Genomic DNA, 72,089 nt, shown 5'->3' on the forward strand with positions numbered 1-72,089 from the left:
CATGGAAGATAAGTCGTTTGCACTGCACAAAGTGTTGAAGAACTGCTGGTTTCATTCAGTGGCTGAATCTTCATTGGTACATGTGGTGACATCAGAAGGCGAAAGTGAGGTTGGTCCTTCATTCAGGTACTGGCAGAAAACTTGATGGAAGTATTTAAAAGTGAAGGCTTACTTGCTCCTAGAAAGCCTCTACTACTATTTCTAAGGCAGGCGGACTGGTGCACTTTGCATCAGCCAGTCCTTCCTCTGTGTTCTAAACCTGATCTCTACTTTGGATATATTTCACCCCATATAAGAAAATCCAAATGTCCAGTATTGGTTCTGGTAGGCATCCCCCATGACATTGGACAGCCCCTCCCCTCTTATTTACTTCCATAGGATGTGGGGGCAGGCAGCTAGGCATACTTACTGGAGGAGGGCAGCAGTGGTGATAGTGATGTTTCTCCTCTGAACACTGGGCAGCTGCCATTTCAATTGCCCACAATATTCTGGATTGATGCATTGTCCCTCTAGGACAATGTAAGCAATTACAGCCGTGGCTGCCCTGTGTACATCAGAATACCAGAAATGGAGGTAGAGAGCAGCAGTGGGCTGTCAGAAACCATGGAAGGATGCGACTTCCGGGAAGGGTGACTTAGCCTGTGCCTGCTTTTGAGACGGGCTCCTGCCTCAAAAGAAGCTTATTCAGATATATCAGTCAGTTTTTTCTTTTTTTTTTGACTGATTAAACTTCTCCCGGGTAGGGAGAAACGAAGAGATTAACCTCAAAGCCTATTTTTGTTGGGACGACCAGATCTCATTAATTTATGGGACGAGGTCCAGCCGACGAAGGTGGGACGGATTTTCAACAGCAAGCTCTATCTGTTAAAGCGAACGTTCATCTTATCTTCTAAGAGAGAACGCACTAACAGGCAAGCACCCTTCTTTCTATATTTTTCTTTTACTTGACTTAAATTGTTGCTGTTTAAAAGAGATTTGCCAGATTGATCGGTTTTTGACATCTCACTGGGGAGCCGTAACTTCTCTCTGCTACGCACTAATTAATAGCTTATCTCTGTTTTTGTTGCAAAAAGCTGTCCTGGATTTGCATTCTAAAGATACACACAGAAGAGGGATTTCTATTCCAGATTTTTATTTTGAAAAATATTATACTGTTTTGAGACTACTCTCTTTTTGGTCTATTTTATTTTGACGAATCTGTTTCTTGACGATTGCCATTAATTGTTTCGACCCTGGGAACTGCATTTTGTTTACTTAACTATTGGAGAGATAAGGCTGTCTGCTCTGTTTATACTGTGATGTCACCAAGTTTGGAGTATTAACCCAATTGTTGCTGAAATAAGAAGTGGTTTTCCTATATTTTTCTTTTAAAATGGCAATTAAGAAAGTGGCTGAGAATCTGGAAATAACTATGTTTCAGAAAATAATGGATGAGATTGAGATAACGAAAATTGAATTGAGTAAAATGAAGCAGGAGATTAAAGATATAAGGGTCCCTGTGAGAGAGGTGACCCTGGAAGGGGTCCCTGTGAGAGAGGAGACCCCGGAGATTGGAACAGGGGTCCCTGTGAGAGAGGAGACCCTGGAGACTGGAATAGGGGTCCCTGTGAGAGAGGAGATCCCGGAGATTGGAACAAACGTGGAACAGGAACAAGATTTGGAGTCTATGGACTTTAGAAATAAAATCTATTGTTTGGAACTCAATGTTATCTCTGAAGAAATTAATGAAGATTCTAGAGATAAAGTTATCAATGGCATGGATTATCTTCTGGACTGGAATGATGTGATGGAGCCCAATATAGAGAAAATCTATGGAATTAACTGCAGCCATGTGACAATGGAAAAACTTTTAAGAGATGACCCAGTGTATTTTGAAAAAAAGAACAGAGATATGATTTTACAGCAGTATTTCAGCAACTTATTCAGAATGGATGGCAAGAAAATATTTGGGATAGAGGTAATTCCCATCAGACTCTTACTATATGACTATGGCTTTGACAGCAAGATTATTATGGAATACTGATAATGGAAGATTGGATATTGAAATTACTGGACTTAACAAGACTACTGAAGATGGAAGATGGAAAATGGAACTAATAGAGATAATAGAACAATGGCTACTGAAATTACTGAACCTAACAGATTCTGATGTGATGGATTAATTGAAATGTTTATTTTGACTATGGTTATGACAATAAGATTATCATAATTAGTAATGAGATGGATTAATCGATATGCTTATCTGGAAAAAAAAAATTGATAGATATATTTCTTAAAGAATTGAAACCTCTCTTTGACTTTTTGTGGAAAGAATAAAGTAATGTTTATGAGATTTGATGATTAAGTAAGATAACTACTGGAGGAAAGTGATTTTATAATATGACTTAAGAGACAGGATTGCTATATATTATAGACTTATAACTGATTTGATCTTTGACAAATGGGAAGTCAATATTTTACTCTTTATTTTTTATTTTTGTTTTTTTTTTCTTTTTTTCTTTTTGTTTAACTATTTTTGATTTTGTTTTTTGTCTTTGAATGTTTTATGATTTTGTCTTGTATGTTTTATGAAAATCTGAATAAAAATTATTGAAAAAAAAAAAAAAAGAAACCATGGAAGGATGCCACTTGTTAATGCCAGGCTTGTAAAAGTCATTCCATCCTGATTTGCCAGGTTTTGTTTTATGTTGCATCACCGTACTTTGCCTCCACTTACTTGTCCCACCCAAGAGAGGCAGTATTCTCCAAGAAGCTGGCAATCCAATGCTGGAATAGGTAGTGGTAGTTTTCTAGGAGTGAACAGACTCTCACATCCTGATAATTCAGCCCATGTAGTATACGTTCTTCAACCCTGATACCCACAAAGATCCATTTTAAAACATATTTAGTGAAAGGGTCCACAATAGTTTTATACTGTTTAAATTTTTAAATTGTGTTTTAAATTGTTTTTATAAAATCTTTTTAAAATTGTATTTGTTTTAATGTTTTTAGTTACTGTAAACCGCCCAGAGAGCTTCGGCTATGGGGCGGTATACAAGTATAATAAAATAAATAAATAAATAAATAAATGGTAAATTTTAGGAGCAGAGTCAAGATGAATTTGGTAGGCCAGGGCTGGATGCAGAACAAATCTTGGTGACTTATGGATGAAATCCAATAGACCTGTTGTCAGGTCATGTGTAGGACCTGTCAGAATCTGAAGTTTACTGAATTCTCAGACCCCAGTGCTATTCATCTGACACAGCACAGTGTATTAGCCAGTCTAGTAAAATACTAGCTGATTGGCAACCTTGCATTAACCAGGATGCCCAAATACCTAGGTCTCACTGAATCCCCCGCAATCTGTTTCCAACTCAGAAGTTGTCTACCTTATAGGTAATGGATGCTTTCTGAAAGGGTGCTGGCAGAAAAGCCAAGTATCATAGACTATTTCCATGTTTGCTTTCAACATGAGGCAGATCCTGTTGTAAAAAACACATGAAGGATGTAGGACTTTTTAATGCAGCCAGAGCAGAACAGTGCAAACATATACTGAGATATGGTATCTAGAATTTTCACTCTTAATTGATAAATAATAATGGTACAGCGATAAGACAAAGTTAGTCCCATTTGAATTAATATTGTATAATATAGTATTAAGAGATGCAGCATGGATGCAATGCCATTATTCCCATAACATGCTTTACAGTCTGATGACACTACTGTGAATCTCTCTAAACAAATAATAAAAAGGAGACTGAGTCTCACAATTCCGGCTAAGTCAAGGCAAAGATGAACCAACTGATATCAAATACATTTTTGTCTTATACACACAGAGAAATGGGAGAGAAGGAGAGAGATGGGCATATTGGCACAACTTATGCTCCAAGATTTCCATTGAAGAATTGTTTAAACCCTGCAGAAAGTAGAGAATTGTGTTGTTGCCCCCTGGCTTAGCACGAATGAGAACTGTGGTGCCACATGCCAGCTCAGGAGTTTTGGATAGAAGACAAGGGCACCACTCAGCAGAATGTACAGGAGGCCTTGCAAATGCACAGAGCTGGCTTACTTCATTTTGGTGTGAGTGAAATAATACATATCACCATCAAAAGAAGGGTCATTTGTAAGATCATTAAGCTGAGAAGAGTGCTGCTGGATCAAGACTTCTCCTCTGTGAATTTTGTTTTCAATTTCTTTTCAAGCAATTCAAGTTGATGGCCATCACTACTTCCAGAGCAAATTCCACAATTTGAGTGCACACTGTGTGAAGAAGTACTTTCTTTTGTTTGTTCTGAATCTTCCAACATTCATCTTTATTGGATGACTCCCAAATTCTACTGTTATGAAAGTGAGAATATCCATTTTCTCCACACCATACATAATCTCACACACCCCTATCATGTCCCCACCCCCATTACTCAACTTTTTTCTAAGTTAAAACTCCCCCAATTTAACCTTTCCTCATATGGGAGTTGCTTCAACTCCTGGATCATTTTGGTTGCCCTTTTCTACAATATCCTTTTTGCAGTGAGGCAACCAGAACTGTACACAGTATTCCAAGTGTGGTCTCACCATAGATAACAGCATTATGATATTGACAGTTTTATTTTCAGTCCCTTTCCTCATATTCCCAAGCATGGAATTTGCGTTTTTCACAGCTCTCACATCCACCTCACCACTGCACACTCACTTGTGTAGAGAATCTCTTTGCACCTCTTCTGTGCAGAATGGAAGAGATGGTGGCTGTCCAATCCTGGCATCCAATTAAATGTCGACATCTTTAAGGGGTGTTTCAATATAGGAGAGGCCAAATCCATGCAAACAGGTGCTGAGCTGGAAGAGCAAGCAGTCTTGTGCTATGGATTTTTGAGGGGATATTTGCTAAGACCTTTTGTGGGCACCATAGGAGGTACTGGAGGGTGCAAAGGCTTTGGTCACCTTGGACTAGTGGAAGATTGTCTAGTGTAGGCTATTTTTGGAGAGAAACAGTTCTTTTTCTGTTTATGCTACTAACCTAATCTCCCGCTCACACTCATCTCTAACCTTAATCAGTCGTCTTAATTTGAAACCTGAGCTTTGACTACATTTCTGACATCCCAACATTTTCCCTGCCACTAATGCTGCACTAATTGACAAGAGGAAGAGAAAACAAGCTGTACTTGCTCACTGGTGAGTGTGTAGTTAGTTGGTAGCTGCCCCTTTCCAGGTAAAAACCTGCAAATCTTGGAGTTCCCCTCAGATGAGGTACTGAGGTTCAAAGGCCAACTAGAGGGATGTTGGCAGCAGTAAGTAAGCAAGAAGTATTTGTCAGCTCCCTTGCCTTTGAAGTAACTGGGCACCTCTTCACACTTACTTCTACATGTGCAAGTCAAATGAAGTCACAGTTACAAGGTAAAACATTTAAGTAGATGATATCACCAAGGCAAGTGAAATCTAAGCTAAGGCATGAACGGCTGGGCAAAAGATGGACCTCCACAGGGAAATGTCAGGATATTGTTTCTACACAATTAATCTTTTTGACTGTTGTGGTCAGAACTTGAAAATTTGAGATGGTCACTATATATTATTAGCCGTGGTAATGAAATGGACCCCCCCTCTGTTGGTGACAGTGAATATTTATTATCTACCTTTCCATACTTGATGCCCAGGCGTGGCTGGCAGCATTAGAATCACAAGACATTTTTTAAAAAAAACCTGGTAATATACAACCCCCCCTTTTTTAACAAACTAATTTTTAGGGTTAAATGAAACAATGGGAGATAATTACCATTGTGCCCTGCTTGTAATCTTCCTAAGACATTTTGATGGCTGCTGCTACAAAGCAGAATGCTGCGCTAGATGGACCTTTGGTATGATTCAGATGCTCTTATCTGAGCCATTTTTCATCCACTAGGCCAGATGAAGTGCAACTGGATTTCAGTACTGAAAGGAGTAGCTGACAAAGTTGTAGGATATGTGTCTTACTTTAAGCAGTCTGACAGGTTTATAGATTGTAGTTGTTGACTAATATGAAGGCAAGTGCAAAAAGAGATGCTACTGGTGGCTGAAATTTCACATGAACACACATGATTGCCGCACTGATTTATCAGATTTCTATGCTCCTAGCTACTTCTCTGCCTTCAGGCAGTTTAAAGCTTGAATATCTTACGCAGTTCACCAATGCAGGCCTATGAATTTATATCATAACATGTGTAGTGTTTCCCTCTCCCCTCCTGTTTTTATAGCCCAGACAGGAAGCAAAACCAGAATGTTTATAGAGCCCCTGATGGCCTGCCGTACATGGTTGCTGTGCTGCATTTAGCTTGGTGAATCACATGCTGAGCAGCCCTGCAGTGATATGGGTAAGGGACAGTATGGGAAAAAAATTTACACCCCCAAATCATTAAACATCAGAAAACTTTGATAGGATATGATCTTTATCCGCACTCTGAGATACATTATAATGGCAGGATCTCTCTAGTCAACAGCTTCTTCCGATCCTGAGATCACTTTGGTAAGATGCCAGTACTGTATAGTTGCATATATGGTTGAAAGTAATAGTCCAGGAACTGCCACACGGGCCGCTGATACGCCTCTGTCACTGAGTGATTGGAAAGGCAGGCACTGAGGATGAAGAGGGCAACCAGAAGCAAGGTCAAGAGAATCACCAGCAGGACACCAGCCAAATGCCACAAAACTATCAAGACCCAGGTGACCTTTGTCCTATGAAATAAGAAAATAGAGACCTACAGTTTATAAAGACATGGCAGGGTGAAATAGTCCTCTCTTAGGCCTGAGTGGCAATCTGGTAATGGGGCAAAATGAGTCCATAAGTGGCTTGCAAAAGGTTGTCATTCAGACCAGAGAGTACCTTGGGCTGTTATTGATGGCAAAATGACTCTAAAATCACCCCTGGGCCCTCTTTCATATTATCTAGCACATTATGATTGCTGGTTTTGTTAATGCATTTAAGTGGAAGAAATCCATTTGGGGTGAGAAAGAACATACATTCACGCCAATTAACATTCACATTGCATTCCAGTTACAGATGAGGAACAGAGGAAGCTGCTTTATACCAAGTCAGACCATTGGTCCATCTAGCTCAATTTTGGCTACACTGACTGGCAGTGGCCCTCCAGGGTTTCAGGCCGGGGTCTCTCCTAGCCCTACTGGAGATGCCAGAGATTGAACCTGGGGCTTTCTGCATGTAAAACATATCTTTACCACTGAATGACAGGGCTAGGTTCTGCCCCTTTTTGTCATTAGCCAATCCTGCAAGTGGAATGTTCAGAAGGGGGGAAGAGTGTAAAGGTATGGTTTTTGTCAGGTAAACAAGTCACATGAGTTGGGGGTTTTAGAGAGAGGGAGACAGAGAGTTGGGTGCTGGTTGAGAAGCATCATGCTTATATGCCAGCTATACATGCTTGTCCTACATAAGTCCTTGATTTAAAATAAATATTTTCCTCTTTGTTTTACATTACTGTCTGAATCTCTTGAATGCTGTGGGAATGCAAGTTATATTATCCCTAGAACCCACCTGGTACTGGTCATGCATTTACAGAAACAAACTTCACTCATTTGTTTACTCCTATTTTAGGAGAGTCACCTCATAGGCTGTCAGTAACTTTAAAAAGGGTTACAAAAGGCAGGTGGGGTGGGACAGCAAGCTCCGGTGAGGGGAGAACATAACTAGGGGAATGGACCTGGTTGTACTCACTTGGGCTTGGAAAAGGGCTGTCACAGGCTCTTCCTCAAAGGAAATGAGGAAAATGCAACATATACAGAAAACCATTTAAATATCTGATATCAATATAGCTTTAGATGAAGAAGACAATCAAACATCTGACTCCTTCATATCCAGTACGGTGCAGTGGCCAGTATGTCTGATTTGAAAGCAGCAGAACCACATTCAAACCCCCACAACCATTACGCTTATTGAAAAAATGTAGGCCAAGTCCGTATCTGTCACTCAGTCTAACCTACTTCACTGGGCTGTTATAAAGGTTTGAGAATAATTGTTAAGTGTGATGTTTGTTATATGCTGTAAAATATGTTGATATGGATTTGTATTAGGAGATATATATACTAAGTAGAGGGTGAAGGGAGGGATGTGAATGAGTTGGAATGTTTGTGAATGCTGTGTGTTGGTTGAGGGAATTTTATTTATTTATTAAATTTGTATCCTGCCTTTCCTCCTGGAAGGAGCCCAGGGCAACAAACAAAAAGCACTACAAGCACTCTAAAACATCTTAAAAACAAAACTTTAAAACATATTAAAACAAGTATCTTTAAGAACATTAAAACAAAACAGCTTTATAAACATCGTTTAAAAAAAGCTTGGAAAACATGTTAAAAAGCAATTCCAACACAGACGCAGACTAGGATAAGGTCTCTACTTAAAAGGCTTGTTGAAAGAGGAAGTCTTCAGTCAGCACCAAAAAGATAACAGAGATGATACCTGTCTAATATTTAAGGAGAGCAAATTCCAAAGTGTTGGTGCCACAACACTAAAGGTCTGCTTCCTATGTTGTGCAGAATGGACCTCCTGATAGATGATATCTGCAGGAGGCCCTCACCTGTAGAACCCAGTGATTGACTGGGGTAAGATGATCTTTCAGGTATCCTGCTCCTAAGCTGCATAGGGCTTTGTACACCAAAACCAGAACCTTGAACTTGGCCTGGCAGCTAATTGGCAGCCAGTACAATTCTTTCAGCAATAGGGTAACATGTTGACAATACCCTGCCTCAGTGAGTGAGCAGTTGTGCCGCTGCATTTTGCACCAGCTGCAGCTTCCAGACCAACCTCAAGGGCAGCATTACAGTAATCCAGCCTGGAGGTTATCTGTGCATGGACAACAGGGGGTCAGGCTATCCCAGTCCAGAAATGGTTGCAGCTGCCTCACCAACCAAAGATGGTAAAAGGCACTCTTAGCCACTGAGGTCACCAGGGCCTCTAGTGACAAAGATGGATCCAGGAGCACCCCCAGACTATGAACTTGCTCTTTCCATCAACTCAAGCCACTGTTCCTGTGGCTTTGCCTTAGAACAATTCACACACTTTGGACACATCATCACTGGAGATGCGGATCCAGACATTCTGGCATACGTGGTACAGTACAACCCATCCAAAGCAGGCAATTGACCAATTATTCAAACTCAGGAACCACCAACCCATACACCTCCTTCTTGCTAGGATTCAGGCTCATAAGAACGAAAGAATATTCATCTGTAACCACTTGCTTGAGAATCTCAATTTAAGTACTCATGTTTATATTCATATCTGTTGTGAAAGAAATTTGTTTGGTTTAACAACATGCCTGGCATGTTGGTAGCTATCACAAAGAACATACAAGTTGGCAAATGATAAACAAAGGTTGAAACAGTAACATATGGTGGCAGTGGAATTTACCCTAGAGACTAACAGGGTATAGGGGATCAGCCCATAGCTGTGCTCTTTAAAAACATAAAGATACATAGGGGGTTGAGGACTTCCTAGTGCCTGAACAGTGATAAGCAGAGGCATTGGTTCACTGTAGTGTGTATGTGGTAAAACACATCCCTTCCTGCTAAATGCAGAGTAATAGCATGGGGAATACAACATTAAGCACTTCAGAAACATGCTTTAGAGATGATGACTAACAACATGCTTCACTACTCCATCCATTCTTGCATCCTCCATGCCCAATTACATGCCTGCTTACAAACATCTCCCAAGAGTCTGGCAATGTCCCCCATCTTTCATACATCTTGAATGAACCTGATACATAGAAGATGCGGAGTAGCACACCTGGGAAAAGCAGTTGGACAGAGCTGTTCCAAAATATTTTGCTGCCCTGAGGCAAATGACAAGATGTCACCCCTCATTCCATATACTGAAGTGTCTGGACTGACAGCTGAATTTCACTTCTATACTTAAGACAAGCTATGTGGCACACACAGCTCCAACATCTCACTGTTGCCCCTCAGCAATTGCCACCTGAGGCAGCTGTCTCACTGTGCCTAATGATAGGGCAAGTCCTGCAGGTGGATATATATGTGTTTTATACTGTTTAATTTTTAAATTGTGTTTTAAATTGTTTTTATAAGATCTGTTTTAAATTGTATTTGTTTTAATGTTTTTAGTTACTGTAAACCGCCCAGAGAGCTTCGGCTATGGGGCGCTATACAAGTATAATAACATAAATAAATAAATAAATAAATAAATAAATAAATAAATATGAACCTGACATATGCTCAGTCAATCTAGCTCAGTGTTATCTTCTTAGACTTGCAAAAGCTTTCCTGGGTTTCAGACAGACATTTTGCTCATCTCCAACTAACTGAACACTTTAATGAAAAGGTCTAAAAGGGGTTTCCATGTATGTTCTGTTGAGTGTGCTTTCCATTATCAAGAATTCGGATATGTAGAGTTCATAGAATCATAGAATAGTAGCTATAAGGCCATCATGTCCAACCCCCTGATTAGTGCATGAATCCAGCTTAAAGCATACCCGACAGGTGGCTGTCCAGCTGCACCTTGAATGCCTTCAGTGTTGGACAGCCCACCACCTCCCTAGGCAATTGGTTTCATCATTGTATTGCTCTAACAGTTGAGAGGTTTTTCCTGATGTCTAAATCTGGCTTCCTATACCTTGTCCTGGACTCTGGGATGATCAAAAAGAGATCCTGGCCCTCCTCTGTGTGACAACCTTTCAACTATTTGAAGAGTGCTGTCACATCTCCCCTCAGTCTTCTCTTCTCAAGGCTAAACATGCCCAGTTCTTTTAGTATCTCCTCATAGGGCTTTCTTTCCAGACCTCCAATCATTCTTATTGCCCTCCTCTGAACCCGTTCCAGTTTGTCTGCATCCTTCTTAAAGAGCAGTGCCCAGAACTGGATGCAGCACTCAAGTTGACCAGTGCTGAATAGAGGGGAACTAATAATTCACGTGATTTGGAAACTATATGTCTGTTAATATGGCCTAAAATGGCATTTGCCTTTTTGCAGACATATTGCACTGTTTGCTCATATTTAGCTTGTGATCAACAACAATCCCAAGATTCTTCTCGCATATAATATTGCTGAGCCAAGTATTCCACATGTGCATTATAACTGTGCATCATCTCTCTTATACTCTTAAGTGTGGCCACTGCTACTCTAGGCCTCTCACTTTTTCTTCCAACAGTGCCACCAGCTTGCACTTACTGCACATGTACACCATGTTGTTCTTAGGCAAGAAAACAAACATTGCACACATCTTGCAGGTCACCACCAATAGAGTGTCCTTTCCATCCATAGTCTCTATTACCTTTTGTATCTTTTTTCCCCTACTTGTATTGGAATGCCCTGTGCTTTGTCCACCTTGAAGGTAAACAGGAGAGTCCCACTGGTATACGGTGCGTACTACAAGATTTATTTTTTGTTAGAGGTGTCCTTTGCCGAAATCTGCTGGCAAACTCCTCTTAGCTCTCTGAGAGCTGGCTAGCATGTATATCCTCTGAACCAGCTGTGACAGTTGGGAGTCGTGAAACAGAACGTTACTGATCATGGAGAGGTTTGTAAGCATGTTTGTGCTTAAAAACCCTCTTCTGAGGTCTAAACAAGAGATTGCACACCTGGGGATGCTGGGAATAGAACTTGTATTTGCACCCCTGCCTTTGTCTACTACAGTTTGAGAGTTAGTGTGTCCTGCCAAATTCCTGAACATACCTAATAACACCTTCCATATGTCTTGAGAGGGGAAAAGTGTGTATTTTCTCACTTCTGCCTATTAATTAATCCACATCAGAAAACTGGTAGGGACATAGGGACATAGGAAGCTGTCTTATACTGAGCTGGAACATTGGTCCATCTAGCTCAGTATTGTCTACAATGTCTGGCAATGGCTCTCCAGAATTTTAGACAGGATTCTCTCCCAGCCTCCTTGGAGATGCCAGGGACCTTCCCCATTCAGATGCTCTGCTACCACAGAACTATGGTCCTTCCTCTGAGCTATGGACCTTTAATATTAAAAACAACCATTTAAAAAACAGGTCAGCCACACATCAGTGCATCTGCCATATATCTCAATGGTGGTGGTGGATGGGACTCACTGTTACTTATTTGCAATGTTAATGCATTCGTATGTATTTGCCGATGTTCACTATTTAGCAACATCAACACTGACTTTAAAAAACTACATGCCCCAAACCAATCCAAAAAAACCCTTTCCTTCCTTCTGCTTTCTCCGTTTTCTTGTCTCTTGGTATATTTTTCCACATTATTCCCCGTTTCCATTTCATTACATTTGCTGAATGTTGCTAACTATAGAAGTGAAATCACTTCTAGTGGTTATTTTTTCCTTTAAATTATTTCCCGTCTAAATAAAAAATCAAAACTTTAATTTCAGAGTGCCTTTACTGCCAAGTTTAAAAATGGCAGACCTGCTGAACTTCTGAGGAAATTTTTGGTAGAAGAGGATTCTTTTTTCTACATTCTACTGAACTTCTCAAATGTGATCTATCTCAGATTCCACAGGCCAATTCTTCTATCAAACTTATCAGTATCCATTGCATTTCAGTGGTACCTGGGACTTCATTGACATTGTAAGCTAATGTGTTCGAATTATATAATCGCTCTACATCTGTGTTGGACATATGTGGCTCGTCATATAATACCAATGATGTTTTGGGGGGAAGAAACTTGATGTGCTTGAAGTAAGATTTATTTTTCAGAATAAACTGGGGACACATTTTTAAACAGCAATGCATTTGATGAGAATTGTTATTTTCTAAAAAATCTAATTTCAAGCACTTGGAGTTTCTTCCTGTCCCTTCCCCCCCATCAGTGGGGCCTTTCCCAGTTTTGAAGTTGATGAAGCTTCCAAATCTGTAACAGAATCTCACTGGACTTGGTAAATGCTAGTATTGTTTGGAATAGTTATACTGTCATGGGTGAAAGTGAAAATCTACCACTGGATTCTGGTTATGTTTTGGAGTTTGGTGTCATAACTAGTTAATCAAGGAAATGGTCTTCTGAAAATGCTAGAGAAAATCTCAGCCAGTCTCCCCATAAATAATGGAGATGAACTCTCTGCAAAGATTATTTTGATTGTATGAAATAAAACCCCATTGTACGTGTACGAGACAGATTTCTGTTGCTACAAATATCTGCTTACTATACATTTATGGTTTTGTTTTCTTTTGGAATGGAAAGACAATAACAAATAGTAAACACGCTCTTCACTAACCTACCACCACAAAGCTGTTTTTTCACAGATTTTTCTTCCCTTCGCATTTTTTCTTCCTGTGGGTAAAAAGAAAGATGAAAGGGTGGTGTTTTTTTTTAATGTAGCACTTGTAGTAGCACATGAACAAGGGACTCAAACAGTCCATTACCGAAGGTTTTAAAGTTCTTATTTGTGTGAATCTCAAAAACGAAGTGAGGAAAATGGCACTGGTTAGCCATACTGTAATCTATCTGTCACCAGAATATCTATCCTGCTGAATTACACCATGATCTTAAAACACTGTTTTAGCTGTTGTCGGGCAAGCACAAGTTTGTACCATGACACCTAGAGCAGCATCTATGGCCATTTTAAGCACTTGTGATGTATAAGGACTGGGCACAGCCCCCTGATCCACCTAGTGGCTCCAATTTCAGAGGGGCGGGATCAGGCTGACCCACCCTGGGTCAACCTGGGGGCCACCTGCCCCTCCTCATGAAAATGGAAATGGACTGCCTTCAAGTCGATCCCAACTTATGGTGACCCTATGAATAGGGTGTTCATGGTAAGCAGTATTCAGAAGTGGTTTACCGTTGCCTTCCTCTGAGGCTGAGAGGCAGTGACTGGCCCAAGATCACCCAGTGCGCTTCATGGCTGTGTGGGGATTCAAACCCTGGTCTCCCTGGTCATAGTCCAACACCTTATCCACTATACCACACTGGCTCTCACCCCTCCTCATAGCCAGTGACAAATAATTTCAGGGAGTGGGGCTAATGTTTAATTACTGTAAAAAACACAACAAATTAAACATGCAGCTGAGAGTGGGGGTGGAGGAAGAAGACATTGTGTCCCCTTTCCCCCTCCCAACCGAGAGCAGGGATCAATTCTGTGAGGTACTCAGCGCTGGCATCAGGCATGAATGGGCCCTTGGGCACCAGCCTGCCCCAGGCCCATGGTGCCGTAGCCCAACACCACCCCATACAGGTGCCCCACCTACCTCTTGTGTCATGTGAATGATGTATGCACATCGCACGCATGGCTACTATCAACCAAGATGGCAGTGGGGGCATTAGCCCTTAGAGAAGCCCCCACCACCCTCTTGGGTGATGGCAGGCATGTGTGCATAGTGCACATGGCATTCACACTGACAGGAGAGGTAGGTGGTGTGTACATGTAGGCTTATTGAAGCCTGCACTCTCTGTATTGGGGAGGTGCCTAGGAGCTCCCTCTCCACAATCCGTGGCAGGGTCGGGTTGCAGAACCCAATGCTGCTGTGGATCATGAAATGGGAGCACCACCCTCCCACCCTAAGGAGGGGCCTTTCAGAGGCCCCTCTGGGTCACAGGGTCCCTTAGCCAGGGCCCAACCTGGCCTCCCTTTGGCACTGACCCTGGGGGTACTGTTTTGCAAGTGGCTGTTCCACAGGAAAGTGCATCCTGCATGGTGCTGCTTTGCAAGGAAGGAAAGCCGCTTGCAAACCAGCAGCCACAACCCGCAGGATTGCTGCCTCCATTCAACAATTGTTGAATGGAGGCAGCGATCCTGTGTGGTGCTGCTTTGCAAACTAGAACCTGCATCCTGCAGGATCACTGCCTCTTGCCATCAGCTGATGAGCAGAAGCAGTGATCCTGTGAAGCAACGCTCAGGCAGGAATGAGAGCCATGGCATTGGGCCTTCCCAGTTTATGCCTACCTCTTCTTCCTTCCTGATGCCCCACCAGCCCCAGGTCACTCTCAGCCATACGACCTGTAGCCAATCAGTGGCTGTCTTGGCCGAAGTCCCAAAAGATCCAAATGAGCCCAACTGGGCCTCAGCTGAATCCAGTGCACACCCCTACTACATATGGTAAGAACAGCCCTTGCCCGGATCAGACTACAGGCCTATTTTTAATCCAGCATTGTGTTTCCTACAGTGGCCAGCAAGATGCCTATGGGAAACCCACAAGCAAGACATGAGGACCATAGTCCTTCCCATGGCTGTTTCCCAGCAACTGGTATTCAGAGGCATGCTGCCTCTGATCCTGGAGGTAGCATATAATAGCCGTAATGACTTGCAGCCGTCAAAAGCCTTGAAATGTCTCTTGTGCGACACACCTATGCTATGGAGGGCCTTTCGTGGAACACTGGCACAGAGACTAAAAATGGGTCACAAACCAAAAAGGAAGTAACAAAACATTCGTCTGGAGTGGCGCTGGAGCCCTTGTACAAGATTGTGGGTAGAGTGGACCACTGCAGCAGATAGCATCAGACTGGTAAGCCAGAACTTGTTTTTAGGACAGCACATTCCTCTTGGCTAACTTAAGAGGAGAATAATTTCAAAGCATCGCTAACGTATGTTGTGAGTTGATGACGCAACAGCCCTTTTGAGTTAGCCACATCATGTGTTTAGCATGTGTTTTTAAATTGTTTTTAATTTTATTTAAAATATTGTGTTTTTAAATTGTTTCTTGTGTTTTAAAATTTGTATATTTTTGTTTTTAATTGCTGTAAACCATCCAGACAGCTTCGGCTATGGGGCAGTATATAAATGTAATAAATAAATAAATAAATATCATACAACATCTTCAGCCCTCCCTTACAGAAGCTATGAAACAGCCTTGCATCTACTTCCACATCACAACACAAGCAGCAGCAGCAGCTGTTGTCCAGAGGTTCTGGGTTCAGTTGCAATAATTGGGCTAACTTTAGGTATAACATAAAATCAGAACCTTTTATTATTATTATTGATTGATGAACTAAAATTTGTGCTCACAAGACTGACCAGATAGCTTTCTCTTTATTTGGTATAAAGGTTACTGACCAGTTCAGCCCTGGCTATTTCATACATCAAGCTCTTTGGGTGAAGGTTCAAAAACTTGCCTGGGAACTTGATCTGATGTCTGAAATAATAAGAAAAACCTGGATTATTGACAGATTTTGTAGCAGCTGTTCTGCCTCTCTATATTATAGCAATGGTCTTAACCTAAGATACACAAGTAGTACATATAAAAGAACAGTTCCAACTCAACCCCACCCCACCCCACTAACAGAAAATATTGTAGTACACATGAACGAGCCTGATTCTGGGTCTCTCTGAGGGAGCTTTCAGCCTCCAAGTCTAGTCAACACTATATGACAGGGCCATGTATTATGTGACATATGGATGGAAGAAAATTTTATTTCATCCACATTTTTAAGTGATGTGACCTAATTTGCATCCCCAGGACTAATACACAGATCAGAACACAGATCAGAATCTTTCAGATTTTGCACTGCTCCAAATTTTGCACTTCCGTTTTCAGCTCAAATAACATACCAAAATGTATGTATTAGCATAAAATGTTTTGAAATTCTGACATTGAAACAAGATACATATTTAAATAATATTTTGTGATAAAGTATGCATTTAAGTACACACATATATACATGTTTTAAATGGGCTTTTGTATGGATTATAATAAAAAAATTAGCAGATTATGAATAAACATATGTGAAATTGACACAAACTAGAAATGAACTGAGCCATCTATCCCCAATGCGATACATAGAATTGTATTAGCTAAGTCCTACTCAGAGTAGACTTATTGAAATTAATGAACCTAAGTTTGTCAAGTCTATTAATTTTAATGGGTTTACTCTGAGTAGGACTAGCATTAAATACCACCCAAAGTTATTTTGATATAATACACCAACACCATATACAATAGACGTAGAGTCAAGGTTATCATATTGGTGCAAAATCCAAGAATGACTGAAGATCACTTTGTAAGTATCACAAGGTAGTTAAAAACAATAACTAATCCACATTAAAAGCATGGTTTGGCTAAAATGTGACAAAGGGTGGATTTCCTCATCTTTGTAATACATGATATGTATTTAATACATGATAATAAATTCCACTTTAATGACTGAGAATTGGATGATTTAACATGGCATACAAATATATTGTTTTGTGGTATGTAAATCTAAGTGCAATGCTTGGCTCAGCATCAAATCATTGAATGAAAAAGAGAAGATTAAAAGGCTTTCTCTTGGGAAGCTAATAATAATAATAATAAATTTAATTTCTGTGTCGCCTATCTGGCCAAAGGCCACTCTAGGCGACGTACAAAACAGTTAAAACACAATGAGATAAAATACAATAATACAATAAAAAACAGTATGAGAATAATACAGCAGCAACAATATTAAAACAGGGTAGGAGGCATTTCAGTCACAGTAATTAACCTTCCCCGGAGATCCCAAAGGCCTGTTGAAAGAGCCAGGTCTTTAAGGCTTTACGGAATACATTTAGGGAAGAGGCGTGCCGGAGATCTTGTGGGAGGGAGTTCCAGAGAGTGGGGGCCGCCACTGAGAATGCCCTCTCTCTTGTACCCGCCAATCTAGCTGTTTTTGTCGGCGGGATTGAGAGAAGGCCTTGAGTGGCTGATCTTGTCGGGCGGCATAATTGGTGGCGTTGAAGGCGCTCCGTAAGATAAACTGGGCCGAGACCGTATAGGGCTTTAAAGGTTAATACCAACACCTTGAATTGGGCCCGGAAAACAACTGGAAGCCAGTGTAGATCGAACAACACTGGTGTGATGTGATCCCGGCGGCGACTATTCGTAAGTAGTCGAGCCGCCGCATTTTGTATAAGTTGTAATTTCCAGACCGTTTTCAAGGGTAACCCCACGTAGAGCGCATTACAGTAGTCCAAACGAGAGGTGACCAGGGCGTGTACTACCAGGGGGAGCTGATGAGCAGGAAGGTAGGGTTGCAGCCTTCGTATGAGGTGTAGTTGATACCAGGCTGCCCGGCTCACCGCCGAAATCTGAGCCTCCATGAACAGCCTGGAGTCAAGTACAACCCCAAGGCTGCGGACCTGGTCCTTCAGGGGTAAACTCACCCCATTGAACTTCAGGTCAACATCTCCCAACCTTCTTTTGTCCCCCACAAGTAGCACCTCGGTCTTATCGGGGTTCAGCTTCAGCTTGTTCCTTCCCATCCATCCACTCACGGATTCCAGGCACTTGGACAAGGTCTCCACAGCCAACTCTGGTGAAGATTTAAACGAAAGATAGAGCTGAGTGTCATCTGCATATTGGTGACACTGCAGCCCAAATCTCCTGATGATTGTCCCCAGCGGCTTCATATAAATATTAAATAGCATGGGAGAGAGGATAGAGCCCTGTGGCACACCACAATTGAGAGGCCAAGGGTCTGAAACCTCCTCCCCCAATGCTACTTGTTGGTACCTATCGGAGAGAAAGGAACGGAACCACTGTAATACAGTGCCTCCAATTCCCAATCCCTCCAGGCGATGTAAAAGGATACCGTGGTCGACAGTATCAAAAGCCGCTGAGATATCGAGGAGGACAAGAAAGGTGAATTCTCCCCTATCTAATGCCCTCCTCAAATCATCTACCAGAGCGACCAAGGCTGTTTCAGTTCCGTGACCAGTCCTGAAACCCGATTGCTATGGATCCAAGTAATCCGTTTCATCCAAGTGTGTTGACAACTGGTTGGCCACCACTTGCTCAATGACCTTGCCCAAAAATGGTAGGTTCGAAATTGGGCGGAAGTTATTGAAAACTTGGGGATCCAAGGAGGGCTTCTTCAGGATGGGCTTTACAATTGCCTCCTTGAAGGCTGATGGCATCACATCCTCTTTCAAGGAAGCGTTTACCACCGCCTTGATCCCCTCGCCCAATTTCTCTCTGCAGCTCATAAGGAGCCACGATGGGCAAGGATCAGTTAGACAAGTGGTAGGCTTCACAGATGAAAGCACCTTGTCCACATCCTCAGAAGGGAGAAGCTGAAACCGATCCCAACTTACCGGCATGCAACGGGCCAACTCTGGTTCATCCACTGTATCCACGGCGCATGGGATCGAGCTCCGTAAGTGTTCGATTTTGTCAGCGAAGTGCTTTGCTAATATATCACAGGAGGCCTTTGACTGTTCCAAGGGTTCCTGAGCAACTGAACCGACCAGGCTTCGGACCACCTGGAACAGCCTCCTGGGACAGCACTCTGCAGACGCAATAGAGGCAGCAAAGAAAGCCTTCTTTCCTGCCTTTATTGCCACTTGGTAGGCAGCTACTGCTGCTCTAACCTGTGTCCGGACATCTTCGGAGCGAGATTTCCGCCACAGGCGCTCTAGTCGTCTCACCTCCTGTCTCAAACTACGCAACCGCAGTGTATACCATGGTGCTAGTTGAGTTCTATTCAGCGGGAGAGGACGTTTCGGAGCCACCCGGTCTAATGCCCTGGTGATCCCATCATTCCACTCCTTCACCAGGGTTTCGACCAGGCAACCTTCAGCAGGTTCCAACTCCCCTAGCGCAGTCAGGAATCCATCCGGATCCATCAGGCGCCTGGGGTGGACCATTCTAAGAGGTCCTTCACCCCTGCGGAGGGGGCATGGCATCGAGAAGTCCATGTTTACCAGATAGTGATCTGACCATGACACAGGGGTGGAATGAACCACTCCCAACTTCAGACCACTTCTCTCCTCTGCCAGGACAAATACAAGGTCGAGAGCATGACCGGCTACATGGGTGGGCCCAGTATTACTAAGGTGCAGTTCCCAGGAAGCCATGGTTTCCAGGAAATCCCGAGGGGCTCCAGTGAGAGTGGCCTCAGCATGCACGTTAAAGTCACCCAGCACTAACAATTCTGGGGACAATGCCCATACAGCCGAGACCACCTCCAGCACCTGAGCAGACCCGGAACATGGGATGGATATAATGCATCTATCCCGTGTTCCCCTATTCCGGCATGTGACTAAGTACATATATAATAGTTTAACACATGGAGAAATAGACTTCCTATTAAATTCCTAATATGGGAATGTTCTCTAGGATGTAAGATTAGGGTTCTCTATGGGTTCTTTCACTTGGGCTATTATGTAGAAGTACATAATACTCCTGAAAATTAGGAATTTATTATTCTCCAGATAATGACTAACAGTGTTCAATAAGTAAATCAAGCTTTCTAGCAGCTATTTCATCATATATAAAATCAATTACTGACTGCTTTGCACTGAAGTGAACTCTAAAGAGCCAGATGACTAAATGATAGCCAGGTTGTTTGGAGAATAAGGAAGAGGACATTGGAAATACCTTATGACAAAGATGGTCCATAAGTGGGCTTTCTGTGGAGCCATATAGTTTTCTTTCACAAAAGAAGCACTTTCTCCAACTTACTTCTATAATGGCATTTTGTTCCCTCAGCACAAAGCAAACTGCTTCCTTATCATATGTTGTATTTTCCTGAGACATATACCAATGTGCATGTAAATGGTAGTGCATTTATGAGGGCAGCCTTGAGATGTGATCTGATAGAGTCACCACTTGTAGCCTGTCGGTGGGCATCAGGGATGCAGACAATGGAGTCCATGGTCAAGGAAAAGCAGGGTTGGGGAAGAACAGAGTGCCTGGCCAGATGTAACTGAATCCAAGTCATGACCTAGCCAAAATTAAGATAACTTCAGACTATGTGATACATGTGTGAAACTACAGAGGTGAAATAAGCCAATCATGTTGAGCAAAATGGAAATGGACTGCCTTCAAGTCAATCCCGAATTATGGCAACCCTATGAATAGGGTTTTCATGGTAAGCAGTATTCAGAGGTGGTTTAGCATTGCCTTCCTCTGAGGCTGAGAGGCAGTGACTGGCCCAAGGTCACCCAGTGAGCTTCATGGCTCTGTGGGGATTCGAGCCCTGGTCTCCCTGGTCATAGTCCAACACTCTAACCACTACACCAAGCCAACTGAAAAGGTTGGGATTAAAACATGCTTTGTGGAGGGCAGAAGAACAAACTTTCTGGATTCAGACCGCAGGACATGGGTCCAAAGCTGCGTGAGGAGGGTGCTGGCCTGGTTTTACATTTTGTAAGAGTGCAATGCCATCAGCATCTTGTCTTGGTTATTAGGCTTCTACTGACTACTCACTTCAGAGTCAACACCTGACACAGCCTCATCAAATGGAGCTTGGAAAAATGATATGAACCTGCTGTTTCCTTGACCACTTGCAGTCTTAAAATAAAATACTGCAGCTATTCCCTCGTCTCTTTCACTCAGCAGTAGTACATACACCACAGGTCAAAGTCATATTCCTCCCTAGCAGAATTACCATGATTTTGATTTGTCTGACATGCTTCAAGATATGACAATGGCTACAGAAAGTATTCGACTCATAGAGGAGTCTTACCGAGCCTTGTCTTTCGCAACAGCCGACAGCTCACCCTGCAGGGCTTTCTCTCTGTCCTGAAGAACCTGAAAGCAAAATAATCAGCAAGTCCCCTTCAAGTCCCCTTCAAGTTCTTCCTCCCCCACCCCCAGAGATATCATACAGGATACTCCACACAGATCAAAACCTAAAGCAATTTTGTGATATGTTCCAGGGATAGCCAAAAGCATTTCTCTATCCACTTTCTCCACACCATGCATAATTTTTAAATTAATTTTTAAAATTTCCACAGAAAGTATGGAGGATCTGCACTGAAGAAGCTTTGCTGTTAAGATTGCTCATTGGTCATGGCCAACTCACTGAGCTCTGGGAGCTTTTGGGGTTAACAACTACTGACAGGAAACTGTTGGAATATGGGCAGGGGAACTTGAATATCACTACTATGTACCAAGAGAGGAAAAGCAAGTCATCCATGCACATATATGTTTTGTATGATGCTTGAAGTAGGGACCCATAGCTGTCGCTGACAGAAAGGTGTGCAATTTTCACATCTATGTAGAGTTCATGTACCTCTCCAGAGAGGTGATGTACAAGCAGGGTTGGGCCCTGCCCCCTGCACACCCACATTTAAATACACCCAGCCACATCACCTCTTGCATTGCCATGTCAGTGCTATGCGTGCATGCCTGCCATCACTCAAGATGTCATGGGGGGGCATGTTGACATTCCTGCCACCATCTTGGGTTATGGCAGGCATGTGTGCACAGTGCTGGTGCAGCAATGCAAGAGGTGGTGTGACCAGGCATATTTAAGTGCACACCAGCTGTGTATGCGTGTGTGGTGGGGTGTCACCTGGGAGAGTGGAGCTGCTGCTCCATAATCTGCCCCACTGTCCTGTCATGCTTTGTGATCAAGCCCTGTGACCAGGGCCGGTTCTAAAGGTGGGGCACTGGCCCGAGTGCCCCTGGGGCTACAGGGGCCCCCGAGGGGCCCCTCTGCTCCCCTGCCACAGATCACATGGTGAGAGCTTTGGAGCGCCCGCCATTCCTTTGCTTAACCTACCTTGTTCTGCAGTTGCACACACAGCACTGCCCTTAACAAAGATGGCAGCTGAGGTTTCCCTAAGGGGCTGAAGCCCGTGCCGCCATCTTGGCTGATGGCACGCATGCATGCTGCATACGCACATCCCTGCCATGAACCAAGACGGCAGCAGAGGCTTCAGCCCCTTAGGGAAACCTTGGCCGCCATCTTTGTTAAGGCCAGCGCTGCATGTGCAATCACAGAACAAGGTAGGTTAAGCAAGGGAATGGGGGGGGCGTGCAATCCACCCAGCGATCCTGCCATGAATCACAGAAGGGGAGCGCTGGGGCAGGCTTGTGCCCAAGGGCCCTGCCTGTGACTTGATGCTGGCAGAGATTGTGGAGCAGGAGCTCCACCCTCCCAGCCCCAGGGGCCCTTGGCCAGTGCCCAACCTGGCCGCCTGCTAATACCAGGCCTGTGTACAAGTTTCCACTTTGCATGTTGCAGAAGAAACAGCAGGGCTGAGCCAATATTGCCTGCATGGGGGAAAGATATTAACAACAATTTCCTCTTGGGTATTTCTCCTTTAATTTTTGGAGGTCTTGTTCATGGGTTTTTTGTAGGCATGGGAGAAGCACTGTAGCAAGAAAGTACACTATTCTCTTGACACTAGGGATGGGGGAGGAGACATTTGGTTCAGTTCACACTTAAAGCTGAATCTATCAAATGTGCACTTTTCAAAAACAATATGAGAACCAAAACACAACCCTCCTTCGAAGTCTGCACATCTAAATTTTGCAATGCAGGTCTCCAACCAATGTTTACAAAAATGCATATATTAGGGGAAAGTGTGCATAAAAATGAATTATATTAGTGAAAATAACATACAAAAATACATTGTATTAGGAGAAATTGCTTGCAAAATGTGTACACTAGTCAAAACTGCATACAAAAATGTGTTTATTGGGTGAAATGCTTACTAAAATGCTGAAGAACTTTCATGAAGATTTAAAATAAAATAAGATTACAAATTGCTGCAGAAATGTGAACTGAATTTCAGATTGCAAAAATGAGAAACTGACAGATCTTTCTACCACACCTGACACATATTCAGGTGTACTGCTCTCTCCCCCCACACCTAGTTTTCATATGGTGGTAGCAACACTATCCTATGGACGTGTCAGCTCTAATCAGCAGCAGATTTGCTGCCATTTTTGTTTAAAAATAGCCCTTCATTGTAGTAACACGGATATTGTTACATAGCCATTCCGACTGGTCCATATAATAAATTTGGCTGTGTGAGGTCACAGATGGAAAATTAAGCTAGATTAGAGTGAGGCAGTGTGAGGAAGTATTGCCCAGACTACAGATTATCTTCAGTTGTCCTCAGTGGAATCACATAGCCAATTCCGACTGGGTGTCTGACAATGTTACTATTATTTAGAAAAAAGTCGCTTTTTCATATCTGTGTCTTTCATAGCTAGAGCTATGAACAGCACTAAACCAGCCTCCTTTTATTCACCCCGACATTTGCTGGAGCACAATCGGCACAGCCCTAGGAAGAGTTTTCAGCTGTTAGGGCTGTGATCCTATGCATGAATGCCATGGGACTTACTTCTCAAAAAACCTGCATAGGACGCAGGCAGACTGCATATCTCATTCACTCATTTGCCTTTATTTCATAGTGATTATCAAGTCCTTTGTAAGTGTGTTCAGCATTGCAACTAAAATAGGCAGGTGCTGGTTTCCTTACTGTCCATGAACAGTTCAGCATTTCACACAGATACCTGTATTTTCACTTGGTATTCTTGTATATACTCTTCTAGTTCCCGGATTTGGTGTTTCATCTGGAAAAGAAGCATATGTCTTGTCTTTCTTACTTTCTTTCCACGTCCTTCTAATGCTCCTTGCCTTGGATTCTTGTTGAGCACAATTACGATCCTTACCTAGTGTAATCATAGGAATTCTAGGTGCACCATACATGTTAGAATGCATATTTCATTGGCCACTACCTGGGGAAGTGTCAGGGGACAGAGCAGAGACAGTAGGCATGATCAGGCATCCTGGTGTTCACCTTGAAAATCAATCAGTCCCTTTTATTGTTTATTTTGAAAACCTTTGGGGGGGTTGAGCATTCAAAAAGAAAGAGGGTCTGATTAATGCCAGCCTTCCACCACCTCCTGCCCTTGCATAAATGGAAAAAAGTGCTTCCATTTGGGGAAGGGGTTAAGGTAGCAGACAGATGAAGGTTCTGAAAATAGCAGAAGGAAGTGACATTGAAGTACTTCTCCCTGGGGAAAATAGGGCTTGTAGTTCATACAGTGTGATGAATTAGTATTATTTATTAAATTTCTCCCCTGCCCTGCCAGGGGGAAACAAGGGACAAAAAGTTAAAGACGTCTTAAAACATCTTAAGAAGTGGTGCTGTAGTGGTCACAGTGTTGGACTGGGACCTGGGAGACCAAGGTTCACATTCCATTCCCAACACAATCATGACGCTCACTGGCTGATCTTGAGCCAGTCACTGTCTCTCAACCTAATGTACGTCACAGGGTAATTATGAGGATAACATGGGGAGACCAGTGTATGCCACCTTGAGCTCCTTGGAGGAAAGGTGGAACATAAAAAAGTAAATAAACCCAGTGGCACAATTATGCATGTTAAAGCCTAGTTGATTTCAATAGGAGAGTTAGCTGAAATCAATGGGACTTAGAAGTGCTTAGCTTTGGTTGGGGTTTGTCCCATGTATATGTTAATTAAATTTACCTTTGTAAAAACTTCATCTTCTTCACCACAGGTCAGTTTGCATTCCTGGAGCTCTCTCTAAATAATAATAATAATAATAATAATAATAATAGTAATAATAATAGTAATAATAATAGTAATAGTAATAGTAATAGTAATAATCCTCATTTGGAAACATCTCATGCATTACATGCAAATGAATGTATGACTTTTCAACTCTGGTCAAGAGAAATAGACATACATTATTTGGCATAATTGAATCAAGAACATAATTAGTACAATCCTCAGTGAAAAGAAATAGGAGCCTTGCAAGACTACAGTTCCATACTTTCATTCATTTCAATGGGGCTCATATCAGAGACATTGTCACAAGATTGTGCATCTTACCTGAAATCCACGAGATCGCCAAAATGTATGAAATATATATATATACATATATTTAGAGAGTTTTACACGAAGCTTTTTTAAACTCTCCAAAACATATTGGACTGATGACGACGATGATGGAGCAATCCAAACCTCCTTTAGGCTGGAGCAGGGGTTGGATTGGGTGGAGGTGGCCCTACATCCAGCTCTGCTGGTTAAGCTGGGCTACCACCGTTCCACCTGATGAACATGCAGACAGATGGGAGTGCCATTAGCAGGATCCCCACCAGAGGTAACCAGCAGAGGCTTCCAAAAGAGAGCCTTCAGGAGGCAGGGAGGGCCTGAACCTGTCCAGGATATGTTGGATCCCAAGCTGATCTCACTACCATCACACATTGGTATTGGGCCGTCTTCCCATATCAGCTCTAGGCTGGTGATCTTCTGCACTCCCACCTTCCACTCTGTCCTCTGATAGCAACAGAGCTGCAGATGCTGCAGTGGCCCCACCACTCCATACAGGTCATCCAGTGAGAGGGAAGGTTTAGACTGCACCCATAACCTTAAAGATCTGCAGTGTTACAAAATGAAAATGGCCTGACCACATTTTGGAAATACAGCCCTGCCATCTTTTTTACGTGGCCACCCTACAGTCATCATACCCAGGTGCTGGTGTGCAGATCCCGAAGACTTTAGCACAGTTTAGCAAAGGACCATCTTTCTTCAGTTCCATATAATCAGGGAATGCTAAGATAACCAAAACAGAGATGTGTGAAACCTCCCAATGTACCCCACAGATTTCCCATCTTCACAAACACTGTATCACATGTTCTGGACAATTTTCATGAGTATCTAATTTTCACAATTGTCCATTGTCCCCTATCTAAAAGAGCTATAGTTTGCATTAACTCCAGCGAGTACTTCATTGAACCTTACTCCTCCGCATGGGCAAGCACCTAAATTTTCTTCTATTCTGGTTTTAAATTTACTCACTCGTAGTTTATTGACATGACAGCAGAGCTGTAGGTAACTCTGCTGGTTGATCTTCCTGGATGCCGTCAATGCTGAACTCTGGTTTTGGGCACAAAAGCATAGATATACTTGTATTCAGTCTCACTAATATGCACTGGCCAGCCCACCAAGTCTTTTTTGCTCTTTTGTTACAACCTTGGTGTTCAGAGGCCAAGCCAGATATGACACTGGTGATTCTCATCATGGAACTCCTTTTTTGTTTGTTTTAATAATTAGTAGCCTTTTCTATCAATGTAGCCAACAGCAGCTTTAGGGGGTTGGAGTTATAATGGGGAAATGTCATGGCAGGAACAGCACTCTGTCTTAAACAGACCATATCCATTGACTTCAAAGAAGTAAGAGAAGCCATGTAGCTCAGTGGTACAGTGCCACTTTTGTCTGCAGAATGTCCCAGGTTTAACCCCTTGTACCTCTAAGTGTGTACAAGACACTCCTGTCTGAAATCCTGGAGAGCCACTGCCAGTCAGCGTACTGAGCTAGATAGACCAATAATCTGACTTTGTATCAGCAGCTTCCTATATTCCTAAATCCCAGTAGGGCTATTTATTAGCAAAATAAAAATAAAAATAAATCTCAATTAAGGATCTCCCTCGCCATGTTTGGTTTGGCTTTAGATGTTAATTTCACAATGATTGAGTAGAATAGTGTTTATTAAATAACACTAATATTTTTGCCAGTAGAAATTAAAGAGTAACTGCAAAGCTATGCGGTGAACAGAACTGCAATCTGTCAAAGTCTAATGCTTCAGGCACAACACTGACTTCTACAAGAAGAGAGCATACAAGTGAGATATTCAGATAATGAACGCTGTTTCATGCCCACTTTATAAAGGCTTTAGTGCTGCCAACACAGGCATACAATAAAGAAACTCGAGCAGTGAGGAGATAACAGATGCATTACATTTTTAAAAAGGAAATTCTTTTGACATGAGTGAACAAACACTAATGCAATAGTGTCAATTCCCATCACACTTCCAAGTGGAAATTTGATGCAGTTATTCTGCATCAGCCCAAATGGAGGGGCTGATCCATGTGACCAAACTGGCATGTTGAGAATGTGGGTTGAGTGGGCCCATGCAGAGCTGACATGTGATATAATCTGTGAATCAGTAGTGGTCGGCAGGGAAGGGTGTCAGTATTACCTGACATCCCATCACTGGCATCGCTGCACTTACCAGGAGGAAGAGAGTCGGGAAGTGGAGGGCACCACAGTGTAAATGCACCAGCAGAGCCAATCCAGTTCTCCTCCAAGTGTGTTTGCATCATGCCAACCTCTGAGTTGCCTCATCCCTCTCCCTCCCAGTAAGCACAGCAACACCAATGATGGGAGGTCAGATAAGCACCTCTGCCTCCCCCACTAACCACTATAGGTGTGAATGGTTCATCAAAAATCTGGCTCACAACTCAACCTATGTTCATTTTTCCATCTCTCAATTCACCTTCAGTGGCTTTATATTGATGAGGTAATTGTGAATTATATTATGTGTGGGAGTTCCAGCTGTCTTAACACATATACCTACAGCACATTCATAAATACTGGAAAAGATAAAATATAGTGCAGATAAGAAATACAGAGGAAACCTAGCTGATTAGCTACACACCTTCTCAGAAAACATGAAGATTCTCAAGTGTAAATTTTCATTGTCCCTCTCCTGTGAGGGTAAGAGATTGTTGCAGTTAGTTGTGAAGAATTATATATACAGTACCTGACTCTGGGCTGCAGACAAAAACGCTGCAACAATTACCTACAAACTAAGAAAATCCTCAGTGAAGCTCCTCATGCAACTCAAAGTCCAAGTCCTAACTATCTAATATTTCTCCAATGCTAAATGCTAGCCTTGGCAGATGTTACAACAAAGGCAAGTGCCTTATGCTGCAGCTCTCCCTCTTTTCTGGTTTATGATGGTGTGTGGAAAACCAGAGGATCCACATGGCAAAGAGGTGTTCACAGATGGCCCACAATATGGAAAAGCCTCCAGATTATTGCTTTTACAGCGGCTCCTTAGTTGGAGGAACTGAGCCTCACATTCACATTAATCAAATTTGAATAAGTTATTCCAAGCATCATGTATGCAAATAAGTATATACCTGGTGTGGACTATAGAATAGAATCTATATTGACTGAAGGCCTATAGAGTACAAACAGGAACTACATATCAGCATTCAAGCTATAGAAATGCAACAAACTTTTCTTTTGATATTAATATTGTAGGGCAGCCTTTGCCAAGCTGGTGCTCTCCAGATCATTGCTTGGGGCTGATGGAAGTTATAGTCCAAAACATCTGGAGGACATCAGCTTGATGAAGGCTGTTGTAGGAGGTTATTGAATCAACAGAAAAGACCATCCTAGTAAATGTCCTGAACCAATAAGGATTGGGTTTTTTTTCCTTAAATGATTGAAAAATAACATCACCCTCTAGTGTTGATCTAGCCAACAGATCCTTAGGTGTTGTTGTTTTAAGAATGCCATGCAATGTGTATTCATTTTAAAAAAAAAACTTTGAGCAGGCATATTTCTTTTGCCTACCAGCTTTTTAAGATACTGTTCCTCTAAAGATGCCGTCACAGTCTGTTCTTGCTGATTTTTGTTTGCTGCTTCAATCTCTGTTTCTAAGGAAGTGATTGTCTCTTCAGCTTGCTTTATCCTGTGAATGGTCCAGGGAAATAATAATAACAACAGCAATAATTGGCTTTAAAAGTTAAGACCAGCACTTTGAATTGTCCGTGGAAACAAATCAGGAACTGATGAAAGTGGTATAAGAGAGATATTCCATTACTGAGAACTGGGCTATGGCTATCATTCTTCATATTTGTACCATCTGAAGTTCCCAGACACTTTTCAAAGGCAGCCGGTGTTGGGCAAGCACCAAAATGCTTGCTGTCCAAATTATGTATGCCCCTCGAGTGTTTAATGATCCAAGGCTGCAATGCCAGCCCTCCACCTGCTGCTATGTCCTCTCCCTCCTTCAAGGAAAATAAAAGCCTCCTGTAGGGAAAGGGATAGTGGGTAGTAGTCAGAGGAGAGCTCCAGCAACTTCATCAGGACATGATGCAAAAGCATCTTTTCCCAAAGGGAATGATGGGGGCAAGACACTCAAATGTGTCATTTCCTGCTGGAGAGGATTATCAGGTTCTGCCATCATCACTGGAGCCCCCCTCTGACTGCTACAGACTCCCATTAAGGCGAGGCTCTTCTGTCTCTTTTACCTTGAGGGACAAAAGGAACAGGTGGGGCAGGCCAGGAACCCATGCAGGTTGTGCTGTACCCATTTTGATTCCACTTCCTGTAATTTGAGATGGAGTACTCATCCAACCCTGCGTTGAATACTTACTTTATCCCTGAAATGCACTTTATCCCTGAAGGTAGCCTCCCACAAATAGACCATTTCCTGGAAATCTATTTGGATGTAGTTACTAATGGCCCATGTGGTGGGGTGGAGCCATCCTCCTGGCATCAGTGTTGCTGCAGCTTACCTGGATGGGCCTGAGGCAGGGTCAGGTGGTGGCGAGGTCTGGACTATGGGGGCACACTAGTGGAATCAATCCACTGCTCCTTCTGGTGCATCTGTGCATTCCCACCTTTGCTGCTCCCCTGCCCCAGCCCAGTCCTGTACACCTAGGCTGCCGCAATACTAGACTTGGGAGCACACTCTGCCCCATTACATAGGCCACTACTGGATGCAATCCAGATGTGTGTGGCAAGTCCTGACTTTTCCAGAAAAGGAAGTAGCTGGTGCACCACCAGCCTAAACTGGGCAAAAGCACTCCTGGTTACAGCCACCAGCAGGAGAAAACAACAGTCAATGTAGTTTTATGGTGTGAAACTGATTTTTGTGTGGTTTTCAGGAAAAGTTTGGTTCACAATTCCTTTAAAATCATTGTTTCCAGGTTGGAATAAGTGATTCATCCAATGCCATTGATTGACACATACCTTTTGAGCTCAGCTTTCATGTTTCTCATAGCTCCTTGTAAATCTAAAATATTTGCCTTGATGTTGTTCCCTTCATTAATGAGGCAGTTAATTTGTTCTCTCAACCATACATTCATATGCCTCGACTGGAAGATGGAGGCTCCTTTTGCTGCTATCCAAGTGTCCCTAGTTGGGACATAAAATATAATATAACTTACTTATTGCAGACTTGGAATCCTGGAAGAAAATGCGTCGGGAGTATTTTAAGGGAAAGACTGCTGACAGCAAGTGCAATGGTAAGCGTATTATTATATTATATATTATTATTAAGTTTATATACCTCTTATATGCCAAAATAACTTCTAAGCAGTTTACAATTATAAAATCAACTGTAAAACATATACATAATTAACATACGCTGTATCAATTTAAGCAGAACATTAAAACATCCCTAATTAAAATATACAGTAAATCAAACCAGTTAAAAAGCATGACAATTAAAACAGTTTTAAAAAACCAGTTAATAAAATCAGAAGTTCAAGTTCAGGGGAATGCTTGCCTTAACAGGTACAGTATGTCTTCAGGAGCCAGAATGCCATGGAGTCTCTTGTATTTCAGCAGGGAAGGCCTTCCACAACATGGCTGCTACCACTGAAAAAGCCCATTTCTGTGTTTCCACAGCTGATAATTATCAGCCCATAGCAAAACTAACCGAGTTCCATTTGCTAAACTCAATGTCCTTAGTGGTCAATGAAAGACAGCTTTTGAGATAACCTGGTCCATAGTTATTTAGGACTTTTGTATAGGTCTGTATACCAATCATTTGAGGGTTGGCAGGATAATACGCTTAGAATCCTACTACCTACAAGGAAGATGCCATGCGATTTCACAGTGGGGTGGCTTTGTGCCAGAGGGCAGACCTATATCTGAAGGGCTGGAGAAGACAGTCCTAATTCTGAAGAGTCCTCTATGTGAAGGGCTGTCCAGAAGATAAACAGCCATAAGAAGGGAAGCAAGGACCTTGAAGCCCATCAGTGGTTTGCACCTGGACAGCAGACTGAGCTGGCACACAGGTCACCTAGTTGCAGTTGTCCAGACTAGGGTGAGATGCATTGCATTTCTATTTAAGTTATAATAATTATTTCTATATATCATATGTATCTATACATATTAAATTAGCACATGCAGAATTTATGCATATATATCAATCATATTTTATCCTATTTAAAAAAGATATGTACATTGCCATGCTATTTCACACACACACCCCTCCGCTTGTCCCACTTCCCCCAACCTAAGGACACTTACCTGGCATTTTTGGTTCCTGTATTGACAGCTGCACAGGCTTCAGAAATCTGCTGGCAGGAATAACACTCTTTTAGAATTTTTGTTTTAACTTCTGGAACAAAATAACTATCAGATGAATTTTTGTAATGTTTAGCTACTTCCAAGTGTAGATGGTTCCGGTAAGAAGAGTGGGGCTTGAACATGGGATAGAATTGCCTTTATCACCATCACTATCCAGTGTCACCAATATCCATGGCGCTTTACAGATTCCCTGTCTCCAAGAAATGTCCAATTTAAATTTGGATAGTGTGAAAGGCAACAGCGGAAGGGGAAGGAGGGAGAGACAACGGTAGCAAAGGATGTGACCAAATGCAGTTATGTGTCTGTTTTATACTTCTGTAATTTTATCATTCTGCAGTTGTTTACCTGACTAAGGTTGCAGTCTAACCCTCCCTCATTCCAGGATGGGGGGGATGGATAAAGTGGAGGCATCTCCCTGCTTGTTTCTGCTGGCTCAGCCAGCCTCCTGCAGAATGGGCAGGTGGATGGAAGGCCTGCCAGTGGTATCCTGTGCAAGCAAAGTCCTATAGAAATCCCTGAAATTTGGTATAAGGCAACTTCCAATGTTCCTAGCATTGCCTACTCCGACACTAGGTGACCAAAGCCAATTAAACAAACACATAGCAAATCTAAAATACACAAAGAAACAATAGCTCAATGTCTTGAGCCTAATAATTTGACAGTGGCATTTGTCGCATGGTATAATTGTTCACACTCTGGAGATGTGCATTCAGCTGTCTGTGGAATCTGTAGAGTTGGAATATTTGGGGGAGGGATCATAGCTGAATGGCTGAGCACAGGCTTTGCCCACAGAAATTCAGCCCTTGGCATCTCAAAATGATCCGCTAGCAGGCAGTGAGATCCTGGAGAGTCGCTGTCAATCACAGCAGGCAGTACTGGGCTTGATGGACCTATAGCTCGTCTTCCAATGTGCCTGTACCAATTAGCGATTCTAAGCTGTTGAAGTTAACCCTATCCCTGTTTCTGCTCCTGCCACATTTTTGTCTATCTGGGCTGCCTTTTCTTTAGACCAAGGGTTGCCTTCTTAAGAAGACCTCCCTTTTCATAGGAACATAGGAAGTTGCCTTATAGTGAGTCACACCAATGGTTCCTCTAGCTCAGTATCATCTATATTAATAGGCAGAGGCTTTCCAGGTTTCAGATCCTACCTGGAGGTACCAGGGATTAAGCCTGGATGCAAAGCAGAGGCTCTGTCACTGAGCTATGGCCCTTTCCCCAAAGGGCCCACTTTAAGGAAGACTTATGTGTTACTGTATAACACCACTGCTGGTGCTACCAGTTGCCAGGCTGGTATTTACAGTTCTAGAGCTCCATAACAGCTTTGGGGCTAGAAACATAGCTGTTGTGATGGAACACAGTATCCTGGCCTCATAAGAAGGGCCACAGTGATAGGATCCCATTGAATCACAAAGCCATGCTCCATCACAACAATTGTGCCCCTAGCACCACAGTTATTAAGGAGCCTTAGAACTGTAAACAGGCATGCAGAGTGCTACCCTTGTTTATCACCATCAGTATTACCTTTACTTCGCTCATGTCATTCTCTGCCAAGAAATATATTCAGATATGTTTAATTTGATTTCCCCTGTAGCTTAGCTGAGTCCATGTATAACTTATATGTGCCGTGTGCTCTGTGTGTCTATGTGACTCTCTCTGGATAGTATCTCTGCAGCCTCTGATGTCACAAAGGGCTTGGCAGTCTCCTAAGTGAAAGCCCTGTGCTGTGGTGTTCATTTGCAAGCATAGGAGTTATTTGATGATGGTTTTGTCTAGAATGAACAATGTAGAAGAAGCAAACAAGTATCTCAAGAGGACCCTTTTCCCATCAGCATTCACAATCTGGAGAAGTTACTTTTATGTAGGACTCCTGTTACTTTTAAATAGGGGTTTGAGCCTGTGCATGAAAGACAAAGAACCTGTAAAGTGTTCTGCATCTCTTCTTTGGCTTCCTTTACCGAAGTATGTGGAGGTGCTGTGCATATCCATACTAGTCCTTCTGAAAGGCCAGACGTGCACAGCAACCCGTCTCATGAAAGAGAACTGCCATTATTAACAGCTGCCTTGAGTGTGTGTCTGAAAAGTAGGGCAAAAATAAATAGGCAAAAATGGGTGTCAAATATCTAATACCAGGCAAGCATTTAGGACAGTATATTCTCATTTATTCATTTATTTATTGTACTTATGCCCTGCTCTTCCACTTGCTGAAGCCCAAGGTAGCTAGCAACAATCTTAAGACAGGATCCAAATATCATAAAGCATTCATTATAATTATAATTATAATAATTACAAATCTCCTGAGCTAACATAATCACAGTTTATCTGTTAACTTTTGTTTTGAACAGTGTTGCAAGTTGCTTGGAGACCTTTGGGTAACAAGCAACTAACAAATCTAATAGATGATGATGACAATGATGAGGATAATTATGGTACATTTGGGAAAGGGTAGCAAAAAGCCACAACAGAACATGTGAGCCTCTGCAGACTATGAATGGGGGTCACGAGGACGGAAATGTGAAGTGCCTGCATGGTGAAAGGTCTTAGTCCTTTCTTTGACTTCTTTTTCCATGTGTAGAAATCCAAGAATCTAGAGCTGCAGCAGACATGTATGCTTCCCTCAAAGGCAAACTAACTAGTTATTATTAATAGCTATGTCTTAAATGCATATCTGCAAAGTGCAGGATAAATAAACAAGCACAAAAGGTGGGAATAAAGAGACTCATACTTACAGCTGGACCAATCGTCAATTTTGGTTTCTCTCTCATTTTTCCACTCTTAAATTCACCTCCACATTTCTGCAGCAATTTGCAATTTTATTGAAATCCTCATGAAAATTTGTCAGCATTCTAGTGTGAATTTCTCTTAATAAAAACCTTTTAAAATGCAGTTTTAATTAATATACAATTTTTGCAAGTAGTTTCTCCTCAGTACATTTTTGTATGTTATTTTCACTAATATATGCATTTTTGGACACATTGTTTAGAGAATGGCATCACAAAATGTGGAGAACTTTGAATTTTGAAGGAAAACTGTGTTGGTATCTTGGTTCAGGAAGTTTGAATTAGTTTCTCATCAAAATCCAAAGAAAATCAAATTCCTACCCCACATCCCTCCTCCTCCTTCCTCTGAAATGTTCAAGCTGAAAAACACCTCAATCATTAGTATGAATGAACAGCTGGATCCAGACACACATACATGCCCAAGGAATAATTTGCTGAACTACAATCGATGTTCACATCCTACCTATGTCAAGGTCTCACTAGACAAATGATTTTTCCTCCACCTCAGTTTCAATCTATACAGTACGTTATTTTACAGGATTGCTCTGGGAAGTGACTGATGATAAGGACTCAAACATTGAATAGTTTTCAGAACTGCATAAAAGGGGAAACTCTGACAAATACAGCTTCTCCTGCTTCTGCAGTGCTCTCATGTTCAAAATTGCACAGGGTGAAATTCTGTACTGTTTGCAACTGTTAAAAGTACAGGAGCCCTTTCAGGGCCTAGGCCTGGGCCCAGCTCATCCACAATATGAAAATGTATTTCAGAGGGCCTATTGTTACTTTTTAAGCCACTAGATGGCAACACAGCTCCAAATAAAATCTTCAGCTTGCATAAATGCATTCTTATTTTTTTATGAAAACAGGGTCACGTTTGCTCTCCTTTCTAAGACAGGGAAAATTCCAGAAAACGATCTTTTCCTCAGTTTCATAGTTGTATTGGGAACATGGTCAATGTCTGACCTCTAGAATTTCTGGAGAAATTGAGGTGGGGAAGGGAAGAAAAATCTGCAATTGCTAAGAAAGTGAATGGTAAAATCTGCAGTGTATTCTAGGAGTAAACACTGCAACAGTTCTTTTGGACACGATGCAATCTTGAAACAGCCTAGTCTTCACTGGGGTGTACCACTTCAGATTGCAGAGGAGGGCTCATGTAACTGAATTAGAGCTGGACTGTCTGGTCCGGCGAAGGTGGCAGTGGGGAGGCTTCTGCCCAGCTCTACAATGAATGCTCCTTGATACAAGATAGTCCCTGTGCATCGGAAATCAAACACCAGGGAGAAAGGATTGGGAGAATGGATCACACACGGTTCCTGATCACGGCGAGGCTTGGAAGCCTTTAAAGTGAACATCTTTGCAAGCCCCTTTCAGACCTTGCTAGTCAATGCGGCAAGGTCGGGGAAGGAGGGAGCAGAGGTGGCACACATGACCCTGCACCTTCCAACATGCTTACACTTTCATAATGCCTGAAGCTTGAAGGTTTCTGCCTCTCAGCCTCAGGATTACTGTAGAGTTCAAGCAAGGGGGTGATGAATGTTTGTACACTGTCCTGAGCTCCTTATATCTTGTAAAACAGTCTTTGTTCTGAAGGCACTTGATGCATCAATCTTGCCAAAGTCAGGCAGATCTAAGTGTTGCCATGGATGGATAGCAGATCTTCCCAGAGGAAAGGCTGATTATAAATGCAATCAGTAAATAACTTCCAAACTAAGGTGACACTATTTGCACATGAATGCAGTCAGGGCTGGCTCCAAAGGGTGGCCAGGTGTGGCCCACAGGTGGTGGAATAGCACTCTGCTTCTGTGGCAGGCTTCCTGCTGCGGATCACAGGGAGGGAGCTGCCTGCCCACTCACCAGCCCACCCATGTCCGCTCACTTGCTCTCCCCCGCACCCACACACTCACCCTCTGCCCCCACTCCCTCGCTCACCATCCCCTCACCCACTCACCCTCTCCTCCCGCTCTCTCACCCTCTCCTGCCCCCCACTCACTCACTCGCCTGCCATCCCACCCCTGCCTGCTCCCCCACTCGCCCTCCCCCCGCTCACCCTCCCCGCCTGCTCGCTCTCTTGCCCTCCCCCTACTTTCCCCCCATCCCCCACCCGCTCACTCGCCCACCCCCTTGCCCTCCCACCATCCCACTCCTCCACCCGCCTGGTAGGTTCGTGGGTCATATGTGCGTACGGATGCCAGGGCTCAGGGCAGGCTGGTGCCCAAGGGCCCTGGCATGCCTGGAGCCGGCCCTGAATGCAGTTGACATGCATGTTTCTGTTATGTAAATAACAGCCCCAGGGAAGTCTGAGCAGCCTTAAGACTGTGGAATGGATGGGTGGGGAGGGGAGGGGGAGTTTAACCTTTTATCTCCCTGCCATGGTCCTGACCAAAAAAAAAATCAGCCCTCTGAAGCTGCTGTTTACATGCCTCTGTTGGCACCAATGGGAGCTTTCTCTGAAGTCAATGGGAGCTTTCTCTGAAGTCAAAATGGCAGTTTCAGAAAGGGAATTTTTCTCAGGACTATGGCAAGGAGAGAGAGACTCACCCACAGTTCTGAGACTGCTCAGACTGCCCTCCGGCTGCTATTTACAAAAAAAAAAAAAAAAGCACATGCACAAGCACATGAATTGAATGCCCTGCCTAGTTTGGCCCTCACAGTAAGCTGGAGCATGTGTCTGCCTGTCTCTACAGGTCAAGTAGATAGTTCAGAAAGGATCCTAGTTCACAAAATAGCCTACTATTCTGCACAAAATAGCAAAAGGGAGCCCTTTCCACTTGCTTTTCCTTCTCCAAAACTCCAAGTGCACCATACAGTACATTGTGCCATGGCAATAGCAGGGGGGGGGGCATTATCTGTGCAGAAGTACTGATAGCTGTTGCTTGCAGCATACAAGGAGTGGTGCTCAGTTTGGGTTCCAAGTGCCAACACAGTACAGCCAAAAAGACCAGAGAGGAAGAGATGTCTTCCTGCACCTACAGTCCAAACATGAAGCAATTCAAACCAACTGACTATTAGGTCCACTTCTTTCTGCAGGCGAGGCACTGTTAATACACGCTGTGTTCTCTAGCTGACAGTATGTAAAGCTTCTATAGGGATGTGTCACGTACAAAAAGAAAGCACACATTATTAACTCCTCCTTGCTGGCTTATTAAACCAGGCTAATGGCTCTTTTATAGCAAAGGAGCAGTGCAAAATTGCTGGAGCATGTCTATGAATTATGGGCTATGTCTGCAAAGAGAAAGAACTATAACTAAGTCCAACTAGTTTAGACAGGAGTTTAACAGATGCTTTCAAATCAGGAGTGCTGTAGATTATCAATAGAAGGTGTTTTTCTGCTAGTGGCAGTAGAGTTGGGAGGTGCATTTATTCTTGGTTCAGGGACTGTGAGACAATCAATGAGATAAATGTAACAAAGCATCTTCATGCTTAGGCTGCTACTGAGATACCGCTGTGCAGCTGGGGAGGGAGGGAATAGGTGCACAGCACTATAGCCTTGTCACCAGCACATATCACCATACCTTCTTCCCATCCTTAGGAAATAACCAATTTACTTGCATTGTCTGACTGTTTTATATCATGTAAGAAGTAATCAGGGATACAGCAGGAGGAAGGCTAATTTGTAAACTGGGAGAAATCATTGGTTTATAATTTGATATCTCTAGCTAATGTTGGTAGGGAGGCTGGAAACTAAGTTAATTATGCATTGAGTGAAGAAGTGCTTGCCTTTGTCTGTCCTGAACATACTGCCAATCAATCAGCAGCTTCCTAGGCAAAATCTGGCTCAGGTCCATGACTGCAAATGATCACTACATCTTAGCTTACTGGTGCTGTCCAGCTAATAATTAATAAAGGCTGAAGGCCCAAAGGAACTAGCTCCCTGTGTTCCAGGAATGAAGTTTTGTGCTACATAACTGAATCAGTGTCTGGAACTGAGGGTCATGTGGATGAGGGTTAACAGACTGAAGATGAAATGATAAGTCAGAGGTGATGCCAGTAGGAAGTGGAAGCCACTCTCAGATCATAAAGGTGATGTTACTTATTTTCTGTGCCAGCCAGAATTCCCATGTTAGAATGAATTCAAGAGCCTAGGCCAGGTGTAGCCAACCTGGTACCCTCCAGAAGTTGCATTGCAACTAACATAATCTTGGACCATTGGCCATGCTGGCTAATCCTGATGGCAGTTGGCATTCAGAGGGCACCATGTTGGCTACTCCTAACCTAGGCTGCTTCCCTGCAGTTGGAACAGGCATGCCAAACTCTGCTTGAAGCATTCTCTTTAATGTCTTTGATTTCTATTTGCCACTCAGTTAACGCGTAACACATTCCTGTGCTAGGATTCTATCCGAAGGGCTTCTTGTGGATTCTGCTGTTCTGTCATGAGAGTGAAATGCCAACCATCTTTCTCTACAAACTCCTCTTTTTGATAAAGAAAAAGAAAAGAATGTGCTTTGCTTCTCTCAGTCAATATTATCCATTAAGATCCGTGTCTAACAGTACTGAGTCCAAATGAATAACTGAATGAGCTGCCTCCTGCTCTCTTAAACACTTTGAAGCAGTAAATGCACTCCTAAAAGGAGCCATTTGATATCTCCGCTCTATCTATTTCCACAAAGGGTGGCTTGTTCAGATGAAATATGAGAACAAAATTGCATGCTATTTTGATAGGGACAGAAAGCAAAGAGAAACACATTTTCATTTTTCAGTTGGATTAATGATACAAGGCCTGACGCTCATGGGTGTCAAGTGTAATAGATCGGATTAAATCTGTAGAGCTGTGTCAAACACCTGAATCCAAGCTAATCTTCACATTAAGAGATCCATGGCCCAAATCACAATTCAGTTAAATCACAATTCTTGGAGTTAAGCCAGTTTAGGGCTTGTAAGCCACCCAGTCAGTGAGTGGATCAAAGAATATTCTGAACTGGACCAAAGGTCTATTTAGTCCATCAGTTTTCCTGTTGGTGAAATTAGGTCGTTTGGAGAATACCAGTAAGCTCTGTAACACATACATTTAGTAGCAGGGATGCCATCAGGGCAGAACTTTGGGGCAGACGTCCAGGGCCACATTCAGGACAATGGACAAGAGGGGCCTCAAGTGCACCAGGGCTGGCTTATCCCCTTTTAAAGTATGTGAAGTATTACCAGGGGCAGTCAAAGTGATGCCCTCCAGAGATGTTGCTATAAGCTGCCTGTGGCTAGGGATGGAAGGATCTGTCTGTCTCATTTCTCTCAGTTTCTAATTTTCCAGTCTTAAATTCAGTTCTCCACCTTTTACAGCAATTTGAGAATTTTCTTTTAAAAAAAAAAAAATCCTCATGAAACTTCTTCAGGACTTTCTTTGAATTTCTCCTACCACATTTAATGTGCAGTTTTGATGAATGTACACATTTTTGCAAGCAATTTTCCCTAATGCATGTTTGTATGTTATTTTCACTAATATGTTCATTTTTATGCACACTTTCCTCAGTATATGCATTTTTGTAAACATTATTTGGTTGGAGAACTGCAGTGCAAAAATCGGGTAAGTGTGAATTTTGAAGAACATCTGTGTTTCTATTTACATGTTTTGGAAAGAGCAAATTTGATAGAGTCTCCGTTAAATGCGAACTGAATCAAAGTTCTCCCCTGTCCCTTCCTGTGGCTGCCGGGAGTCACCTGGAAGGCACTATGTAGGCTACCTCATGGTATATATTAGCATATAAAGAGCTCCCTTCCATAAGACCATTAAGTCCAGCAGAAGTTATTCACTCACTGGGATGGATCTGCAATGTTAGCTTCCCAGCAGTGCCATCACTGTCACTTATTGGAAGGGAAAAGGGGATGGGTTTGCTGGCAGTGAGGTTGGGGCTGTGCTGATAGGAGTGCCAGATTGGCTCCTCTTGTGCATCTGCACAACCTCAACATTGCTGCCAGCCTGCCCCTGCCCCTCTCCCTCCTAGAATGCCACATCAGCACCACTGTCAGGAAGCTAGCACGGCACCACTGCATAATGGTACATGTATACTCTGGGTCATTCTTGGCCACATGGCCCTTAAAATAATGACTGCAGCATCACAATGACAGGGTTGGATTAACAACAATGCAGCCAGAGAGGTGGCATCTCCCTGCTTTGCACAGCAGATATATCTCCCCCTCCCTGCAATGTGCCACTTCCTAAGGTGCCTCAGGTAAACACAGCCATTCAGTCGATCACAGCCTGAGATGATGTTTTATAACAATGAATAGAGTTTCAATTTCTCTAACCGGGAGAATTGCTTTACTGCCTGGAAGGGCATTCTGGCGCATTTGCATGCATTTGAGCTTCTGCAGAGTCTGAAACTTCTTTTGTTTAGGTAAGCCTGTAAGTGCGCGCCACAGGAGTCTGCACAGCGCACAGCAATCTGAAGTATCTTTGCTTTTCTCTTTTGCCAACCAAAGAGTCTGCATCTGCTTTTAACAGCAATTGAATGTTCTCCCTGATTGTGATTTGTGTTCTATATCAGCTGCACTGTTAGGCATTTGCTTGGTCAATACTGTATTTTTCTAACAATCAATTCTTTTTTTGTCTGTGAATGTTACCTGCATTTTTATATTGATCATTTTAACTTGAGTTTTCATAGGCTAAAAAAGCCAGTAGAGGTTCTCCCTATTTGGGTGTTGAAAGAATATGTGGGTGCAGGAATACAATGTGAAGGGGGCATGTGCACCAGTCTTGCCCCCAACGTTCCTATCCCCACTGGCTCCACTCCTAATGCAGAAATTTCCAAAAGGGGATTCTTCACACATTTGGCTGAATGTGCTTACAATCCTTCCTGTGATCAGGAACCCTGATCATGCAGGGTTCCCAATGGTGTGTTCAGCCATGTGCACAAAGAATCCCACTTCAGACCATCAGCTTCAATAGCTGAAAGGCAGGGGTGGAGCCAGCAGATAGGAGGACATTGGGAAATGGGTCATGGAGTGACTCTACACTCCCCCCCATGTATTCTTTGAACACCTGTATAGAGCTATAAATGTATTACCTGCAATACCTTTGGTCAAGGGTGGAGCACTTTTTTCAGCCTGAGGGCCACGTCCCCTTATGAACAACCGTCCGGGAGCCACATCCCAGTAGTAGATGGGGCCAGATGCAAAACTGTGGCTATTACTTTTGTATAGTATGCTATATTCCAGCCATGTACAAGTCATAGGTTTCTTTCTATACACTCTACACATCTTTCCATCCTCCTTCCAGCAACAGATATGATCACAGTTTCTTTTTACTGAAATATTTTCATTTATTTAAGCAATTTTTAGCCACACCACCATACAAAATAGCACAAGGCTGTATATAACCTAAACACACAATGCTAAAATAAATGCATAAATAAGAATGTCAAGTGCATCAGAAAAAGCTGGTTGTCAAAGAATGTCAGGTTTGAAGGGCCTGTCCAAATAATTCAGTTTTCTCACAACACTAAACGCACAGACATCCAACGAAGCTGAATGTTGGAAGACTCAGGGCAAGACAAAAGAAAGTACTTCTTTACACAGAATATAGTGGAACTGGAATTCACTCCCACAAGAGGAAGTGATGGCCACCAACTTGGATGGCTTCAAAAGAGGATTAGACAAATTCAGGGAGGAGAAGGCTATCGGTGGCTACTAGCCATGATGGTTATGCTCTGCCTCCATAGTCAGACGTAGTATGCTTCTGAATACCAGTTGCTGGAAACCGCAGGTAGGGAGAGCGCTCTTGTGTTCAGCTCCTACATGCAGGCTTCCTACAGGCTTCTGGTTGGCCACTGTGAGAACAGGCTGCTGGACTAGATGGGCCACTGGTCTGATCCAGCAGGCTCGTCTCATGTTCTTAAGACTGCTGCCAAATCTCTAATGGCAAGGAGCTCCACAAGGCAGGCCCTACCATGTTAAAGATCATCCCCTGGTAAAGGCCAGCCAAACCTCAGTCCAAAAACACATTCCAATCAAGCAAAAACACTCAAGGACGCTGTGGTCTTGGGGAGGGGTGTGTTATAAGAACATCCAAAGGGCCAATAGAGAGACTTAGAGGACCTCATTTGTTCCTTGGGCCTGAGGTTCCCCATTCCTACCATAGACTATATCTTAAGTTTTCATAGAGTCCAATATTTCACAGATGAAGAAAGGGACACCCCTGTATACTTGTGTAGCATGGCTGTTCTCACCCCATAAATCACAGCTTCAGTGCCTCCCCTCCATTAGACAGCTAAAGGCTCTTCTCCACCTGATAGATATTGTATTCATTTACTATGACACTGCCTGTCCTGCAGCGGCTTTTGAAGCAGGGTACCTTGGCAGACTGATGATAACACTTTACCTTTCTTCTCTCTCTTTTTTAAAAGAAAACTTTAATAGAATTTTAATCTCACAATGATCTTGTTGTAGTTATTATAGAATAGCTGCAACCAAGACCTATTCAGCAGCATTTACTCTCTGGATTGGCAGGGACTGATGGGAAGTGATGCACTAGAATTGTATATCCATGTGCATTGATATGCAGGAAAAGTAGAGGAAATATGGATCTGCTCCACATTCAGATTTAACTTCTACAAGCCCAGGAAGGGAGGCATGGGGGAGGGGGAAACAAAACCAGAGGGAGGGAAAATGGATTGAATATTCTGGAAAAGGGCTTGGCTAGCTAGTTGGGACACTAAACAGGAACATTCCATGCTGCAACATTTTGTTGCAGGTCTCACTTGTAAGGTACAGTTCTTAAAATGTTACAACATGATGTGGTAAATTGTAAATACCATACTTTGTTGTTGTTATGTGCCTTCAAGTTGATTACAACTTATGGCGACCCTATGAATCAGTGACCTCCAACAGCATCTGTCATGAACCACCCTGTTCAGATCTTGTAAGTTCAGCTCTGTGGCTTCCTTTATGGAATCAATCCATCTTGTTTGGCCTTCCTCTTTTTCTACTCCCTTCTGTTTTCCCCAGCATTATTGTCTTTTCTAGTGAATCATGTCTTCTCATTCTCCCCCAATATCTAGGGAAATGTTTTGGAATTTTCATTATGGGAGACTCCCAACGTCCATTAAATATTATGGAGACCATGAAGCTGACATCTATACTTAGCATTTTTCTTTCTTTCTTTTTTTACTGCAAATCATAGCACCTTACTGTTATGTACATCCCACTCTCCAAATGACGAGAAGTTTCAGGAGTCCCAGCATATTTCTTCAATTTGGTTTCCTTGGAATGAATGTTATTGGGGACTTACCAGAGATGGAAGGCTCTCAGCATCACCACTCCAACAGAGCCTGTTCCCCCATTGTTTTTTTTTTTTTACTTCGGGGATGGGGGGATATCAAGGCCATAGCTTTGAACTTTGTACAGAGAGCACGGCAGTCCTCTGTGTCTCTTTTCAAACTCCAGTCCCAAGACTGCCCAGTTCTTGTTCTCTCTCATATACACAGTCCTCAATTTATTGATTTATTAAACTTGCACTTTATACTAAAAAGTCCCAAAGTGATTAACAATATAAATAACATGTCATTGCCAGACAGGGGAGAGGGGAAGAAAGACATGCTTTTTCTAGTTTTCCATCCAGAAGTGTCTCCAGCTATTTAGTTTCTATGGCAACACTTTGGCCCAAGCTCACATAGCAAAGCAGAAACTTAAAGACACCTGGCTAGGCTCCTTAGTTAATAAAGAAACTGGTTTGACCATTTTTTGCAATCCTCCTTGTACAGCTCTAAAATCACCGGGCTGGAAGGCAGCCCAGGAAGACATTCAGCCCAACCCCAATCCTATAAAAAACATTTTGGAAAGAAATCCAGTTTTTACAGCCAATCAGTTGATATAGTCCCTCCTGGAAGTTGATGGTACTCAATCAACTTAAGTCTAATGTCTTTTAGCTTAATTGGCCTGGATTGGATTGCTTTCTTTTCCCATTAATGATACATGTGTTGGGGAAGGGCTGTAATGCATGCAAAAGGCCCCGTGTTCAATCCCTGGCATCTTCAGATAGGACTGGGAAAGACTCCTACGTGAAACCCTAGACAGCTACTGCCAGGAAGTGGAGACCAGAAGTGACTAACCTGTGTCCTCAGATGTTGCTGAATTACAGTGCCCATCATCCTTTTCCATTGGCCATGCTGGCTGTGACTGATGGGAGCTGTAGTTCCACTACAACTGGAGGGCAACAGGTTAGTCAGCTCTGGTGTAGACAATACTGAACTAGATGGACAGTATGACTCAATGCAAGATAAACAATTAACCTAGACGTCGGAAGACAAAAGAACTTTAGGATGAACCTCTACTCCCAAGTCACATACAATATCTCCAGAAGTGAAATCCCCTTGAGCATCCTCCCATGGTTCTTTCCTCCATTCTTCGGTACAATCTGTCCATTTTCCTGTTTGTGCCATTACAGACCAGAGGAGTGAAAATGTGTTTTTTCTTCTTTGAATTAAAGGGTGTTTCCTTTATCCTGGAGAGATGGTAAAAGCATATCAAATTATGTTCTGAATCATCAGAGTACAGCAGATCAGTATCTTATCTCTGTATGAAATTGCATGTCTATACAATAGTCTTACACCGGCTTTCAGTCAAGACATAAATTCATAGCATTGCTGGCTCTAAATAGAAAGCTTATTGGACCTTAAATTGCAAGTGAACTATGTATGAGACAATTTCAATACTAATGAGCTCTATTTGCCATACGACAGTAGAATGTTCATTATACACTGTGGGTTCCTATTGTGAGTCAGGAATTGGTCTTCAGCGCATTCTTTGAAATTTCATTAACCTTAAAAATTGGGAAGATGAAGATGAATACAATGTAGAGCACACTGCCAACCTTTACAGGAAAACACTGCAGCCAAACAGCTGCTAAGGAAGTGCCATGACTTTCCCATCAGTGTCATTGCCATCACCGTAATTCAGGAGCAAGGTCAGAAAGTGGTATCCGCGCATGAATAGCCTTTCTCTGCATAGTAAGGTGCTGGAGAGGGGAGAACCCATGTGGCACCACACAGATAAGAACATAAGAAGAGCCTCCTGTATTGGGCCAGTGGCCCATCTTGTCTAGCATCCTGTTCTCACAGTGGCCAGCAAAATGCTTATGGGAAGCATGCAAGCAGGACCTTAGCACAATGACTGATACTGTCATCATCTCCAATCACCTCTTTGGAGGAGGAAGGAACTGAATCCAGGCCTCTTCCCATTAAATGTTTGGGATGGACAAACGTGTAGGCCACTATCAATCCCAGAACTACAGGAGGAGTAGGTTTGGTCTATATATTGATAGAGGAATTGCCACCCATGGTGTACCCAACCCTGCTTTTCTTCTCCTGGGCCAGGCTCAAGTGCTGGAATCAACTGAGAGTGGCCATGCTGCCATGAAATGCTATGTACTGAGCATGCTCCAACAATTAGCTCTAGGAAAAGAAGGGAGAGGGTAATTGCTACACGCTATGCTGGTAATCTTGCTGCATTTCATTTCAGTACTGGTACTAATACAAATGGTGACAGAAAGCATGGGTTACACTTGTGCACAGCCTGCTGCTATGTAAGAGGATCTCTGCATCAGGGCCAACGGCTCTTGTCCCTCTGACTGCAACAAACGATTCTCAAATGTTTGCCCTATCTGTTAATAATGTGGACCAACCTTGACCCTTCTGTGCCAGAGGGGGGGAAAACAAGAATCTAATTAAGTTTTCTAATTCATGGTACTTTGTGTAATGCAAAACACAGAGGTCACAAAAAATAGTGAATTATGGAACAAACAAAACTGCACACTAAAGACTGAGCAAACTTGACAGTCATAGGACAAGGAGAGGAGAGTTTAGTAATTGGTTAATTCATTAAAGAATATGTAGCAGAGAGAAGAAATAAATGGGCAACCCTCACAACAGAGGAATATAATAAGTGGGGTCCACAAAGGATCTGTACAGTCTCGGACCAATGCTTTGTTGCTGGTTTATAAATGATCTAGAGTTAGGGGTGACCAGTGCTGATGAAACCAAATTCTTCTGAGTGGTAAAAACAAAAAGGATTGTTAGGAGCTCAGAGAGAGAGAGAGAGGGAGAGAGAGAGAGAGAGAGAGATCCAAACTGGTTGAAAGGGCAATAAAATGGCAAATGTAGTTCAACAAAACAAAACAAAAAGAAATATTTGTGTATTTATTTATATCCCACCCTTCCTTCCAGAGAAGGAGCCCAGAGCGGCAAGAAGCAAAGAGTTCCACAGGATGTCTTCAAATGGGGGAGAACAGGCCTTAAAATGACCGATGTGGTTCAATATAAGCAAGTGCAGTATGATACACCTTGTGGCACACCTCCCCCAATTTCACATATGCATTGATGGGGTCTGAGCTGGCGTAGCTTGATGAAAACATTAATCCAGTGTGCAGCAGCTGTGAAAAAGGCAAATTCTATGTTGGGGATCATTAGGAAAGGAACAAAAAATAAAACTGCCACTGTCATAATGCCTTTATAAAAACATTGTAGAACTGGAAAAGGTGCAGAAAAGGACAACCAAAATGATCGTGGGGCTGAAGCAATTCTCCTTTGGGGAAAGGTTGCAATGTTTGGGGCTTTCTGTTTTTAAAACAAGGTGAGTATGGGAGGATATGATAAGAGGTGTATAAAATGTGTGGTAAGGTGAAAGCGGATATGGGAAATTTGTCTCCCTCTATCATAATACTAGGACCCAGAGTCCTCCAATGAAACTTAAGAGGGGATTCAAGAAAGAAAGAAGGAGCTGCTTTTTCACAGTTAAACTATGGCATTCATTACCACAGGTTGTAACAATAGTATCCACTTTGGGTGGCTTCAAACAGAATTAGAAAAATTCATGGAGGATGAGCCTTCCAGTAATACTTGTGTCATATTTGTGTGCTTCTTACAGGCATCTGAATGGTCACAGTGGGAATAACGTTGGTCTAGGTAGACCTTTGGCCTGATCCAGCAGGACTCTTGTTATGTTCTTAACCCCAGGTCAGTGAGTGGGAAGACTTCTACAACCCAAGCCTTGATCCTGGACAGACATGTCAGCCTGGCTTTGGATGATGGATAGCTCAAGGATTCCCGACCATGGTCCATAGACCACCAGTGGTCTATGAGCTTCATTCAGGTGGTCAGAGGAATGTCTGTAAAAATGCAATAAAAATCATACAGCATCTGGCACAACACATTACAATTGCTACAACAGACAGAAAAATAATTCAGTGTTCCACCAAGACCTTCAGCAATTTTCAAGTGGTCCATGGGGGGTGGGGGGAAGTTTGGGAACTACTGGGATAGCTAGTTGGGTGAGGGAGGATTTTTTTAATTTAACCCAGTTTGGCCAAACAGGTTTTTGGGTGCAGGAGGGGGCAAGTGATCTGGTGGGCATCTAGGCATTAATCCAAGTCAAAAATATATGCAGTAATGCCTTAAATGGGACGTAAGCCACTACTAACAGTTTTTCATCACTGTCTGAGAATCAGCATTCTGAGAATCATGTATGTCAACAGGCTAGAGCCAAAGGACTGCAATAAAATAAACTTTCCTTAGTATAATTATTGATGTTTCATTATGCTGGTGTTAGGACCTATTAACTGGATGATATATATTTTTCTTTCATAAATTATTCTTGTGTATAAGTCTGTTGTAAACTCTACAGGAGTTCTCAACACTACAAAACAAAACTATAAACCTTAGGCAACATTCCAGTTCATGACATGGAAAAAAAACCAAGAAGAAAAAACCTTCCCTTCAAAATTAAAATATCTCAATATCGTAAGAACACAATAAGAGCCGTGCTGGGTCAGACCAAAGGCTCGTCTAGTCCAGCATCATGTTCTCATAATGATTGATTGGCTGGTTGGTTGGTTGGTTGAGTTTATTTATATGCCACCTATCTACAGCATGCTGTTCTCAAAGTGGTTCACAACGAACGTTCAAAATATCAAAATACAAAGCACTGGGGGTGGGGAGACCAGATGCCTGTGGGAAGCTTCCAAGCTGGACCTGAGTGCAAAAGCACTCTTCCCACTTGTGATTGACCAGCAAGTAGCATTATGCAGAGGGATACTGCCTCCAGCAGTGGAGGCAGAGCACAACCATCCTAGCTAGTATTGATAGCCTTATCCTTCATGAATTTGCCCACACTACTTCTTGTAGGAGCCAATTTTGAAGTTTAACTATGCACTGTGTGAAGAAGTACTTTCTCTTGTCTGCTCTGAATCACCTTGACTGGATGGTCTCAAGTTCTAGTATTATGAGAGAGGGAGAAAAAAATGTCACCCATCCTAGGGTTGCCATATTGCCCAGTTAGCCGGGCTTTAACTGGAGTCTAGCCATGCTACCGCTACCCAGGGCCTACTTAGCCTATTAGGTGGCCTGGATTCCCAGCTTACATTTTTTTAAAAAAGCAAGACTTTAGCCGTTGTGGATCCAGAGATACAAGGCAAAATGTGTAGGCAGTTTTTTGCCCATTTTGTGAGAAATCAGCCTATTCCCACCTTCCATTGTTCTTAGCCAATGAGGGGACATCACAACTGTCCTGGAAAAATAAAGAATTTTAATTTGCCTGCCTGCTGCATATGCAGAATCCAGCAGTTTAGAAAACTGCACATACTCACTTAATCAACACATGCAGCTCCACCCATTATCCATAGATTTTCTGGTTGAGTCAGCAAGGAGAAGCAGCCTTCATCTCAACTGCATCTGTGTCTCAGAATATGTGTCTAAAACAGTCAATGCAATGGGAGGGTGAGCCTGTCATCATCAAGGATGGAATAAAGGGGTATGAATCCACCAAAAGCTCCCTCCTCTGAACAAATACAAGATGTAAAAGCAAACCTCTCTATAGAAAAGGCTGCGGTATTAGCATTTGCATTGTTTGGCCCTGCCCCCACTCTGTTAAATGGTGCTTACTCTCAAGTAAAGTTGCATTGCAATGCAGCCTCCCTCACCATGTTGCCTGACAACGCCTCTGTTCAGCAATTCAGAAAAAGCTAAAAAGTATTGTTTGATACATATCCTTCTTCAAAATGACTGGCAGGCATCTCCCCACCAAACACCATCCTACTTTACTTCCTCCCCAGGGATGGATGGGTGTGTGTGTGTCTTCGTGTGGGTGCATATACACATACATGTACATACATGCATACACATAGACAGACTATATATCTAATTATATATCTAAATTTATCTATATCTATTCAATGCATTCCCCCCTTAAGACCAATAGAAGGTTGCGTTTCCCCTCTCCCTGATCTGGTATGTGAGAATCAGTGTACTAAAGACATTTATCACATGCTCAGGCACTACTCTCTTTGGATAAGATGATGGACTGAATTGATAATATTGAAATCTTTATTTTTATATGCATTACAAGTTGTAGTGGTGTGTTCATTTCACATTTCCTAATTGTTGGTACAGACAACTTTCGGTCACAATATTGCTTTTCATTGATACTTTGCTGGCTTTTTGTTCTATGCTGGATTTTTATAGTGCTGCATTAACTTGTTTTATGTTTGTTTCTGTTTTGTGTTTTATGTTTTTATATTTATTGTGTATTTTTATTGTTTTTATTATGTTTGTAAGCTGCCCTGAGCTCTGTTTTTAACAGTAGAAGGGCAACCTCTTAATAAATAAATATTCCATAGTATTGGAAATTAGAGTCTTGGCAGTTAAGGCTGAAAATGTAAGTTTTCCCCTAGTTTTTGGTGGTAATTACTATGCACAAAAACAAAACAACTGGATAATGCAACCATTAATATGCTTAATTTGCATAAGCAGATAATTTGCATAACATGCAAATCAGCCCACCCTGATTCATGAAACTGTAACATGGCAACTGTACTATCACTTTCTCTGTACCATGCATAATCTTATCAGCAATATCATCCCATCAGCATCAAGATAATCCATTGCAGAATATTTGAATGAGCCACAATATCTTTTAAATGCCATACTCATTTTCTATAGCTCTGTGTTGAGGATGTGGAACTAGGAAGGTCCAAGCTACCTGGCAGAAAACCAATTATGATGCAGTTTGAGGAGATAAAAGTTGAGGTATATATGTGTCGAGGAGAAGATAATCTTATTCTCGCACCATGATAAAAGACTGTAGTGCATGATGGGACATATTCACACTGTGTGTTGTGGTTTTCCACCCCCCTCCAATTAGTACTTATCCACCCACCAAACATTTGAGAAACTTGAGGTCCATTGTGGGCATTCATGCATGCATGCAGGTATTTCTTTACCTGAGCATGAGCATCTTTTAATTTATTTTAATTTTTGAAAAAAATATTTTTGACCTGCCAGATTTGCACAAAATAGCATTAAAAATTGTGCGTCACTCCAAACCAAGAAACCTGAAGTCCAGTTGTGAGCATGCTTGACAAGGATTTGAAGTCACTGACATGAAAGGCTGCTTCCCTTCCTTTTCCTTTTCTGCCTCCTGTGCTTACAAGGACAAATTTTATTTTTTTATTTTTAATACAGCAAAAGCAATTCTGGGCAAAAAAGCCAGTTTAAAAATAAAAATACCACAAATGTGCCTTCAGCAGCAGGCAGTGGAAAAAGGCAGGCTGCACCCTTTCCTTTGGGCTGATGGAAACCAAATGGAAGTAGGAGGTATAGCACTAGCTGGCACCCAGCAAAACATCACTACACCTATACCCACCCACCCAGCCACCCACACACACACACACACACACCCACACACCCACACACCATATATGTAAAAACCACTCACATAATGTACTTCAGGGTGTCTACAGTCAGGGTAATATGCAATTTTACACTGGGAAAATCCAAATTTAGGAGGGGGGAAGTATGGGCTGCCACTTGGCTGCCATGGAGATGATGCAAATGAAGAGAGATATAACCAGCTTAACATCATCATTAAACTCCAATGCAGGCAAACCCAGGTGGATTAAAAACTAGATTTTCAATCCTGCCTCTGGACTCTTTTAAAGCTTTTACAGATGGGTGAAACAAAGCTACATATACATTACTGTCTTAAAACGCTGCTAGGTCATTGCTTTTCTCAATTCGGATTTAAACTGGTTTGGGAAAAAGACATCAAAACGAAGCATTTCATAATAAATGACAGGATAGATACAGGATAGAAATGGAGTGTGGCTAAAGTTGTGTGTACATCACTTCCCAAACCAGTGGTGGAAGCACACTGGATGCAGAGTAAACAGGAGTGTGTACACAGCCAAAGCTAGAAAACAAATGTGACAGATGCTGAGGAGGAGGGCTTGAACCAGTTCCTACATGTAGCTTGACCAGAGAACTGGTGAGGATCAGCCAGTGCGGGAAATGGATCTCCAGCTTTGAGGCTACTGAGACTCTGCCTCCTTTTGTTCCATAGACTTGGGATAAGGATGCCAGTGGCTAGGCAGTTGTCCAGGCCAAGATGCATGGTTGAAGGAGGAAAGATTTCTAATACACTCTTAAAACAAATGGATACACTCTTCTTTTTAAAATAAACAACTCTACAATGCCAATACTGATACAGGAATTGTTAGATTTATGGCTTATTGCTAATTTTGTTACTTACATAATTCTGAATGTTTTTATATTGTGGATTATTAATTATTGTTGGTGTAGCTTGAAAAGCGTCTTGCATCTCCAGTTTTCCTAGTAAGTGAAGAGTATAAAATGACTGATTTGCAGGACCACTCTACATGCATATGAATGAACATATTTATCAGCTTGAAGTGTACATTGAATATGCGCATGCATGATTTTCATATTGCTTTGCAAACCACAAGGGCATTGCATTGTACGGGTACCTTATTAAATTGCTCTTGAAAGAATAACGGGTGGCAGGAGGCTTTAATTATAAACTCAATGTGAATCTGATGTGGTGTACATGCTGCTCCTAATCTCAGTCCAGCAAAGCTCTTTACACTTAATGTTAACCATGGGACTTGTTCAGTGTAAGTCAATGGGGCTACTCTAACATGCCTGACAGTTTAGGGGTATTTCCTATATTAAAATGTACACTTGGAGGGTCCTCCCTTAATTCACCTGAGTGACAAAAATCATAACACCAGAAGGTTAATACCTGCATCTGCTTGAAAGTAAAACATGACTTGGCTGAGAATTCAACACTTCTTTATGAAAAGACAAAAGATATAAATCAGGGACCGGGAACTTCTGTTGTTGGACTACAACTCTCATAATCTCTGATCACTGCCCATGGTGGCTGGGGCTGATGGGAGTTGGAGTCCAATGCCATTTGGAGAGCCACATGCTCCCCACCTCTAGTATAAAGACTACTCATTTCATGAGAAGGATCAGTCTAACATAATTGCCAGAGTGTCAGATTAGGGGGAAATCTAGATTCAAATCCTCATTCAGCCATGAAGCCCAATTAATGATTTGTTATTAGAGTGCCCCATGGAAGTCAGTTATCATGGAAACTGGCTCCAGGTTAGAGGACAGTGGGCAAGCAGAGAGAAAAAGAAACTGTCACCAACGCTCAGAGAATGATCTGATGGTCTGAAGATGCCTCATGTAGTTTCATCCCTGAAGCTAAGCAGAACTGGAACTGGCCAGTAAAAAGACTGCCGGGAACCCCATGTATACAACATGTGGATCTTATTAAGTAAACTGGATCTGTGCTTTGGGATGTCCTTCTAGACACCTACACATTCTCAGATTGTTGAGGGGAGGGAAAACCAGACAAATAGAGGGACACCACCTACATGAGGCTAACTCATGATTTTCAGCCAGCTACCCCATTTCCATGTTTCCTATCCATTTTACTCTTTTAAGATTCTCCTCTAGCCTCCTCCTACCCTGCCTAGCCCAACATAAGGCATGAAAGAAAAGCCCCTAGGCAGTGTAGGCTGGATTTTAGCTCCATGTTTTAGTTCAAAATTCCAGGTGCTGAGCATTTTGGACAGCTCCTTGAAAGTTTGGACTAAAACTTGGAGTGGATTCATTGCCCCACTGACATTAGAGCCACCAGCCTCTACTGCTGGAACATAGGCAGATGCTTTATACTGAGCCAGAGACCATTGCTGCATCTAACTCAGTACTGTCTACACAGACTGCAGAGGATCTCTGGGATTTTAGACTGGATTTCAGCTCTACCTATCTGGAGCTGCTGGGGATTGAACCTGGGACCTTCTGCATCCAAAACAGGTGATCTACCATTGAGCTATGGCCCTTCCTAACACCCGTTACCTTCACAGGCTATCTCGTCTGTCGGCCTTTTGGTGCTGCTTTCCAAGGCTGTGACTCTAACCTGTAGCATTCCCCTCCCCACAACAAACTACAGGTCAAGACAGCTGCAAGACCCCCATGGTCAATCCTTCTGATGGGCGGAATGCTCTGATCATTGTATATTTGGGCTGCAGTAAATAAAATTATGGAAACACAACACAAAGCACACACTACCTTGAAGAACAAATGGCAGCTCATGGCTTAGTTTAGGCATCTGGTGGCAAGGCATCGAGGAAACAAAACAATCATGAATACATGTCCCTGAAGCAGGAAGCAATCTCATCAGATCCTTTGAGGGTATATTTGAAAATAAGGCTAACAGCCAAAGATTTGGCAGTAAATGGAACCATGAAAATGGTTAAAGGCCAGGGAACGGACAAGTTAGATGGGCAATAGGCATAGCCTCTGGCTGAAGCTGACTGAAGATTAATTATTAATATTAAACATTTTGAGTCAAATCATGCTTCCCTGCAGTGGGCTTCTGGGTATAAAAAGCAAATATTATTTACCAGAGTTCTGACAAACTAAGACATGTGGCTTCTTACAGTCAGCATTTAAAAATCACCATCATCAATGTCGCCATTTGGCTTTTTTTCTTTTTCTTTGTTGGCATTGGGCTTTTTGTGGCTAAGTGTGTTCCCAACTTTCTTTTGAGCCAACTTGGGACAGAATAATTCAGCCAGCATAAAAAGCAGCATGATACTGCTTGGGTTTTTAAGGTTAATCATTATCTTGCCTGTCAGTTTGAATGATGGATATTGCTGCTGAATTTCTGCTCTGTCAATTTTTCAGCACGTCAGCCATCTGTCTATTGACCTTATGGGCTTTCAGTATCTCGAAGTCAAACATATGGACCCAACAGGGATCACACATGTAATTTTATATTTTCGTGAATGACAGTGATGGAGAAATTAAGACTGAGCTGTATCAATCTAGAGAGAGAGAAGGAAACACCGGTGCTGAATTGAAGAGTCCTGCTGTGAATGAACCAAGGAAACTGCACGTCATGCTATCCTGTTTACTTTCTTCTGAAATATACTCAGTGAAAATTATACTAAACCATAATGAAACATTACAGGCATCTAGATATAATGGAGGTGGAGACCATGCACACAGGTTGCAAAAATCTATACATATTATTATTATTTTAAGTTTATATTAAGTTCATAATTTTGTAATTGTTCACTCTAAATTTCTACTTTTTAAAAAAGGGGGAGGGGAAATCCAAGATAACCATATTTTAGATTAGAAAGAGGTATCTAGGGACATTCTGCAAGGCTCAGCACTGAAAAGGGACATTAAGTGTTGGAAAGTAAATCCAAATGGATCATTCATTCAATCATAATATTTGTTCTAGCTACAAATAATAATTCAATGTTAGTAAGTTTACCAAAATTAAACCAGACACTGAGGACAACAGTGTGAGAGGGCTGTTTCTTTCAAGCCCTGCTTCTGGGCTTCCTGAAAGCATCTGGTAGGCCACTGTCAGAAACAGAATTCTGGACTAAATGGACCCTCCACCTAATCTAGTAGGACTCTTCTTCTTACATTCTTACATTTTAATACAATGCAATATGTAAACCCATTGTTTGTCATATTCTATTTTTAATTTCTGGTTTTCCTGTCCTAAATTGCAACAGTTTGTCTGAACAAACAGCAAAGGATTCTAACATAGTGCCAGATAAAGGAGCGTGAAGAAACTAAGAGCACACAAACATCAGTGTAACAGGTATATAAAAATGAACTCAATGAATCAGAGTCCAGATTACAATCAAAGAAGAGAGGTAAATTGCAAAACACAAGAAAGAAGGAAGCAAATGCACTGAATAAAATAGAGAATAGCTGGCTAACAGCTACACTTCAGGGAAAAATTGAGAGGTTATAGTAGTGAACAAATGGATCATCAGAAAACTGTGAAATGTAATACCCCAAAGAGCCGGTGCCACTCTGTCTTCAACTAGAACAGGAATAGGTAATTGTGGCCATCCAAATGTTGGACGCCCATCTTCCCTGACCAATGGTCATGCTGGTGGGGGCTAACTGGAACTGGAGTCCAACAACATCTAGCGGTCTACAGCTGTCCCAGCTCTGAGTGATGAAACTGAGGTTATCATACTTTGGAGACATAATGAGAAAACCTGTTTCATTAGAAAAGACAATAATGCTGGGAAAAACAGAAGGGAGTAGAAAAAGAGGAAGGCCAAACAAGAGATCGATTGATTCCATAAAGAATGCCACAGACCTGAACTTACAAGATCTGAACAGGGTGGTTCATGACAGATGCTCTTGGAGGTTGCTGATTCATAGGATCGCCATAATTCATAATTGACTTGAAGGCACATAATAACAACAATGTTGTTCTCCTCAATATTGACAATACCTTCTTTCAGAAGTGTGTTCAGCCACCACAGTATTAACATAAGAAGGATGTTGGTGCCTCTCCTCTTCTCAGTCACTACTCTGCACTGGTGGTCAGAAATGCATACATCTGTTCATTCATCCTTCTCAGCCACTGCCTTGTGGTGGCAACTAGGAACTATAGTGCCATGTATTACGTGGACTGCTACTAGCTTTAAAACTAAAACAGTTCAGAAAACTTCTGGGTAAATCACACTCCATTGTTAAGGCCTTTCATTGTAAATCTGACATCTTTCCTCAAAGGAAATTCCAGCCATGCCTCATTCAGAGCAATCCTATGCATTTCAAGTGTCTGTGTAAAATGAATGCAGATAGGGGGTAATGTAACAGCAGATTCTGTTCTTAACACCTTGCCAAGCTCCAGAGCGCACACAGGGCCTCCCTAAGACATTCTAATGAAGTGAGCATAGGATGGGGATGGACCCTACTGCACTGTCAATGTTCCTTCAATTGATAGAAAAGAACACCTGGAAGGGGCTTAAGTCCAACTGTGCCCCTAGGAAGGGTGTTGAGAATTGCAGCCTTCTTGTTGTTTTCCAGCACCACTTTAAATAATTGCACACTGACCAGCAGACCAATGGGTTACTGCATATGACTATTTAACAAACCTGCAACTTCCATATGCAACCAGACTGAAAAGAAGAGGGCGTTTTGGAGGGGGGATGAGTCAGGACTTCCTCCCATTACTTTTTCCACAGCTGCCCCCCTGCCAGCCCCCTCCAATCCGCCATCTACTCACACACACACGAGGAAGGAGGAAGCAGAAAGGGAAGGGGCTCCCCAGCCAAACCATACAGCAGAGAGTGCAAAAAATCTGCTTAATTCCAGCAAGGGGCGGTCAGAATTAAGCAGATATTTGCCCACCCCAGCCTGCAGCTTGTCTCTTGCCCTGCAGTGTGGCTCTTCCTCTTCCTCCTCCCTGGGCTAGCACTCGTGGGGAGGATATTGCTGCAGCCTCCGCTGTATGGATGTATCTCCATGGAAGCAGTGTGTGTGTGTGTGGCAGATCTGTAGCGGGGCAGTGTGAGTGTGTGTGTATGTGAGGGAGGTGGCGTGAAGGGACTCTGCACCTGACAGAAGTTTACATGGGAGAATGGTGGCGAGGATGATGGAAGGTGAGAGGAGGAGTTTATACAGGGGGAGGGTGGAAGGCAGTTGCGACCCGTATTTTGACTTCAAATCGCCCAGCCTAGGAAGGAATTGGATGTTGTGCTTGCTTCTTGAGTTTTTTACCCCCTCCCAGAGGTGATGGATCAGTTCAGGTTTCAGAAGAGGAGAGGCACATTAGTTGCAAAAGCACTGGAAAGGGATGAAGAATTCTGCCCTTTCTCTCTCTTTCTTAAGAAAAGAGGCTTTAGAAGTTTGTGAGATCTTCCCGCCTTCTCCCCCCTCTGATTCTCTTCCCCCCATGCACCTGAAAGTATTCCTGACACAAAGCATTATAATTTGCAAATGCAGAAGGGAAATAGGTGCTTCTTACCTTGCTCGGTTTGTTATATGAGCAATCAATTATTCTATGCAACGTCTTCCCTCCTCTGTCAAACTCTTCTCTCATTAATAAACTTAGGCTGCAATCCAGTACACATTTACCTGGGAGTCAGTTCCATTGAACCAAATGGAGCTTACTTCTGAGTAGACATGTATTAGATTGCAGCCTTAATTTGCTCCCTGGGGAGAATGGATGCTGCTGCTGTGGAAGGAGTGAACGAGGAAGCAATTTTCTCAGCTAGGGATAGGGTTGCCAGGTTCAGGGCCTGAGACTGATCCTGTATCTTTAGGAGAAGAGAAAGTCAGCCAAGTGCAGGTGTTCTTGCAACACTGTAATGGGAAAAACCACAAAGTGGAATTTTCCCTTCCCCCTGCACAACTTTTATTATATCTTTAAAAGTTGTGCAGGGGGAAGGGAGAATTCCAGCTTGTGGTTTTCCCCATTACAGTGTTGCAAGAACACCTGCACTTGGCTGACTTTCTCTTCTCCTAAAGATACAGGATCAGTCTCAGCGGGAAGGCAGCAACCCCAACATGTTAAAGCTACCTTGGTTTACTCTGGAGTAAGTGTCATTGATCACAGTGGGGCTTGCTTATGAGTAAACATGCAGATGGTTGGGTTGCATGGTACTATAGCAGATTTATCTTGATAAAATAGGTTGTTAATTTCTTTCTTTGGCTGGATTGTATGACAAGATTAGAGATAAGAAGAATGATAGTTAAAGAATGATAGTTAAATAATTCATGTGAGTGAAGGTCCTTTTATTATTCTAGGCACATAACCTTGGGGTGGAGAAGGCATGGAAAGATCTTTCAACAAATGACCTTTTATATACTGAGGAAGCACTGTCTCCAAAAAAATAAAAATAAAAGTTACTTGTAGTAGTCTCATCTAACAAAGGCAGGCAAACCTATGAAGCCTGTCAGCCATGCAGGGTGGTCTGTCAGAGGTTTGACAAAACTCCTATTTGCTGTTTATATGAAATTACAAAAATGCAGGTTGTGAAATGCTTGCAGGCCACAATACTTGGCTGGTGAATGTTGTTGTTTTTTTGGGAGGGGTAGGGCGGGAAAGGCCGATGAGTAATTTTGGGGTAAGTGAGTGGGCAAGGGGGCTGGTTAATCTCTGTGTGCTGGTGATTCAAATGGGAAGGGATCTATCCATGAGGAATGAGATGAGGGCGTGAAGCTTTCATACAACATCATGGGTTTTTTTTCTTTATTGCTGTAGCTTTCCAAGTCAATTATTCAGGCCCCAATAGTGTTAGTGGTTTAACCTTAGAAAGGGTGGCAGTGGGAGGTGTGGCATGACTCACAAAGGGATCCTACACTTCTCAATTCGCCACTACACTACTGGTCATTATCATGCCCCTTCCTCTCCACATTTCCAAATAATGATGGAGACATGATAAAAGTCTCCTTACTGCATGGAAAGGTACAGTTCAATGGTCAACTCCTTCGTGTGTTATCATGGAATGTTACCGCTTAGTAAGTGGCAGTATGAATTCACCCAGTGTGACCTTTTACTGAGCACATCCATTTCATCGGAAAAATAAAACTTAGTTTGTTAGGACTCTGAAATTATATCCAATTCTTTTTCAGAGAATTATTTAACTTTTCAAAAAAGGAAAACAAGATTTAATCTTTTTTAAAAGCCTTGCTCTATATGTCAGCCGCTGAAATACAACACTGCTGTCAATCTGAAGGGGCCTTAGAAGTGAATGAGGCACTGATCACAATTAGCACAGAGCAATTTAAAATTATTTGAAGAGTCCTTACACCATGAAGTGTCCCAATAATTTGTAATTACTTAATGTTTCACCTGCTCCAAACCCCATTTACTTCCTAAATCAGACTCTTTAAGGAATGTGAAGTGGCATATTGCAAAATGATCAGAGCAACCTGGAGTAGTTGCTAATTCTAGATGCACTTCTGGAGCTTCTGCATACCAACTAGTTTCTATGGATGCACTTCTCCAAAAGGTCCCTTGAGGATTACCTGCCAATGGGTGACAGGAAATGTAAAGGTGATACAGAGAGAATTAGATCACAATGAATACCAATACCCCATTATACAGTCTCTATGGATTCAGTTGCAATTATAGTAAGTACAGTGTTGAGGCCACATGGGAGAACGATCGTTGTGATCAAAGCTAAGAAAAATGATACACACCAAACCAGCACAGCAAATGCATAGTACTCTGTACAGTGAAAAGATGCATTCACACTTCACAGAAAGATATATGGAACTATTGTGAACACACATCAACACTTTCAAAATGTTCTTAGAAGGCCAGCCTTCCTGCATGGTTTTCCAACCCGTTTGTTCTCAGTGGACCAAGCTGGCAAAGGTCTGCAGATGACAGGACATTTTTATTTGTATTAGAATAGCAAAGTACAGCCTCTGTCCCAAAGGGATTAGACCTGTGCAGAGGGACTCTGTCTGTGTATTTTCTTTTAACTGGAGGATGGTATCAGAGAAACTTATGGATTTTAGTATTCATGAGCAGGGATGGACAAACCTGTCAATTTTGGCTTTTCTTAATTTCTCATTTTTCCACCCTCAAATTCAGTTTGCCATGTAACTGCTTCAGTTTTTTTAAAAAAAATTGAATTTTTTTCAGTATTTTACTGTGCATTTCTTCTAAATGCATGTTTTGCAAAATTTTGTCTAAATGCAAAAAATCACATTTTTGTATACAATTTCCATAATGTACATATTTTTGCAAGCAATTTCCCCTAACATATTGCATTTTTGCTGTTTTCCTTAGTGTATGCACTTTCCCCTAATATACACATGCACACACATTTTGGTTGGAGACCTGCGTCCCATAATTTGGAGTGGTGTGGATTTTGAAGGATAGCTGCATTTTGGTTCACAAATTGTTTTTGGGAAGTGCAAATTAGGTACTAATTCCTAGTTATGGAGATTAGAAGGCTGCTGGAGGACATTCATTTTGTATATTCCTGATGTGACTACCTGCATGCTAGCCAGGAGAATCAGGCACTATCCTTCTCTCAGTCCTTTGGAATACAGAGGACCTGTGGGAGGAAAATGGCCTGTCTTTCAGTTCACTGCCCATACACAAGAGAGAGCGAAATCACCAGGTTTGGGTTTTCAGATGTACAGCAACTCTTAAAACAACAATAACACAAGGGCAGAGCATGCTCAGTGATCATGAAATACTGAAAAACTGACTTACTGTTGGTGGTGGTAGGGATAAAAACCTTTATCCGTATGTATCTTTCTCTGTGTGTAATGGCGTATTTCTTTTTAAAAAAATATTGTATATCACCTTTCATTTATTGTTTTTACTATGATTATTATTTAATAGATTTCTCATTTGCCTTTCACCATAAAGTCCCAGGGAAGATTACAACAATATAAAAATGTGATACTAAAATCAGTCAAAACAAAAATTCCCTTGCAGTTTAAGAACATACCTATAGCCAACAGATATTTCTATCAAACTTTAAAAAGCAAGGAAATTAGGCAGCTATAGTGAATGCACCAGGGGAGCAGGAGACCTGACCTCCTCTCTGAGATATTGTACTGCCCTACAAATTTGTCAACATGCAAACACCATTTGGATTGGTCTTTCACAGTCCAATCCACTTCCTGTGTAGCTTGGAAGAATTTGGTAACATATGCCTCTGAGCATATGAGTGGGCACTGGGCAGAGGGAAAGCCCCTTTCCTTCCCAAAAGGAAAACATTGTTAACACTATCATTTTTTTGAGTTTCCCCAAACTTTTTATTTTACAGCAGACACATGTAGTCTCCCACCCAAATTTAAACCTTAACTGTCCCTGGCCTCATCCACACCAGACATTTATTCCACTTTAAACAGTCATGGCTTCCTCCAAAGAATCCTGGGAAGTGTAGTTTGTGAAGGGTGCTGAGAGTTGTTAGGAGATGCCCAATTCACAAGCTCCAATCACCAGAATTCTCTAGGAAGAGGGGCTGACTGTTAACCCACTCTGGCTACTGGAGCTCTGTCAGGGAAATAGAAGTCTTCCAATAACTCTCAGCAGAGCTGGCGCCATAGAGCAGCCAGGTTGGGCCCTGGCGAGGGCCCTCTTGGCCCAGAGGGACCCCTGAAGGCCCTTCCTTAGGATGGAAGGATGGTGCTCCTATTCCATGATCCACTGCAGTGTTGGGTCCTGCAACCCAACCTGCTGCAGATTGTGGAGAAGCTCCCAGGCACCCCCCCCAATATAGACAACATATGCACACCCCACCTACCTCTCCCATCAGTGTGCACATGCCTGCCCTCAACAATGATGACAGTAGGGGCTTTTCTAAGGGGCTGATACCCCTGCCGCCATCTACATCATTCACAAGACATGAGAGGTAGGTGGGGCACAGGGGCAGGCTCTTATTAGCCCCATGCTGCCTACATCAGGGGGTGTTGGGCTATGGAACTGTGGGTCCAGGGCAGGCTGGTGCCCATGGGCCCAGTCATGCCTGGCGTCAGCCCTTATTCTCAGCACCCTTCATAAACTACACTTCCAGAGATTCTTTGGGGGAAGCCATGACTGTTTAAAGTGGAATAAATGTCTGGTGTGGGTGTGGGCCCCTGATTAGCCAAGCCAAACACTGATAGTCTGGCTTTTAGAACACTCACAGTTGGTTCTTACTGAGCATGCCTGCGCTTATATAGACTCCAATGTTAATTTTCTTAAATTAATTAAAAATCGGCCATGCATTTTGTTAACTGTTAAACTGCAGAAGATGAAGGTCAGAGTATGGAACAAGGTCAGCAGTATGATTACATGTACTCTGTGAACATGGCTGATTTTTAATTAAATACAACAAATTATGAGACCACTGACGGAAAAAAGTCCAACAAGGGTCTGGTTTTTCCACCTCTTGTTTTAGACTTTGCATTCTCTCTGAGTGTTTTGTGTATTGCCATGAAAACTTAGAGGGCTGTTAAGCAAGCCTTTCTGAGTTCAGGATTATAGGTTTTGTAAGATTTTGTTTTAAAATGAGCTTATGGAAGCAGCAGAATGGCATAGGGGGTATTTTCAATTTAACATGCTGGAATGTGAAAAATCCATGCAGGCTATAGTATACAGCTACTCTTGTGGCTATATAATCAGGTGTCGAAGGCCAATGTAAAGAGGTGCTTCTTCAGCATACAGTGAAAACTATAATGACAGTGCCAGATAAGAACATAAGAGCAGCCTGTCAGATCAAGTAAATAGCCCAACTAGACCAGCATCTTGTTCTCACATTGGCCAACTAGATGCCTATGGACAGGGCCGGCCCCAGGCATGTCAGGGCCCTTGGGTACCAGCCTGCCCTGGGCTCCTCCGCTCCTCCTCCGTGATCTGCAGAACTTAAGCATCCATGGAACGCAAGACAGGAGCTTCTGCACCACCCGCCATTCCCCCGCTAGCCCCATGCTTCACCTACCTTTCTCTTGTTTTTTGCAGCGCGAGCAGGTTTGCCATCAATCAAGATGGCGGCTGAGGTAGCACGCATGCCTGCCATCAGCAAAGATGGTGACAGAGGCTTCAGCCCCTTAAGGAAACCTCAGCCACCATCTTAATTGATGGCAAATCTGCGTGCTGCAAAAAACAACAGAAAGGTAAGTAAAGGGGGGGATAGTGGGGGGCTGGTGGTCCACGGATGCTTCTGCAAATTGCAGAAGGAGAGCGGAGGGCCTCCTGTAGCTCCAGGGGCCCTCGGGCCAGTGCCCCACCTGGCAGCCCTTTAGAACTGGCCCTGCCTATGGAAAGTCCACAAGCAGGTCCTGAGTTTAAGGGCACTCTCCCCTCCTGCAGTTTCCAGCACCTGGTATTCAGAAGCATACTACCTCTAACCATGGGGGCAGAGCATAGCCATAATGGCTAGTATCCATTGATAGACTTGTCCTCCATTCATTTGTCTAATCCTCATTTAAAAGCATCCAAGTTGGTGGCCATCACTGCTGCCTTTGGTAGTGAATTTGTTTATGAGCAAGTAAAAAAAACACAGGTTTGAATACTGATCCTTGGGGGAGTCTACTTTCTACATGCCTCCATTGGGAGAACTGTCCATTTACTCCTACTCTCTGCTTCCTGATTCTTAGCCAGTTCCTGATCCACAATATAGCCTCTTCTGTTCTTCCATGGCTGCTAAGAGATTGTGGGGAGGTACCTTGTTGAAAGCTTTTTGAAATTCCAAGTACACTATGTCAACTGGATCACCTTTATCTATATGCATGTTGACACTCGCAAAGAACTCTAATAGGTTAGTGAGACTTGACTTACCCTTGCAGAAGCCATGCTGGTCTTGCTTCAGCAAGGTTTATTCTTCTATATACTTTATCTTTAACAATGCTTTCCACTAGTTTGCCCGGAACAGATGTTAATTTCTGTAATTTCCAGGATCTCCACTGAATCCCTGTTTTTAAAAAATGATGTTACATTGGCCACTTTCCAGTCCTCCAGTATGGAGGTGGATCTTAAGGACAAGTTACATATATTGTTAGAAGATCAGCAATTTCACATTTCAGTTCTTTGAGAACTCCTGGGTGGATGTCATCCAGACCCGGTGATTTGACAGTTTTTAATTTGTCTATTAGGCATAGACTATCATCTCTTGCCACCACTATCTTCCTCAGTTCCTCAGATTCCCTTCCTGCAAAAATTAATTCAGGCTTATGGATCTGTGCTACATCTTCTACTGTGAAGACAGATGTAGAGAAATCATTTAGCTTCTCTTTAATCTCATCCTCTTTTAGCATACCTTTGACTCCCTTGTCATCCAAAGGTCCGCCTCTCTAGATGGTCCCCTGCTATTACTGTTTTTAATTTTTTTTAATTGTTGGTCTTTATGTTTTTAGCAATGTGCTCCTCAAATTCTTTTTTAGTACCCCTTGTTGTCTGCTTTCATCTCTTTTGCCAAAGTTTGTGTTCTTTTTTGTTCTCCTCATTAAGACAAGACTTACTTTTTTATAGCATCATTGATTCTGCTCATTAACTATGCTGATATCTTCTTGGCATTGGTGGCACCTTTTCTGATCTGAGGTATACACTCCAGTTAAGCTTCTAATAATGTGTTTAACTCTCAAACATTTTGAAGTGATTTCACCCTCTTGACTTTGCATTTCAGCTTCCCTTTTACCAATCTCCTCATCTGAGGGAAGTTTCCTTTTTGAAATCAAATGTGTCAAATGAAATCAATGTGTCCATATTGGATTTACTTGGCAATTGGCCATTTACAAATATGTTTAATTTAATAGCACTATGGTCACTGGTCCCAAGTAGTTCAATAACACTTACAACTTGCACCAGGTCCTGAGTTCCACATAAGGTTAAGTCCAAGGTTGCCACCCCTCTGGATGGTTCCAGTCATTTAGGGTGTCTAGAAATTTAACCTCTTTTTTGTGATTGGAACACATATATAGCCAGCCCATGTGAGGGTAGCTGTAATCACCCATTATGACAACATTTCCTCTTTTGGATGCTTCCTTGATTTCATTCTTCATCTCAAGATTTCCCTGAGCATTAATCAGGGGGGTGAGAGCTCATCCCGAGTCCTAAATTATTCTTGGGACCTGGGACCCACAACAATTCTGTGGAGGAGAAAAAATCCGCAGCATAGATAATGCCCTCAGAATGCCTTACAGAGAATGCCTTCTTCTAGGCTGCTAGGGTGGTGAACATAGCTCAAAAACAGATTTTCAAGGTCCTTTTAATATCTCCATCCCAGGAGGTATGGCTAGATGTACTGTATATCTCCTGGGATGGAGTTCCATAAATATGGAGCCACCAGTGAAAAGGTCTTGTCACTAGTGCCTGCTAATCTAATTGATCTTGATGACAGGCCCATTGATGGGACTTCTGATGCCCAGGAAGGCAGATTTATATAGTGCAAGTGGACCTTTAAATTTTCATTACACAAAGAAGACTAGTAAAATAAGTTATTTCAAAGCAAGGTTACTCTCAGGAAGGAATATGCACGTGCAACTCTCAAAAACAGCTTAACACGAAAAGAATAAAGGGATCGTTGAATCAAAATGAATGAATAAACACATGGAGAAAAGGCAAATATTTACAAAGATGGTAAAAAAATGTCAAATATAACCTGACATTTAAGCAATTAACCAAACATTATGTAGTCTCTCATTTACATGTAAGATTTTCTTCGTGACGCCCAAGTTTTTTTTTAAGCTTATATCATTCCCGGTAAATTATTGCAAAATGTAAGTTTTCTTTGCCAAAAAGCATTATCTACAAGGACATTTAATTACATTTGTTGAAATACCACATTATTATGAATACCAGATTTGGGGTGGCAAAGGGAGTAAGTTTTCATTACAAATGCAGTCACATTAGATTAATTCTTGCCTCTTTTGAAAGTTCAAACAGACTTTTTTTTATCCATATGCCTCAGATGTTGTGAATTGCAGCAATAACCCGCACCCTCCAGCATAAGGAATCCAGCTCAGTGATCAAATTTAAATTACAGTAAGTTTGAAACATTTCCTGGCCAGAGACAGAGATAGAGAGAGTCTAATGTAGCCTTATCCCTGCATCATTTTTGCAAGGTCAGGTGCTTAGAAGGTAAAAAAAGAAAAAAAAGGGGCTAAAAACATTTTCTCCAAGTGATGCCTTGTTGAGGGAAGTAGCTGCAAAGGCAAAATGTGCCTATAAGGTTTCAGCCAGAAGGGAAATGGATTAGATGCCATGAGTTGCTATCACGATGATAACATTGCCAGAAAAAAGAGACTACAAAGCACATCCTCAAATATGAATAAAATACAATCTAATTTCCGTAGCATCAAATCAGGTGAAATTCAAATAACTAATCTCCAAACAGAACTCAGAGATTCCCTTCTAAAGTACAGGCAAGACTACAGGAACATCTGAAACGGAAAATAAATTAGAATTCCCAAGAGCAAGGCTCTCCTTTCCAGCAACGTCTGATAGCTTGTGATATATCATTGTGATTGATTTTGTAAACTCTTTCTTCCTACTGTGCCAGTGCTTGCTGTTGAACATCTTTGGTGGCAAAGGAAACATACCACTTCCAGAACTTCCTGTGATCCTTTCTTTTTGACTTTTTGCATCAGCAAATTTCTCATCTCCTCCCAGTCCTGATCAAAGCATGATACTCTTTTCACAATATTCATTTGTGATGCATGAAGGAGTGATGCCTTTTGAGCCTTTTGAGCATACATTATACAAAGACAAAGACTTCCATAAAGAGCCACAGCGGAAAGTGCTGTTTTGGAGCCTGTGTTCTTTTAGCATCTTTGCATTGCAATACAATGCCATCTCTCTCCCAGCCAGGTCAGCCTCTTTGTCTTTATGGATGAGATGCTTTCACCGATGAACCACAGCCTTGCCATAGTAGATAGTCAATCTGCTCCCAAATACAAGTGCCCCTTCTCTCTCTCCCACTCCATCTCTCCTGCAGTTTCCCATTGCCTCGCACAAATCAGCAAACCTTGGGCTCATCCAAATGGAGAGGCATAATCCATGTTTTCCATATCCGGTTTGTCATCTGACAGTCCTCATTTTGCCTGTTTGTTCGCTCTTTCCTGATTAAAAAAAAACGCTTTTTTTGCACCCGCACACGCAGCGGGAAGACCCATACATTCTTTTCACTCTTTCCCAGCCCTGCCTGTAAAACAACCCCCTATCAGCCAATTGGTCCGCAAAATATGACGTTTGCTCCTTTCCCCCTTTGCAATGAAGCACAACAACGTGCATGTGCTTGAATGTAAGAGCACAAAAGTTTGAATTTCCTGTGGCTGTAATGGAGTTCTTTGCTGCTGGCCACTCTGGAGCAGGGCCGTGTGTGTGTGTGTCTCCAGGTGCTTATATGCCAGTAATTCTTGTATTTGCTTGTATTTGCTTGTATTTGCAATATTATGCAAAAACATATGTATGTGTTTTTACCTTTATGCATAGTAAACATTCTGGAGATACACGGCTGGCAATTCTACTTATTTCTCCAGAACTGCGTGTCATGTCTAGGAAGGAAGCGGGCAGTGCCGTGGGTGGATCCCCATCCAGTACCCCATCACTTCCGATTGTAAATGCTCGTTCTAGGGATGGGGGAGGGGGGGGTAACGAAGCCACTCGCAGCGATTCAGCCCCCTCGCGCAGCAAACGGCAAAAATGGCAGAAGAGCCTCTCCACCCTCTCCTTTCTGTCTGAGTGAAACCCTCCCCCAGAGCATTGTTTGGAGGCAGTGGCAGCGGCAGCAGCAGCCAGCCAGCAAAGCCAGCTGGTCGGCGGTGAAATTGACAAGATCACGGAGGAGCCTATGGAGGAAGGGGAGGCCTCCCTGGGGCAGTGTTTGAGGGGCATGGGGGTGCTGAGGATGATGGGGGAAGCCACCCAAGGCAAGGGGTTGCCAAAGGGGAGCCGCTCGTGAAAGCAGGGTGCTCCGAAGGGCAAAAAAGGCTGCCAAACCCCAGTTTGTGGCTGCTATCCACACTGAGTCGGTCCAGAGAGAGATGGAGAAGGGGGAGGCCCCCTCCCTGAGCCTCCCCAAAGTGACCTGCTGGGGGGAGCCCTTGGAGAGGTGGTAGGAGGGAAAGGGGAGCCCTGAGGAGCACGAGGAGCAGCCTGTAGCCCCATCTCCTCCTCAAGCCGCTGGCAGCATGTCAGTTTCAGAAGGGCTGCAAGGGTGGGAGCCCCTTTGCAACGAAGTGCAATTACGCCCCTGGGTCATGCTGCATTTGCAATATTTTGCAAAACCGACTGTATGCTTTTCTACTTTATGCATATTAATGTTTCTGGAGATACACACGGCTGGCAATTCCATTTATTTCTCCAGAAACGCAGGTAACAATGTGTCATGTCTAGGAGCTTTTCTAGGGTGCAGCGCTCAGCGGCGGCTCCCAGCTCCTCCACATTCTCTCTCTTGCTTTGGGCAAAACATGATGCCTTCACCCACCCCTCCTTCTCCCTTTCCTTCCCGTGGCCCTGTGCAAAGCGCCAGGCTCTCTTTTTCTCCCCTGTGTGTGTGCCTGTGTGTGTCTTTCTGTCTCTGAGTGAGGCGGAAAGAGCAAAGCGAGCTCCCTGCACCAACCAGCCACACTTGAGTTAGAGCAACCAGGAAAAGGGGGGCTTTACACATAACCACAATTGCAGATCTCACCCAGAGCAGCTGCCCAGTTCACAGGCGGGCTAAAAATAAACTGCTCTTGCTGCTTCTGTGCAACTGCAGATTTTTACATCTGCGCAGTAGAAGTTGCCACACCACACCATTGCTCTGATTGGTTCCATTTTCCAGGGCTTTCCCCGGACATTCGCGCACATGCGCAGAAATGGAAATACGTGATTGGCTGAGAATGAGGGAAGGGGTATGGGAAACCGCCCAAGAACCATCCATCACACACCCACAGCTGTTAAGTCCATGGTATTCCATCCGAGCACCTGAAGGCACAACGGATGATTCCCGATTTAAAAAAGCAAATCACATTTTTGCGGTAATGCAACAGCAGATTTAACCGCGTGGAAATGCGCAAAAGGGCACGATGTCATATGGACGACTGAAAAATAATGAATACACAAAGCGATCATGTCACACATTATACGGTCATCTGGATAAGCCCCTTACGAGTGGATTTTTTAAAATGTGGACTTTTAGGAGTGAATTGGGGTAAATCAGAGGATATTACAGGTATTGTTTGAAACAAAAACATCATTCTCGGCAATACATTCATTTTTATCATGGATATTCTGCCCATTAATGACAATTGTAATTTATCCCATCTTAACAAGTCTTTCTTAATCTCTGTCCATAATTTTTCATAATTATTATGAAACAACTTTGAGTTTTTATTTGTCATAATAATACCTAAATATTTCAACTTTTCCTCTATTTTAAAATCTGTCTTGTCCATCAACTCTTTTTGTTCCCTTGAAGATAAGTTTTTCACCAACATCTTTGTTTTTTGATTGTTGATCTTAAATCCTGCTAACGGTCCAAATTCTTTTAATTTGTCCATCAATGCATTAATTCCTTCCAAAGGGTTTTCTAATACAATTATCAAATCATCAGCAAATGCTCTCAATTTATATTCCTCTTTTTTATCTTTATTCCCGAAATCCTTTTATCTTGCCTTATATCTCTAAGCAGCACTTCTAAGACCAAGATAAATAAAAGGGGAGATAACGGACATCCCTGTCTTGTACCCTTTTGTATTTCACATGAGTCCGTTAAACCCCCATTAACAATTATCTGTGCCTTCTGAGATGTATAAATCGATCTAATCCATTTTATAAAATTATCTCCAAAATCCATTTGCTCCAAGACCTTAAACATAAATTTCCAATTCAAATTATCAAATGCTTTCTCAGCATCTAAAAAGATCAAAGCTGCTTGTTTATCATTTCGTTGTTCTAAATATTCCAACACATTCAAAACATTTCTGACGTTATCATGTAATTGTCTTTTAGGTAGAAACCCCGCTTGATCTTCCTGAATAAATTGTTGCAATATTATTTTCATTCTTTCTGCCAAAATCATTGTAAAAATTTTATAATCATTATTCAGTAGAGATATCGGCCGATAATTTTTTGTTTTGGTTAGGTCCTGCTCCTCTTTAGGTATTAATGTTATATTAGCATTTTTCCAACTATCCGGTATCTTCCCCTCTTGCAAAATAGAATTCATTGTATACTGTAAAGGTAATAAGAGTTCCTCCTCCAAACATTTGTAATACACTGCTGATAATCTATCCGGTCCTGGTGCCTTTCCTAATTTCATTTTACCTATAGCTTCAGATATTTCTCTTGACGTAATAGGACCATTAATAACTTGTCTCTGAAAATCTGTAATTTTAGGCAAATTCTGTTTAAATATATACTCTTCTATTTTTTCAGATGGAATTTCCTGACACTTATACAAAGTTGAATAATATTGATGAAAAACTTTTTGGATTTTTACATTATCTGTCAGCATCTCATCTCCTTCTTGTATCTTTAAAATAAGATTTTTTTGTCGTTCTTTTCTTAATTTATATGCTAGCCATTTTCCCGGTTTATTTGCAAATTCAAAAGTCCTTTGTTTAGCAAAATTTAATTTCCTTTCAATTTCTCTAACTGTCAGCATTGACACTTGTTTCTGTAACATTTTAATTTGATTTACAATGGAAACTTTAGTTGGATTCTTTTTCAATTCTTCCTCTTTTTGTTTTATTTCTTCCAAGATTAATTGCATTTTCTGTTGTTTCTTCTTTTTTAATTCAGAATTACATTTAATAAAATATCCCCTCATGAATGCCTTACTTGTATCCCAGACAATATTTTCATTTGTTCCTTTATATAAATTATGTTCAAAAAACTCTTTTAATTTCTTCTTACATTCTTGTACTACTTTATCATTCTGTAATAAGGATTCATTTAGTCTCCATCTAAATCCAAGATTTTTTTTTTGAAAGTTAATATCACAGGATTGTGGTCTGAAAAAGTTTTTGGTAGTATGTCCATTTTAGAAATGTCTTTCACTAGATTTTTAGACATCCAAATCATGTCAATCCTCGAAAATGTTTTATGTCTTTCTGAAAAGTAAGTGAATTCCTTTGCGTTATCATTTATATATCTCCAGGTATCCACCAATTCTAAATTTTCCATCAATTCAAAGCAAATCTTCGGTAATTTACCCTGTGTCTCTTTAATATTTTTCTCAGAAAGTCTATCAATTTTTGGTGAGATTACCCCATTCCAATCACCCATGACACACCAATGATCATATGAAAACTCTAACAATTTTTCCATAAGTCCTGTGTAAAACCTTGTTTTATCTTCATTGGGGGCATAAATACCCACTATCAAAGTTTTTATGCCCTGTAAAGTAATTTCAACCCCCACAAATCTACCACTATCATCCAATAATATCAATTTAGGAAGCAATTGTGGGTTAATGTAAAGAACAACACCATTTTTTTTTAATCCAGCCGAAATAAATTCTTCACCTAAATTTTTACAAATCAAATATTTGGAATCTTTCTTCTTAATATGAGTTTCTTGTAAACAAATTATATCCAATTTTAATTTTTTCAAATAATGAAACACTTTCTTTCTCTTCTGCGCCGTGTTGGCTCCATTTATATTCCAAGTTAGATATTTGTATTCCATCTTTAAGCGTGTATTTTAAAATGTACCTGATGCTCCCTTTAATCCATCATCTTCCTTTCCCTCCTCTGCATGTTCCTGTTGACTTTGTTTCCCAGGAATTATATCCATATCTTTGAGTTTATCTTCTTCCATGTCTTTTGAAGCTTTTCTCAAGAAATCCCTTGCTTTTTGAACAGTATTCAATCGATATTTCTGTTGTCTGAAAGTAAAAATCACTCCTTCTGGAACATCCCATCTAAATTGAATTTTGCATTGCTTAAGTTTTTCTGTAAAGAAAGCATATTCTTTTCTCTTACGTAAAAGTCTAATAGGAATTTCCTTCATCACCAGTATGTCCTTGCCATCAATTTTAAAGGTATTGTTAAAGTGTTGTTGTAATACCATATCTCTGGTCCTCTTTTTTATAAA

General features: G+C 42.1%; 1 protein-coding gene across 1 annotated transcript; it reads right to left on the reverse strand.

The window, feature by feature from the left end:
• Window positions 1–6,464: 6,464 nt before the first annotated feature.
• LOC133389686 (uncharacterized) lies at window positions 6,465–31,847 on the reverse strand. The gene is made up of 10 exons (XM_061637713.1): window positions 31,666–31,847; window positions 30,379–30,543; window positions 28,975–29,092; window positions 28,049–28,099; window positions 25,075–25,131; window positions 24,096–24,155; window positions 21,310–21,374; window positions 15,941–16,019; window positions 13,166–13,221; window positions 6,465–6,681 (listed from the first exon to the last, which is right to left on the reverse strand). The coding sequence occupies exons 1-10, from the start codon at window positions 31,845–31,847 to the stop codon at window positions 6,465–6,467; spliced, it is 1,050 nt and encodes a 349-aa protein (XP_061493697.1).
• Window positions 31,848–72,089: the final 40,242 nt, after the last annotated feature.

The sequence above is a fragment of the Rhineura floridana genome, chromosome 7 (genome assembly GCF_030035675.1).
Source record: "Rhineura floridana isolate rRhiFlo1 chromosome 7, rRhiFlo1.hap2, whole genome shotgun sequence".
NCBI classification, from domain to species: domain Eukaryota; kingdom Metazoa; phylum Chordata; class Lepidosauria; order Squamata; family Rhineuridae; genus Rhineura; species Rhineura floridana.

Coding starts and splice junctions, on each gene's coding strand:
- LOC133389686 (XM_061637713.1), bottom strand. CDS start 31,847: ATGTTCAAGCCCCACTCTTCTTACCGGAACCATCTACACTTGGAAGTA. Junction 16,020..21,309: donor GTTGCGAAAGACAAGGCTCG/GTAAGACTCCTC, acceptor TTATTATTTCAG/ACATCAGATCAAGTTCCCAG. Junction 13,222..15,940: donor AAATAGCCAGGGCTGAACTG/GTCAGTAACCTT, acceptor TTTTACCCACAG/GAAGAAAAAATGCGAAGGGA.